Below are 60,948 nucleotides of genomic sequence, written 5' to 3' on the forward strand. Positions count from 1 at the left end.
TCTGCCATGACGTACACTGGACCTGGTTTTGTCGCCATGACGTCAAGTACCATTTCCAACTTCTTCAAGTATGACGCCGCCGAGAGGCGACCTTCTCCCGTGTGTCCAGATGCTCAATCCTCCATCATAGAACGGACATTGGGATTTCGACAGGAAGACAGGTGGTATTGTGAACTAACAAGTTATTTGTGTGAAATCTTGTAAACACACCGTCGCACGTCCATTTCACATCCATCTGCCGCCTAAATATAGATCTCAATATGTGCCTTCTCGAAAAATAGACTTTGCGGAAGTATAAACTGAAATCTAAAACAGCATCAGTCACGTGTTCAGTCTTGAAACCAATGGACTGGCTGAAACTGTGAAAAGTGTATCACAAGCCATTATGACGGTTTAAAGGCACAATGTCACACCACTATTCTCTAAAAATGCATAATTCATTTCTCTCAATAACTTACTATCAGCAGTCACGGAATCTACCATATAATTTATTAAGTTAAAAAGTTCGAATGAATGAATGAATGCAACGTTGCATTAAATCGACTCTCGCTTATGCCCTCAAAATAGGCCAAAATATTGTTAAAATATGTCATATTGTGCCTTTAATTACTTAATATGGCATAGCGCCTAATTCGGTCCTACAAAAAATTTCTCCTCACTCATAAAAATTATTGCCCACCTTTCTTAAAAAATGTTAGTAGGGTTACCAAAGCACTGTGCAGGGATAGTTTATTATTATTATTATCATTATTATAAAGTGTGAATATATTGCTGGTGGGAGATTATGTGATCTCGTGTATTTTTGTAATTTTCAGGATGGACATGTTATTAACTCCATATCGTTCATACGGCATCAGATTTAATTAGGTATGTCTAATTTTTGCGCTGAGCGATCGGTCAAAGCTCCCTGATCTGTTTAACCACGCTGCCCTGTTGTGACCAGGCATAGAGGCACAGAAATAACAACGAGAATGTTAAACAAGCATGTCATTTCACATCAAGTTAAGATTATGAGAGGAATAGTTATTGCCAACCAAATTGTTTCATCAAGGTCTTAAGCTTGATATGAAAAATATTGTATCCTATTTATTACCAAGGATAATTTTGAAAAAAAGTATCAGTCTGCAGTACGCAAAACACAGACTTGATATGTATTTTATCCCTGATGAACAGTTATTGCCACAGTATTGTCGATTTTCCTTGATTTTCCCCAATGGTGATATATATTTTACTTACACAGATGAAACAATATGTTACGGCTGACATGACTGGGCGACATGGCATAATGTGTCCACGCCACTATACACGTCATCAATTGCCACAGTTGTCCTGGGGAGACACACTCAGGATTAACAGAGACACACTCGGAATTGACAGACACACACTCGGAATTGACAGAGATACACACAGGATTCACAGAGATACACTTGGAATTGACAGAGACACACACAGGATTGACAGAGACAAACTCAGGATTGATAGAGACACGCTCAGGATTGCTAGAGACAAGCTCAGGATTGACAGAGACACACACAGGATCGATAGAGACACGTTCAGGATTGCTAGAGACAAGCTCAGGATTGATAAGCCACACTATACTATACCATGAAAAGGAGAAAACTATGGAAGAGTATTAGTGTAACAACAATATTATAATAGAACAGTTTGTAAACATATTTCTTGAGAAATCCACAATAGCCTTGTGTCCATTTGTTTCACCGATCGATTTGTTTGACAACCCCAACACATGTCTTTTTGAGACATTATCTGAACTTGGGATAAAATATTAAATGTGATGACGTTTTGATAACTGACTCTACTTGATGTATTTCTATGTTAACGATGATATGGTGAATTTTGAAATATTAGACGTTAGTTATGAAAATATAGAAAATAACTCAAATGATAATTAACAATAACCATGCAGCCCAAAATACATAAATGTTGTATATATTTGTATATATTTGTATATATTTGTATATATTTGTATATATTTGTATATATTTGTATGGACGAGATCCAACGTTTAGTTACGCACAACGTCACACCAACAATAAGCAGGAACGTATACGAAGATCTTTGTGTACAGGGCTTCTCACTCATACCTGACATCCTAACCATGTCGGGTTGCTAGCATGTGGACGAGGTGTCCTGTTTTGGATCAGAAGGACCATGGTTTGAATCCCAACTCAAAGGCCACAATGTTCATGGTTGCTTAACCTACACGCTCATATTAAAACATTTGAGTAAAATAAACCTCGACATCCTTCTTATTGCCACAACACAGGCATCAGCGAGGTTAATGCTAATATCATATCCTCGGAGGAAAGTAGAAGAGATAAATGCCTTCTTAGAATGTGACAGTAAACACTTCCAGTGATAGCAATCATGTTAGTTTAACAGACAATTGCAAGAAAAGGTCTTTTTAGAAAGTGACAGTAAACACTTCCAGAGATAGTAATCATGTTAGTTTAACAAACAATTTGAAGACAAGGAAATTATCTTGAACGCCTTATAGGCGGTATTGATCCTCATCTCATAACGAATGTCATCGCTGTTGGCGAAGCAGCAGCGACACATCACACGATAATGTTTTAGGTGTCAAATTAGAAGTGAGATTCAAACTGGTAAGCTGGTAATGAAAACGTTTTCTTTTCCTTGACATTCACAAAAGTTTCTAAAAAACGCTGGGCTTGTTTTATAGACAGAAGATGTTCGGTGCGTTTGGATAAGACTTTTCTGTCTTATTTTACATCTTTTAGTTGAGGTATTCCTTTTTATCGGAATGGAAAGTACTGGTATCCGTTTACGCCTGAAACATTTTATTGCATATGAAACTATGAAACTATGAAACGTGTATGTAGTTATCTGATACATATTACTGGGCATTTTAATCAACCGTGCACGCCTTTATCACATCGTCCCTTATCATACCTTGTCACCAGACACTTTAATCAGTGGCTCAAACATAGTGCACAGAAAGGTAAAGCTTCACTTATTAGCGAAATTCATCAAATTCAGCGTACATTTTATGACTCATTTAATTTCGCAAGATGGCTGTTGGCGTAAAGATCCCTTGAATCACGCTAATGTAGACGCGCTGTTGTTGAAACGAGAGAGTTCTCAGAATCTTGGAATCTAATCGAGTATGAAGAATTTCAAGTGATCTGTCAGGATTCACATTTTACAAATAACATGTTGACTTTTTGTATAGGTTATGTTTTGCATGTACTACTATCCTCCTCTGAGACAATACGGACATGTGACTAATGGCTCATGGAGAAGACGTGACTCAAGTCATTATTCTTGTATTAACAATGTCTCATATCTAAGTTAAACACACCTCTGTAAAACCACTGATTCTGCTACCTAAAGAAAACAGCACAGTTACTACTGTGCAACAAGACTTAATGGCACCACACCTAAAGTACACTTGCTATATTGTACAAGAACCTGAATGCTACAGTTACTGGTTTGGAAAACGATTAGGTGCAACATAGCATACATCAGTTGATCATTTCCAGATCCATGTTTGTTCCGTTCTTGTTTAAATCTAGTAAAGTATTACAAATTCCAATTCACATGAAGCAATCAGTGTACTCGATGTGCGTCCATGGTGTGTACCGGGTGACTGCCAAACTGTATCAGTTTCTACTTGCTCCAGTCTCTGATGTTGCTGACTGTAGCACGCCACGTTGTCCGCCACGTTGTTGGTGCACGCGAAGCCGTCACTAGAACAACCTGACATGGTGCGTCCTCGATCTGGAGCCTGCAGCCAGACACACGACAGTTCCACCTACATTAAAGACACAGCGTCATTTGTACTGAAATTGTACTTGATATTCACTCAAGGACGTGGCAGGATAATGACCCTTTGGATACACAAATGCTGCACCATTTCCAACCAACATTTTGCTATGACAGTTACCTAGTAAGATGTAATCTGTTCCCCGTGCATGCATGTGTGAGAACCATGGATCAAAAGAGCTCATGAAGGCCTTTTGCCGTGTTTGAAGATGTTGAAGTATTTGACCCAAGATGATATGCATTGCTTCACAGATCTGATCATATGTAGATTGTTGTAGGTCCTGAACATCTGCGAGAACCTGTGAAGTTCAGCAAGCAAATTAGCTGGAAAACGCAAATACTGCTTATCATATCACTAGTTAACATCAGTTATTTCAGTATCAACTTGAGACTTGGAAGGCACTAAGGAAGGACAAGCTATATAAAGGTTACCTTCAACCCATTTAAACTCGCTGATCCTGTGGGTAATTCTTTTATTTATGCTACACTTTCCATTTGTTTAGGACGTTTATACATAAGATCTTACACACTGTGTAATCAAAGGGCTTCTCTAAACCACACCTTCATCCAGTCAACTGTGGAACCACTTCCTTATGCATGGCACTCTGTGAATCAGGGGAATAGTGGTGTTCTAACACCTGTTCACCTCTATATCCTATGGAGCGTTCTTCGTGATATGTAACATTACTTTGAATGACAAACGCCTTTCTTGTAATCGTTAATCAGGAAAATAAGTCAAGTGAAGGACACGTCGGCGGACGTCAACCATGCTTCCTGCGACACGTCATGCGTGGACGGAGCGAAGACACCACCAGTCTCTTTCTCTCCCTCTCTCCCTCTCTCCCTCTCTCCCTCCCTCCCTCCCTCTCACTCACTCTGTGAGTGTGTGTGTGTGTGTGTGTGAGAGAGAGAGTGAGTGAGTGTGTGTGTGTGTGTGTGTGTGTGTGTGTGTGTGTGTGTGTGTGTGTGTGTGTGTGTGTGTGTGTGTGTGTGTGTGTGTGTGTTCCTGATATATCAGGATGACGCCATAGTTCCCTCTGGGTACCTGGTTATAGCATATCATCGTCCACTTCGGGTCCCAGGTGTGCGGCGTCAGTAATGTGTTTACAGATACAGTTCAGTGTGGCAGCCCATTTACAATAGAATGCTGAAGGGTCTGTGATCGCAATGTTGCATGGGGGAATCCAAGTTTATCACTGACTAGAATAGAATCTCCCCTCTCCATCAGTCAGTGACACAGGCTGAGTATCATCTATACCACAGAGGTACTGCAGTAATTTGAAATCTGTCCTTGTGTAGGACGACTCGTCATTACCTGTCCCACGCTTACTGAACTATTGAAATGCTCAAAACAAAACACATATTCATCAAAACATGTATTTTGGAAGCAGTGTAAAAAGTTCATTTACTGAACTCCACCGTTGTTATGGTGGATGTAAAGTGTGGAATACATTTATACTTTATGGGCAGGCTTTATACTTTATGGGTGACAGACTTGTGAGACGATGCTGGGATCGGCTGTTCTGTAACTGCATGTAGCGTTCATCTCTCAACCTGGACGAAATCCTACCTGTAATCCAGCATGCTCTTCTATATGTCAACAACTTTCTCAATGAGCACAACACGATTATCATTCAGATGTGGCTGCTCTACACCAAGCAACTGTTCATCCCCCAAACTTTACCAAAGTTCCTTTTTTCCAATAGTTCTGACATACACGACTTTCATACAAATAATACCCCCTAAGAGTTGCTCAGGTGTTTGTGTTTATGATCCAACAAGAGTTCACATATAGTGTAACGAGACACATTGATGTGTTCAGCATTCTTCAATTTTCTAGATGAAATATATTCACTTGATCATTGCAATAGACGAATTACGTCTCTTGGGACACGTTTATCAAGGTCAACCAGTTTGCTCGTGTTGAAATGTGTCGAGATCGTCCCTGAAACATAGTCAGTCGAATATGATCGCCAACAGCTGGGTGCCACAAGAAAGACTAGTGGACTGTACACTGGATATTACAGGTATGTACTGGATTGTGAGGTGTCGCTACATCATTATACTAATGTTTTTCAATGAGGCATAGATTTATTAAACTTGTTTATAAATGCTGACTTGCTGTTCAATACATCTAAATACACATTTATCAAGAACTTCCCTTTCAGTATTTCTGTTTACTTATTTGTAACTGACTTTTCACCAATACATCTGTATACCTGTGGGTCACTTGTTGGACGTCATTGTCATATCTATGAACTGTTTGGTAGTGATTTTTTCTCAATGACATTTGTCATACACAAAGGCCTAGTTAAGCACCCCTTGACATATCTCACGATTGAAAGAGTCCCGATCTTAACCTTTTGGATCATATTTATCTAGGACATGACTGGACGTCGAGTGTACCAAAGCGATCCTCCTGTACAGAATCCGGCCAAGTTGGAGGCGGCTGTAGACGAGGAATGGCGTAGACTGCCCCCAGAGAGGATCAGGAGGCTGATATGGGGTATGAGGAGGAGAGGGCAGGCTGTCATACCGTCACATGGAGGTTACACTCGGTATTGAACTTGAATCGTGTAAGAAACCTTAAATGACATTTTGAATGTTCACATTCACCAATACATTCAACATTAAACATTCTACGGCCCTACTTGTACAGTCATTGTTTTGAATGTAAATCAGCATGTTTTTAAATGAGCAATTATCATCATAAAATCAATCAGTCATTTGTCATTTTTATAAGTCAAAGGATCATACGGATCAGAAATATCTCATATATTTCCGTACATGTTGAAACGCATTTTTTTGCAAACATACGTGGGATGTGTATATCATCCCACTAGTGAATTAGTGCTGCACACTGTAGACACCTTCCGTATAATAAGTATTCGGCATTTAAGTGGAAAATGTGAGTTTTAGATGTTCACAAATTCGTTGCAAGTATTTCTCAGTTAGCTGAGCTACAACTACGACGGTCTGGTGTAATTACAAGTGGACCTGCATATGTGCAATGCTGTTTAAATTTTCTGGGAAAATAAATTTCACTTTGTCATTTTTGTCCACAGGTCACGGAGAACAACATTGTCCTGGATGGTAAACAGCACCATGTTGCAGCAGCCCTGTGTGAGTCGTACGTCCTCACAGACAGTTTATCACATAAAGGTCAATGAGTTGTTCATACAGCCATAAGTGAGAGACAAAAACACCTGTCTAAACAGGATATTTTGCAATCTTTTCTTTCCCAGCACGAGGGAGCTGATATTCAATTACATTTGGAAATGTCCAATCTCAGTGTACGCTGGTTAATCTTGTTGACTGTTGTGCTGTTGTTGGCAGTCCACCTGTGGTTTGTGGTCTGACTGACCATATCTGCGCACGGACATACATGACGCTGTAATGTCCAGATGTGTCAGGCAGGGTATCAACACGCCTGTTTAGCCCTATATCTCTCGGCTGCGGCGTGGACAATCGATACTCTCCGTTCATTGATATCGATGTTTTCTCATATCAGAATAAATACATACTCAACGGTTAGACGCAAAACACCTGGACTGAGGTCACGTGATCTGTAAGCAATTACAGTACATGCGTCACAAGAAGCGTTCTGTTACTGTATGCACACCCGTGTTTGTCAGCAATAACTGAAACAAGAAGGGCTTGGCTTTTTGACAAACAAGGTTTCCAGTTTTCTTCCGTGAGACAACATTCCTAACGATTAGTGAAGCTCATTTCGTGTGTTCGTGATATTGCTGGAATATTGCTAAAAATGACCTAAAGTTCAACTCACCCAATCTCAGCGACTGATTTTTGAAAACGATCGGTTCCATTTGGAGGTAATCTACATATATAGTGTTCTTTGAATGAAGATTCTATCAATCCAAACATATAATCTCTAAACACACTAGGGTGCACGCAATTTAGCAGTGCCATCCTTCATCATGCAAGAGAGTGTGGAGTAAAACTAAACTCACTCACTCATCATACAAGACCCGACTTCCCATCATCAATACCTGCATACATGCGTGTCTCATGTAGCCTCAATTCCACCTGTTGGTATCCATCAGGAAATGGCCTTGCAGCCAGTCTTATTCACAAACAGTTAAGGTGTTATTTCGATACTACAGAGAAGACTGTTTGAATATAGACAGTCACATCTGTATGACCTGTACGAATGAAAGTGGGCCCCTCCCACATCTCTCTGTAACGTATTGCCATCTCCGTATTATAAATGTCCACTGTGGACACAAAATCGATGTCTGCGGCGTTATTAGGGAGCTTGAGTGGCAGGATCAGCCTTGAGGTTGGCACAAGATTAAAAGTAGATGAAGAATTTGATTTCTTGATCTTAAACCATTCAGTTGACAAAGCCAAAATGAATTGACTTGTTGACCTTCTTGTTGAAGAACATTTCCTGCACTGATATATGTATTTAGATGTTGCTTGTTTGTTATTTCTCCTGCTGCTGTTGGACTCAGTATTGAAGTTTGATGAGCATGGGCAACCAAAACATGTTATGTGAAAGAACGTTTCACGTCATCAGTGGGATGACAGTGGATGAAGTCCCCAACCCAAGATGAACATCTTCCGTAATGTAGGAGGAAGACGCATGTGGTGTGGTGTGGTGTGGTGTGGTGTGGTGTGGTGTGGTGTGGTGTGGTGTGGTGTGGTGTGGTGTGGTGTGGTGTGGTGTGGTGTGGTGTGGTGTGGTGTACGCTAGATGGTGACTGATTTTGCCTGTCGGGTGAATGCCTCCATGTCGAAGGTGGGTAACCTTGTATGGACGAGGGAAGGAGGGAATCCATCACAAACAATATTCACTTTCGAGTCGTATCGAATCCAAATAAAGGGTCGGAGAGGTAACGCGTTCGCTCCTCATGCCGAGGGCCCGAGTTCAATTCCCTAAATGGGTACATTGTGTGAACTCCATTTCTCCCGCCGTGATATTGCTGGAATATTGCTTCTGATTCAGGAGTAATAATACCAGCCCACTTAGTACCAGCCCACTTAGATACCAGCCCACTTAGTACCAGCCCACTTAGTACCAGCCCACTTAGATACCAGCCCACTTAGTACCAGCCCACTTAGATACCAAGACGCAGTTTAACATTGATGCCCCATTCAGGGAAAGTATACTGACACCGTGACGACCAGCGCCTCGTTGGAGGAAAGCACTGTAAACACCAGTGTCACCTGCTAATATTAGTGGGTATATACCGACCCGCGCTGGGATCGAACCACGGGACTAGCACCCTCCAGGCAGACGCTCTACCCACTAGACCACGCTATTGGTGTGGGTGATAAGAACATGTACAGATGCATACACACAACAGAAGAAAAAAGAATAATCCAAATGAATCGTTTGTACTCATCAAACAGAAAGTAACGATGCACCGTCAGCGGAAGTACGTGAACCATGTGGATTACAACGACATGGGTGTATAAGTCATGTCTTCCTGCCCTGTAAACACAACACGCTAGAAATAGATATGATTCTGCACTGATAGAACAGTCCAAGTCAACTCCGGTGCAGGTGCTATATATCAAAAGGAAGTTGCCTATAAACTGTTTGGAAACATTATTTCGTTTCTTCAAATGCCCTTTGATTTTCGAAAAGTTTTTTTTTATCTTCGTAGTATTTGTATCCCAGTACTGGACGTATGTCAGACTCTCTACCAACAAAGTGCTTATTTCAGTACTGGACGTGTATCGGACTCTCTACCAACAAAGTGCTTATTTCAGTAGTGGACGACAGACTCTCTACCACGAAGTGCGTATTTCTGTATGGGACGACAGATTCTCTACCAGCAAAGTGCTTATTTCAGTAGTGGACTTGTATCAGACTCTCTACCACAAAGTGCGTATTTCTGTTTGGGACGAGAGACTCTCTACCACGGAGTGCGCATTTCAGTACTTGACGACGGACTCTACCAACAAAGTGCGTGTTTCAGTACTGGATGTGTATAAGACTCTCTACCAACAAAGTGCGTGTTTCAGTATTGGATGTGTATCAGACTCTCTACCAACAAAGTGCGTGTTTCAGTATTGGATGTGTATCAGACTCTTTACTACGAAGTTCTTATTTCAGTAGTGGAATTGTATCAGACTCTCTACCACAAAGTGCGTATTTCAGTATTTTACGACCGATTCTCTACCACGAAGTTCTTATTTCAGTACTGGACGTATATCAGACTCTCTACCACAAAGTGCTTATTTCTGTATTGGACGAGAGACTCTCTACCACGGAGAGCGCATTTCAGCACTGGACGACGGACTCTCTACCAACAAAGTACGTGTTTCAGTATTGGATGTGTATAAGACTTTCTACCAACAAAGTGCGTATTTCAGTATTGGACGTGTATAAGACTTTCTACCAACAAAGTGCGTATTTCAGTATTGGACGTGTATAAGACTTTCTACCAACAAAGTGCGTATTTCAGTAGTGGATGTGTATCAGACTCTCTACCACAAAGTGCGTATTTCAGTATTGGACGTGTATAAGACTTTCTACCAACAAAGTGCGTATTTCAGTAGTGGACGTGTATCAGACTCTCTACCACAAAGTGCTTATTTCTGTTTGGGACGAGAGACTCTCTACCACATTTCAGTACTTGACGACGGATTCTCTGCCACAAAGTGCGTATTTCAGTATTGGATGTGTATCAGACTCTCTACATGTCAGCGTGGGGCGTATGTCAGACGCTCTTTTCTGAAAATTGACTAAAGTTTGAGCTTTTACTCAGATTTGAGAAAACGCAGGAAAATGCATTTCCCAGAATGAACTTAAATCAGTATTAAACTCAAACAGAACGTGAGGCAGTTTGAGTTTTGTGAAAACAATGCCTAAGTTGTTTGGGCTTTATCATTTCAAAAATGCAATTGAGTTAAAAATGCTGCTGTTTAGACTTGCCAAACTCAGTTTGAAATTTGAGTAAATGCTTAAGTTTGTTTCCAGAAATCAGGGCCAGGTGATTGGGGTTACCGACTTGGTTGATCCATGTCATCGAATCCCAGTTAGGGTTGATTCTCGTACTAGCCATAAATGGAAAATAACGTATGGTGTATTGTAGTTCCCATGTATGTTTCGTGTATGTTATTTTTTTGTACTCGCCAGCTGGTTGAATGCTCCCGTAAGAGCTGACATTACTCGGGGTGTCTGCATCCTGTCTCGATTTTACGAGTGATTCACTGTATTTGAATCGTACGATACTTGCTAAAACAAGTTGGTTGTACCTCACGAGGGAAACAGCGAACACACATGTTTGATGGTGACAATTCCGGAACCTTAGGAATACTGACAGTGGAACAGCCAGTGTCATCATTAAATTGGTTCACAGATACAAAGCCTCTTTAGAAGTGAATCTGACCACCTCGACCATCTATCATATTGCTGCTGTTGGTAAGGCCACTCTGGTAGATCTGACCTTTGAAATGGCAACGGACGATATCGGCAAGTTACCCACAGATAGTATCCACAGATTCCTGCTCAAACCGTCACCCAACTGTCACCATAGTACATGCAGCCTAGCTCATGTCCCGCCTCCCTCCACGCCTCGACACCCAAGCTGGAATATCTGTCTGCCGTGTCCCGTCCTTGGTGAGGGCCATCTTCGACGTTGGGTCAAGGTCATTCTGGCTAAGGTGAGGTAGGCACGAGTACCTGCCACATTTTATACCAAGCTGTGACGAACATGCTGCGCAAAGTGCCCTGTATTTCTGTAGCAAGTATCACGGGTCTTAACTATCAGTGGAATCAGCTTAATTAGCCATGTGAGTCCAGTGCTAGTTGTTCTGTGTGTAGGGATTCTGCTTGTCGCGGTATTTTATAACATGAAATAGTTTTAACTTTATTAAACAATGTCTAGCTTAAACAATATTATAACATTCCAAAAAGTTTAAATTGTTTTCCTCTCGAATATATTTAGGCCACAAAACCGAAAATGGGGTGAATAAATGTGTAACTTTTTACGACTTCTTTTATCTGACTTATTAGCGTTTTTGTCCGGCATACGTTTCAGTCATGGTTGGAATCAAATTGATTTTTTACCACGGTTGTTACTGAACAAAATTTGCCCGAGCCACACATTGCCGAGCCATACATTACTTAAGAAAAAAAACTGTTGGCAGAATCAATGATGGACTTGTAGACATAGACAAACTTAACGGCCTCATGCAACCAAAAAATCAAACAATTTAAACACAATTATCACTTGTTCATGATAAATAAAATGCATTGGTGATTGTGAAAAAACAAATAAAGATAATCATAAGCGTATAATCGCAAATCAAAAGTGCAGTATTTTGTACTTGGGTTTAAATCCGTCGAAACGGAACAGCCGCGATACCGAACCCAGTCAGAGCCGGTGGGTGTATAACAACGCCTTGTCGTTGGCCACTGGTTCATTTGCCGATATGCTTAGCCGGCTCTTTGTTTCTCGACAGGTGTTAATTTCAAATTGCATGTGGTTAGTGATTGTAGTTGTGCAGTGCATATTGTCACTAGCAGACATGGAGGCAGACATGTAGGTGTCAATAAACCAGACATTGGGTTTTTTATGTAACGAGTAGATTATCTACTGGTTTGTGTACACAACCAAGATTAGACTACTGTTCACGGCCTCATACTCCGGGCAGGCTGTGAATCGCGATTTCGCGTGCCTTTTTCATAGCGGTTTATTTCAACTTTATAGGTTGAATTGGCATTTTTGATGATTTGTTTAGGTAAGTGCACACGGAAAGGTATCAGAATCTGCAAAGTTGTGTTTTACCTTTCATTTAACCTGTAACAAAATTCCTTCAACTTTCAATTACAGGGAACGCAAACTCTCAATACTTTCTTGTGCCCGTCAGTGTATTTTATGTACGCTTCACTATCACCTCCAGTATGTAACTGCTGAACTCTGCTTTATCTGTATACAGTATCTACATGAACGTTTGTATACTTTGTATAATTTGTAAATTTTGTATAATTTGTACAATTTGTATAATTTCATTCCGGCATCTGGCCATGTCTATACAGAAGGACACGCAAGGACATTCTGGCATTTATCCGACATGTAACACTCAATCACTTACTCACTCAATCACTCAGTCACTCCGGCTTCCCTCCCACATCTGAAATATTGTCCAAAACAATGCGAAATCGCCCAGTCACTCCAGTGGATAGAGCTGGACACAATCCACTACAGAACAAGCCTAAGCTTATACTACAGGCAAACTTCAAACCAATCCACTTCCACTACAGATCAGCGCATATACTACAGACAACATTCAACAGAATTGACTACAGATCAGCTCATATATTACAGACTACAGATAAGCAACACAATCCACTGCAGAACAGTGGATGTGCTACCGATCACAAACAACAAAATTTGATTCGAACCCATCGTTTACTGAGTCGTTCAATTCTTGAACATTCTTTAGGTTCTGAAATTATTTCCCAGCGAGAAATGAAATGTGGCACCAGACATGATCATGGTGTCAAGGATTGCAAGCAAGAGGAACCCAACAATCATTAGTATAACACAGAACAAGTTTATTCAAAGTTCCAGCGATGCCTGAGGTTTTAGATACAATATTTTGTCCGAAAGAGAAACAATTGGTTCAGTGTGCAGTACTTCAGTGTTGTTTTCTGTCATCGTTTCATGTGGAGACACATATCCAGCAAGCCTGTTTCTGAAAGTTAAACGAAGGATCATATTGCCTGCTGATGATCACCAGTCTGTAGATCAACAATCTGTGGGAACTATTTTCAGACAAAGGCTTTTGTCTTCAAAATACTCTGTAGTCTTTCAAAAGAGGAAAGAGTCTCATTCAAATTACAAATACAGCTCAGGTTTCACATAAGTCAGCTGGTTAGAGGATATCACACATCGATTCCACTAAAAGAGCGCTCTCTGACAAAAAATGTCAAGCAGAATTGGAGTATATCAAAGTAGCAATATCGACTGAAATGTCATTGAAATACGAAGAGTACTTGTGAGTTCTCCAGCTGGGTATGTGTGTACAGGTTCAGCTTGGGCGGTAAACGAAGGGGTGTGCAATTACAGAGGACAGCTACATTGCGTTAAAATGAAGGGATGTGTAAGTACTGGTGACAGCTACGTTGTGTTAAAATGAAGGGATCAGTTGGAGGAAACATGTATTATATCATTCGGAGGTAACATGTTCTGTATCAATAGGAGGTAACATGTGCTGTATCAATAGGAGGTAACATGTTCCGTATCAATATGAGGTAACATGTGCTATGTGCTGTATCAATAGGAGGTAATATGTGCTGTATCAGTTGGAGGTGACATGTTCTGTATCAGTAGGACGTTACATGTCTTGTATCAATATGAGGTAGCTTGTGCTATGTGCTGTATCAATAGGACATAACATGTGCTGTATCAGTAGGAGGTGACATGTTCTGTATCAGTAGGAGGTAACATATGCTATGTGCTGTATCAGTAGGAGGTAACATGTTCTGTATCAGTACGAGGTAACATATGCTATGTGCTATATCAGTAGGAGGTAACATATGTTATGTGCTGTATCAATAGGAGGTAACATGTTCTGTATCAGTAGGAGGTAACATGTTCTGTATCAGTAGGAGGTAACATGTTCTGTATAAGTAGGAGGTAACATATGCTATGTGCTGCATCAATAGGAGGTAACATGTTCTGTATCAGTAGGAGGTAACATGTTCTGTATCAGTAGGAGGTAACATGTTCTGTATCAGTAGGAGGTAACACATGCTTTGTGCTGTATCAGTAGGAGGTAACATGTTCTGTATCAGTAGGAGGTAACACATGCTATGTTCTGTATCAGTAGGAGGTAACATGTTCTGTATCAGTAGGAGGTAACACATGCTATGTGCTATATCAGTAGGAGGTAACACATGCTATGTTCTGTATCAATAGGAGGTAACATGTTCTGTATCAGTAGGAGGTAACATATGCTATGTGCTGTATCTGTAGGAGGTGACATGTTCTGTATCAGTAGGAGGTAACATATGCTATGTGCTGTATCAGTAGGAGGTAACATGTTCTGTATCAGTAGGAGGTAACATATGCTATGTGCTGTATCAATAGGAGGTAACATGTTCTGTATCAGTAGGAGGTAACATGTTCTGTATCAATAGGAGGTAACATGTTCTGTATCAGTAGGAGGTAACACATGCTTTGTGCTGTATCAGTAGGAGGTAACATGTTCTGTATCAGTAGGAGGTAACACATGCTATGTGCTATATCAGTAGGAGGTAACATGTTCTGTATCAATAGGAGGTAACATGTTCTGTATCAGTAGGAGGTAACACATGCTATGTGCTGTATCAATAGGGGGTAACATGTTCTGTATCAGTAGGAGGTAACATATGCTATGTGCTATATCAGTAGGAGGTAATATGTTCTGTATCAATAGGAGGTAACGTGTGCTGTATCAAATGAAAGTAGTTTATCAGCAGTTTATCATGCTCCTCAGTGACAGGTTGTACACCACTTCCACAGGTATTAGCATGCACTCATTTCAATAACGTCAAGTGGAGATCGTTCACCTTTCAGCGTCAGGAACGTGAGGAACTCCTCCATCAGCTGGTCGCCAATGTTGGGGTCGCTACCATGTGGGAGATCATGACGTTCCTGCTCCGGCAAGGCATTGATGGCGTTATCCAGGTCGGATCTCCTCCCTGCAGGTGACACGAACGGGCCAAGGTGTCTAGTGGTGACACTTACAGGTCACATACACAGATACGTGGTCTAGTGGTTACACTTACAGGTAACATAGACAGATAGATGTTCTCGTGGTTACACTCACAGGTCACATTCCTATGTGGTCTAGAGGTTACACTTACAGGTAACATACACAGATAGGTGATCTAGAGGTTACACTTACAGGTCACATACATAGATAGGTGATCTAGTGGTTACACTTACAAGTCACATACACAGATATGCGGTCTAGTGGTTCAACCTACAGGTCACGTACACAGACAGGTGGTTTAGGTGTTACACCTACAGGTCACATACACAGATAGGTGATCTAGAGGTTACACTTACAGGTCACATACACAGATAGGTGATCTAGTGGTTACACTTACAGGTCACATACATAGATAGGTGGTCTAGTGGTTACACTGAGAAGTCACATACCCAGACACGTGGTCTAGAGGTTACACTTACAGGTAACATACACAGATAGGTGGTCTAGAGGTTACACTTACAGGTAACATACACAGATAGGTGATCTAGTGGTTAAACTTACAGGTCACATACATAGATAGGTGGTCTAGTGGTTACACTGAGAAGTCACATACCCAGACACGTGGTCTAGAGGTTACACTTACAGGTAACATACACAGATAGGTGGTCTAGAGGTTACACTTACAGGTAACATACACAGATAGGTGATCTAGTGGTTACACTTACAGGTCACATACATAGATAGGTGGTCTAGTGGTTACACTTACAGGTCACATACATAGATGGGTGGTCTAGAGGTTACACTGAGAAGTCACATACCCAGACACGTGGTCTAGAGGTTACACTTACAGGTAACATACACAGATAGGTGGTCTAGAGGTTACACTTACAGGTAACATACACAGATAGGTGATCTAGTGGTTACACTTACAGGTCACATACACAGATAGGTGTTCTAGAGGTTACACTTACAGGTCACATACACAGATACGTGGTCTAGAGGTTACACTTACAGGTAACATACACAGATAGGTGTTCTAGAGGTTACACTTACAGGTAACATACACAGATAGGTGGTCTAGAGGTTACACTTACAGGTAATATACACAGATAGGTGGTCTAGAGGTTACACTTACAGGTAACATACACAGATAGGTGGTCTAGAGGTTACACTTACAGGTAACATACACAGATAGGTGTTCTAGAGGTTACACTTACAGGTAACATACACAGATAGGTGGTCTAGTGGTTACACTTACAGGTAATATACACAGACAGGTGTTCTAGAGGTTACACTTACAGGTAACATAAACAGATAGGTGTTCTAGAGGTTACCCTTACAGGTAACATACACAGATAGGTGGTCTAGTGGTTACACTTACAGGTCACATACACAGATAGGTGGTCTAGAGGTTACACTTACAGGTAACATACACAGATAGGTGGTCTAGAGGTTACACTGAGAAGTCACATACCCAGACACGTGGTCTAGAGGTTACACTTACAGGTAACATACACAGATAGGTGATCTAGTGGTTACACTTACAGGTCACATACATAGATAGGTGGTCTAGTGGTTACACTGAGAAGTCACATACCCAGACACGTGGTCTAGAGGTTACACTTACAGGTAACATACACAGATAGGTGGTCTAGAGGTTACACTTACAGGTAACATACACAGATAGGTGATCTAGTGGTTACACTTACAGGTCACATACATAGATAGGTGGTCTAGTGGTTGCACTGAGAAGTCACATACCCAGACACGTGGTCTAGAGGTTACACTTACAGGTAACATACACAGATAGGTGGTCTAGAGGTTACACTTACAGGTAACATACACAGATAGGTGATCTAGTGGTTACACTTACAGGTCACATACATAGATAGGTGGTCTAGTGGTTACACTGAGAAGTCACATACCCAGACACGTGGTCTAGAGGTTACACTTACAGGTAACATACACAGATAGGTGGTCTAGAGGTTACACTTACAGGTAACATACACAGATAGGTGATCTAGTGGTTACACTTACAGGTCACATACATAGATAGGTGGTCTAGTGGTTACACTGAGAAGTCACATACCCAGACACGTGGTCTAGTGGTTACACTTACTGGTTGCATACACAGTTCTGTGATCTAGTGGTCACACTTACAAGTAACATACACAGATAGTTGATCTATAGGTTACACGTACAAGTCACATACTCAGAAAGGTGGTCTAGTGGTTACACTTACAAGTCACATACACAGATATCACGATATGGCTGCAATATTGCCGACGTGACGTTAAATATTAACTCACTCATACACAGATAGGCGCTCTAGTGGTTACACTTACCAGACAGATACACAGATATGTGGTCTAGTGGTTACACTTCCACGCTCACATGCACAGATAAGTGGTCTAGCGGTTACGCTTTCAAGTCACATACTCAGATAGGTGGTCTGGTGGTTACACTTGCAGGTCACATACTCAGAGTGAGGGTGAGGTTTCGAATCCCGTAAGGAACCAAATCAAAAAACGTATTAGAATGTGTACTTTCCTCCGAAAGTGTAATCCAAAATATAAGCGTATGTTTCTGATGACTGTTTACCTAATTACCCAAACACGAACAACTCACCCCGGGGATACTGTGCCTTCACCCTGGCTGCATAGCTCTGCAATGTAACATGATCACAAAGTGAACAATAATGTAATGACTTAGTGAGCCGTAACGCCAGCATTTCAAAAAGGTCACGTGTTTATGACGGAAACAGGCTCACCACTTTACTGCTCTGTATATACATGTGTCCTACTTACTGATCTTTATATAAACATGTTCTACTCACTGATCTTTATATACACGTGCCCAACTTACTGATCAGCACATACACGTGTACTACTTACTGGTCTCTATCTACACGTGTACTACTTACTGGTCTCTATCTACACGTGTACTACTTACTGGTCTCTATCTACACGTGTCCTTGTTGCTGGTATGCATGTACACATGTCCTGTTTACTGATCTGCATATAAACGTGTCCTACTCAGTAATTTGTATATATACGTGTTATCTGTATATACAAGTCTGTATCTAAACGTGTCCTTTTTTTGACTTACTGGTCTTTATAGACACCTATTCTTCTTACTGGCCTGCACGTGTCTTTCTTTACTTTTTGTATCTTCACGTGTTCTGTGTTTTGGTCTGCTTGTCTATCTGTTGTCTACTTACTGGCCTGTGAACTGCAAGAGTGTCAGCTAGGACACCTACTCCCAACATGACTACCACCCAGTAGACTCCCTGCTTCATCTTTCCAGTAGCACCAGTCTGTAGCCTAAAATAAAAGGACAGCATCAACTACACCCTGTGACAGGTTGTTCATCCATAATACTCTTTATTACTAAGACAGGCAAATTACACACAACGTTATCCATACGATAAGCATCCTTCACGACAAACATCTTTGACAAAGACAAGACAAAAACCTGTACTTGATGGAATAATTTTTATTGAACTAATTGATCTTAGTTTTCGAAGCTGTTACCATCGGTTAGATGGTAAACATTTATACTCAGAGTGTAATATGTAGGAGAGTTTACATGAAATTTTGTGCTGTGAACATTTCTCGTTGATAAACGATCGACAGTCAAATTCTACATTGGTAACAATACTACCAATTTCTGCGTTTTTAACTTCTGAGTTCCCAATACCATTAAAACGTGTCACTTTACGTAGAAAATACAGGCGCTGTTTATAGTTCAGTTTAGTTTGATGTTGGTTACCATCCCTAGCTATATGTAATGATATCCGTGTTGGCATAGGACACAGGAGAAACTTCAGGATTTTTGGATAAGTCAGGATACGTCTGTTATTATTTGTTTGGTGTTACTTGCAGTTAACGCCAGGTAATTGTCTGTACACTTGTTGCACATGTCCACGATTTCCTGTCTATAAGATTCCTCAGGCTGTTATGGTAAATGTTTCTTCTCTTATTTAGAGCAATAAAATCCCGAAACTCACGATTCCATCTGTTTAACGTTTATATTCAAAGTGTTCTTCAAACATAATTACTTACGTTTAAAGCGCACACGTACAACCTTGTGATCCCAGTCTAATTTTGTCTTTTATATATATGCTGTTGGTGGTCTGTAAATAACCCAGTTTAGACCAGACAATCCAGTGATCAACAGTATGAGCACCAATCTATAGAATAGCACGTTTCAGTCAAGTCAGCGAGTCTGATCACCACTTACTCGTGTTGTGAGCCATTACGTTTATAGTACTTCGCTCTTGTGTCACCTTTGATGTTGATTTGAGAGTGAAATTCCTCATCATAAAATGACGTACCTCGACTGTCATTACTAATCAACCAATCAAGCCAAACTGCAGTCGGAGAGTCGTTTACATTATTGCTTGTGTTGTGCAGGTAGTTTATTCACTAACGAACACTGTCGACTAGATCCGAATGACGAGTGAGGCTGCTCGTCTTTGTGAGCCATTGCATGGGTCAGCGTGTGAAACAGATGGATACACTCGTCATTCTTCTGCTCAAGCGCCGAAAGGCCATTATGAAGCTAAACACAGACTAAAGTACGTGTAGAAACCGGAATGGAAATGAAAAACTGTGGCAACAGTTACCGTTTCAACCGCATACCAAATTATTTTTGACACAAGCAAGTGATAGAATTCATCGCAAGTAGTACGTTCGAACACAACTGACGACAAACCGGATGAATTATTCAAAGACTCACATACTTGACAGATCTCATTCGACATTTGACAAGTAAACACTTCGAGTCGTCATTGCGCCGTGCTCTCACAATGATGTAGCTCCAGGCGCTATGCTTGCTTTGGCCAGTCCAGGAAGCTTGTTGGCCAGACCAGTGAGAGGTAGTCACATATAACGAGTGATAGGCACGTATAACGAGAAATACGAACATGCTTGAAAAGCAATCTAGCGGCTCAGCTTAGTAATAGTTAGGGTGGGAGGAGATATTTGCTAATTATAACTTCGTATTTTTATCTTTATCAAACCTCGATGTGTGGAACGTGCGAGCAATATTGACATTGATGTGAAAATTCCAGTGAAAACCCCTGAAATGAGCAGAATAAATCCATTTCTTGCATTTTACAGTCTCCGAGTATCGTGTTAGCAAAAGAGGCCACAAAAAGAAAAAGAGGAAGAAAGAAATCGTAATAAAGTAAGGAATTGTAACATTATGCCTGTTGGTCTGACATTCTTGCGCTCTTCCTCAATCGAGAAAATTAATAAAATCAGCAATTATATGTTTCACCATTTTCCATCCCAACATTGTGTAAGGCGTGTACGACGTCATCCGAAGTGTCCACCAGTGCTGCAACAGGAACGATAGCGTTACTCGGACATGGACAATCTTCCCCAGGAGTTGTGTCCATGTGTAGTGGCCTCCGTCAGGTGAAGCTACCAAATCTGCATCAGTGCAGATGATGGACACACTGACCTTGAAACCTACTTGTGAACTCCATCTTATGTTTTGGCTCATATCACCTTTTTATGGACTGTTGACTTTTACCACACCTTAAAACATTTGTTTTTGCATGTAATGACATTTCATTCGCTAAAGTAAACGTTTAAGCAAACTTCACTTTCTTACAGTAAATGTGTAAAGAGTATATGTGTTACGGACACGACACATCTAGCGCTGGATACTGCTGTATACGCATGTTTGATAGCATTGCTGGTGAAATAGCAAGTCAAAGGTCACTTGCTTAGCTGACATCCATTTCCTTAAACAGCCACGTGATGACTGATGGCTGTGTACTGATACTTCCATAGTTGAAGATGCATCTATCTCACAATGCTACAAGTCGGATAAATCATTGTTCGTTACCCGTCCCTGATCGTGAACTAGCTCACAGCAAAACAGAATTTGATCAACTACTTCAATACTGGCACAATCTGTATACAATCTGAACAAACAGTTTCTAATCGTCATGAGTTGAACGAGTACCGACTTGAGGAGTTCTGCATTGTCTTCTGACAGGTGTAACCTACACCTAACACTTGTACTGACAAGACGAACGTCAGTATTGATACATCTGTAGAAGTAGCATCGTCTTCCATGCTGGAATTCTCGATCTGCTAAGAGCCACAAGTGAAGCAAGTGAAGACTATGATTGATAAAGCAATAATACTGAACAGGAGGCCTGGGGTTATGTAGAATTGACAGGAAATGTAAATTCTGTCTTACTGATTTTTAAATAACTTAGCAATGGATATGCCAGTCACAAACTACACGTGTACTTCATTTAAAATTAGCAGCTACATATTAGAGAGAACTCGTTTCATAGCTTTGAAATAACTTGAAGTGAAGTGAATACAAAGTGTGTGATGATATACGTGCCTCACCGATATTAGTGCAGATATGTTGTTGGAATATTTGAATAGTTAACACTCACTAAATACATCAGCTTTAGACAATGATAATATAATACCACAAATGCTGAAATTGTCATGATGTAGGGGTCTGTATAACCATGAGACATTGGACTGGAATTACAGATGAAGTGACCGGAGCCCTATGTTCTGTAGTGTTGATGTAACAACGCCCTCTGTGGTTTGGTCCTCAGAAGAAGGTGTCACTGAAAACCTTGGACGGTACGGTGATTTGTTGTCAGATTCCGCGAAGCCAACAGACAGATATCTCTGTGTACAGGATAATTATGGCTCATTACACTTAGGCCACCGGTTCTGTTGAATTGTGGAACGTACATTAGTGCAAGAAGGTCATTTTGACATCGGTTAGGAAAGGAATGGTGATCAATGTAAGAGTCATCTTCATACAAATATAGTAATATAATAATACATGCCAGTCTCCGGGGTGCTGTTCGCACTAGTCGCCTACGATACCTGATTGTTTAGTACGATACCCGTCTGATAGCACGCGCATACCCTGCAGTCTCTGTGGCAGTGGCATGACAATTACGTAGATAAAAGACCCGAATGTAGCAATCTTTGTCAACTATTTCCCGGGCGACCTTGGGTTGAACTGTGAGTAGTGTACCGATCCACTTAAGGAAATATGCTGCCTGATGACGTGCAACTGCGGCTTGGGACTCTCCAGGTTTAAGGCGTCCTGCAGCGATGTTGTAATTGGCAGCATTCAGTCTCGGCCGTTTCCTACTTCCAGTAAGTCGATACATGTGTGTCCAAATGTTGACTGTGGTTTGACTGTTCACATTCATAAGGGCTGCACATGGTTCCATTTGACATATTCGTGTAATGTGTACATGAGGCTACACGTGTTTAAAACGGCCGTGTTTATGCATTACACCAGTTGATTGGTATGCTTCTAGCGTCGTCCGATCGAAAATATTGCAAATTTCATTATTAAAGAAAAGATTCTCATCATGTCCTGTGGGTTTCTCTTGTGAAGAGTGAATCAACATATGCGAAGGACAAACTGTTGTCAGTTCATCCTAACCGAGTGTGAAAAGATATTTATTCAAATGGTCGTAAAGACTGGTATTTGCGGCCTTGTCAACTATGGAAAATCATTTGATTCCGAAGATCGAAAACGCAAACAGACGTGAAGCGATTGTGTATTCTCCATAAGTATGGTTTCCCCTGACATGTTGATATGATTCAGTCGTGTAATCGTGTACTTTCTTCATCCATATTGTGGAACTGTGGCCCTACTGAAGTGTTTTGCTTGCCCTTTGGATTAAACAGGAGTATGTCTTTAGTACAATTTTGTTTTGTCTAAAATGTAGAAGCTGGTTGTCCCACATTTTCAATATATGGTGAAGGATGAAAAACATTATTCTCTGACTTCCATGAACTGTTTCTGTTGATGATTGGTTACTGTAGGTGTCAGGGTTACGACTATCTATTGATGGCTGGGTACTGTAGGCGTCAGGGTTACGACTATCTATTGATGACTGGGTACTGTAGGTGTCAGGTTTACGACTATCTATTGATGACTGGTTACTGTAGGCGTCAGGGTTACGACTATCTATTGATGACTGGTTACTGTAGGTGTCAGGGTTACGACTACCTATTGATGACTGGTGACTGTAGGTGTCAGGTTTACGACTATCTATTGATGACTGGGTACTGTAGGAGTCAGGGTACGACTATCTATTGATGACTGGTTACTGTAGGTGTCAGGGTTACGACTATCTATTGATGACTGGTGACTGTAGGTGTCAGGTTTACGACTATGTATTGATGACTGGTTACTGTAGGTGTCAGGTTTACGACTATCCATTGATGGCTGGTTACTGTAGGTGTCAGGGTTACGACTATCTATTGATGGCTGGTTACTGTAGGTGTCAGGTTTACGACTATCTATTGATAGCTGGTTACCTATCTCAGGTCATTACTGTGCAGTAGTGATGGTAAATAACATTTTGTTTCAAAACCTAAACTGATTTTTCTCCGTACTGAGTACCTTATGAATACAGTTACTGAAATACAGTTGTTTAAGGTGATCACAGTATTTTCGCAACTTGGTTTATCGATGAATCAATGTTAACATTGGCAGCTCTGTCACTTTTGTTTCTCATGGTCACCATTATAATTGTTACAACTTCTTTTGACATGAACACAAATCCCTCATAGAACAAGTTTCATTTATTTTATGAAACATTCTGAAAGTACTGCCATTTCAACCTCGCTGAATTCCCTTGCAGGGAAGTATTGCCTATTGCCAGTGTTGGTAAACAGTACTAGTTGATATGGCTGGTGAAAGTCACAATACTGGAAGCAGAGATATATCTAACAGTTTCAACAATTCCAGCTGGTGTTTTTGCTTAATACTGAGATCTAGAACCTAAACGCAGTTATCTACGGATTTCACATGCAACGTGAATTTAAAATTATCTTACATTGTAAAGTACTAGGTCCATGGCCTTTCCCACCATGACTATTTGAACAGAATATTTGTCTTGTTTCTTCCGATATCTCGTTTCATTCTGCACATGCAGTTCCTTAGACTTAAAGTGCGCAGCTGGCGATGTTGTGTTTGCAGGATTTGATATTGTTTTTGCGGTACTTGATAACACGATGCTAGGTTCCTGGTGTACGTGGCATGTACATGTGACAATGAAGACAATCAGGATTTGAGGAGAAATTCGTCCAAAAAATGCATTGACTTTTTTGCTTCATATAAATGGCTAATGCGTGAACATTTTACAGATGCTTGATTAACATTTAGAAGTTGGTAGGTAATACGACAACAAATGGTATGGATTTACAACTTTGTAATATTTACAACAAGACATTTCTGGGCTTCTCCTTACCCCTTCATCAGGTGAATGACATCCTGTGATAACAAGCAAAATATATAGCATGTCCAGGGAGCCAGTGAGATAGTATTACTGATTGAAATATACAGATATCATGGGTATTAAGTTATTATCATATCATATCATATCATATCATATCATATCATATCATATCATATCATACAAGACATTTGTATAGCGCCGATATCCAGGTCGCCAGTTCAACTGCTCAAGGGCGCTATGTTTTTCCCTCGATCATTGGAAGTCCATCACAACGGCACATCGTATTTTCAATTTCAACTCCCTGGGGACCATACAACTCTTGCAGCCTACTAGGCGCACCGAGTTATTGTGGCATTCTTATCATTACGGGGTACCCATTCACAGCTGGGTGGACTGGGACACATAGTCACAGTACTTTGTCCAAGTTTACCGCACGTTGCTGTACCCGCAACTAGGTGTTTGCAGGTATTCGTGTGGCCACCATCTGGTCATCTACCAACGGATTCTTTCAAGTGCACGGGGTTGTGTACTGCACACTTGGGGTTGTGACAACACTGAAAGAGTTTGCATGCAAAGTTGACTCCAAGGGTTTTTTTTAACACCACCACCACCATCCTGGTACCTCCGAGCTCGTACGGTCAGTAAGCCTGGCGCCTTAGACAGCTGGCCCACCGCGCCCGCATGTGATGTATTTTGACGTACAGAGTTTGAAGAGACTATATAGTATGTTTATGCAATGGATGTGGTCTTTGTGCATCGAGGAGGGTTAGATATACCTGATATTATTGACTGTAAGCCACTTATAAAACAATGATGGGAAAACATCTAAAAGAAGTTGTAAATCCACACCATTCGTTGTCAGATTATTTAGCCTTACATTGTACTGAATGATGCACTGCCTCACACAACAACAGGAACTGTAAAACTGCCAATCTTGTAAATTGTAACTATTAACCTTCTTCTCAGTTAGCAATATCCCAGCTATATGGCGGCGGTCTGTAAATAATTGAGTCTGGACCAGACAATCCAGTGATCGACAGAATCAGCATCGGTCTAGGCAAGTGGAATGCGATGACACCCTGACCACCTGATCGCGTCAGTCGCCTCTTACGACAAGCATGGGTGACTGAAGATCAAATCTAACCACGATCTTCAGGTTCTCAGGAGTAGAGCCTACACAATCCAGTAGTCAGTTTATGTAACCTGAACATTCGGAATATGATACTGACATCTTAACAACGTTGTTTTTTTCGCATTTTAGGCATATTCTTGTACTGACAACGTGATTATTGCATTGCTCTATTGCTATCAGGCACGGTGTTCAGTGTCCGACAGGTTAGTTAATAACAAATTACAGATTGAATTCCTATCTGGAAATAGAACAGATTGTGTGTGGTTCTTCATAATAAGACTTGTTTGGAGCTAGAACACTTTATATTTCCATTTTTGCCTTTTCTGTCAGTCGTTTAATATTGACAGATTTGCACTGCCGCCAACGTGTTACGAAATGACAACACAGTCTTTCTACAGCATGAATGACAGTAGCATCACTTACCTTGCAACGGACGAATCAAGCTCCCTCGTGTTCAACTGTGGTGAAGGTCTGCCAAGATACACGCGCCCATCCTGACTTTCAAAGATATTTCTGACCAATAGGAAACCACACACCCACGACCATTTCCATATCTGCTTTAAGTTCTGCAAACACAAATGGTTAATACCGTAAAGACAGTTGTCGAGCTGAGCTATTGTGTCCTCCTGCGTCCCAGCCTCACCCCCGCGCCACGTGCTGTGTGCTGATGACCATTATCGAGTTAGAAGAGTTTCTCGCGCCGCTTACCCAGTTCCACAGTTTGCTGAGTGAAGTGACTGGATCACTCACACCAACTGGCTACAATGAAGCGGACATGAGACCACCTTTCATTGTCCTAGAATAGAAACCCCGAATCTTTTCTGGATTGTAACGTATCTAAATTTAACGTTCCCTCAGTTTGATGTCACCTTCTTGGGATGCCGATCAATCAGCCTTTATCAGTCATTGTCAGCTGATTGACTTGTATGACGATCGATTGCTCAGTAAGACAGATTAAATGGTGAAATTAGGAAACACAGTGACTGTTGCAGAGGTAATACATTCCTTCCCCTGTTCCTGGAAGGCTGCAATGACTATAAAACATGTAAAGCAGGTTTTACATCTCCACCACTTCTGACAAAGAGGTATGCGCCTCTTGGTTTAGGGATCGTGTCCAGTTTGTATTCCAAGCCGTTAAGATCAGGGCGAGAACTGGCCTTCAGCTACCTCTGTCTTAAGTGGTCAGGTGGTCGCTGACCATCGTATTCATGTTATTGCGTAGATGTATGCTCATTATAATGATTGCTATCTGGTCGGGATTACATTATTTACAGACCGCTGGAATTTGCTGATAAACAAACAAATATGTCACCTGATGTATATCTGATATACAAGTGTCACCCAATGCATGTCTGATATACAAGTGTCACCCATGCATGTTTGATATACAAGTGTCACCCAATGCATGTCTGATATACAAGTGTCACTCAAAGCATGTTTGATATACAAGTGTCACCCAATGCATGTCTGATATGCAAGTGTCACACAATGCATGTCTGATATACAAGTGTCACCTAATGCATGTCTGATATACAAGTGTCACCCAATGCATGTCTGATATGCAAGTGTCACCCAATGCATGTCTGATATACAAGTGTCACCCAATGCATTTTTGATATACAAGTGTCACCCAATGCATGTTTTGATATAGAGGTAGCATCCAATGCATGTCTGATATACAAGTGGCACCTAATGCATGTCTGATATACAAGTGTCACCCAATGTATGTTTGATATACAAGTGTCACCTAATGCATGTCTGATATACAAGTGTCACCCAATGCATGTCTGATATACAAGTGTCACCCAATGCATGTCTGATAAACAAGTGTCACCCAATGCATGTCTGATATACAAGTGTCACCCAATGCATGTTTTGATATAGAGGTGGCACCCAACGCATGTCTGATATACAAGTGTCACCCAATGCATGTCTGATATACAAGTGTCACCCAATGCATTTTTGATATACAAGTGTCACCTAATGCATGTTTGATATACAAGTGTCACCCAATGCATGTCTGATATACAAGTGTCACCTAATGCATGTCTGATATACAAGTGTCACCCAATGCATGTCTGATATACAAGTGTCACCCAATGCATGTCTGATATACAAGTGTCACCCAATGCATGTCTGATATGCAAGTGTCACCCAATGCATTTTTGATATACAAGTGTCACCTAATGCATGTTTTGATATGGAGGTGGCACCCAATGCATGTCTGATATACAAGTATCACCTAATGCATGTCTGATATACAAGTGTCACCCAATGCATGTTTGATATACAAGTGTCACCTAATGCATGTCTGATATACAAGTGTCACCCAATGCATGTCTGATATACAAGTGTCACCCAATGCATGTCTGATATACAAGTGTCACCCAATGCATGTCTGATATGCAAGTGTCACCCAATGCATTTTTGATATACAAGTGTCACCTAATGCATGTTTTGATATAGAAGTGGCACCCAATGCATGTCTGATATACAAGTGTCACCCAATGCATGTCTGATATACAAGTGTCACCCAATGCATGTCTGATATACAAGTGTCACCTAATGCATGTTTGATATGCAAGTGTCACCGAATGCATGTCTGATAGATAAGTGTCACCCAATGCATGTCTGATGTACAAGTGTCACCCAATGCATGTCTGATATACAAGTGTCACCTAATGCATGTCTGATACACAAGTGTCACCCAATGCATGTCTGATATACATGTGTCATCCAATGCATGTCTGATGTACAAGTGTCACCCAATGCATGTCTGATATACAAGTGTCACCTAATGCATGTCTGATACACAAGTGTCACCGAATGCATGTCTGATAGATAAGTGTCACCCAATGCATGTCTGATGTACAAGTGTCACCCAATGCATGTCTGATATACAAGTGTCACCTAATGCATGTCTGATACACAAGTGTCACCCAATGCATGTCTGATATACATGTGTCATCCAATGCATGTCTGATATACAAGTGTCACCCAATGCATGTCTGATATACAAGTGTCACCCAATGCATGTCTGATATACAAGTGTCACCCAATGCATGTTTGATATACAAGTGTTACCTAATGCAACTCTGATATATCTAGGTTGACGCCTATAGATCTACGTTGTTTGAAAAATACCCCTGTCATTCCCATTCCTCGGTACAAGTTAAGCAAAGTTTTGTACACAGGATATCTTCTTTGTCTCGCAGAATGTTTCATTCTGTAGATTGCTTTAGGATGCGATTATATTCTCTTGACCCGCATCGTAAGCTGACAGAAAAAGACATTTGTGAAATGGAAACCGTGATTAAAGGTGTACCGGCTATGTGGTCCATGTTTACACACTGGATACAGATGTATCTTCATATTATAGTCAACAGGTTTTCGTTTGATTAGAGAGAGGATTTCTGGTCAATTTCAATATATTTTGTATTAGATGGCAAAAAGGTTTCACTAGGAGTTTAAGATAGAAATCGATGGAAATTTCATTGGTGAGTAACCTATATACTCTGCACAACTGGTTAATTCATTGGTATTTATATGATGTACAACTGGAACATCGTTGACGAGTAGACTATGCAGAGCTGGAAAGTCATTGGTGAATAAGATGCGAAAAACCATAACGTCAGTAGCGAGAAAGCTATGTGCGACCAGAGCGTCATTTATGAGTGAACCAAGCACCCCTAAAACGTCAATTTGAGTAAACTATGTACCACTAGGACGCCATTAGCATGTAGACTCTGTACCACTAGGACGTCATTAGAATGTACACTATGTACCACTAGGATGTCTTTAGCATGTACAGTGTGTACCACTAGGACGTCATTAGAATGTACACTATGTACCACTAGGACGTCATTAGAATGTACACTGTGTACCGCTAGAACGTCCTTAGCATGTACACTATGTACCACTAGAACGTCATTAGCATGTTGACTATGTACCACTAGGACGTCATTAGAATGCACACTATGTACCACTGGAACGTCATAAGCATGTACACTATGTACCACTAGGACGTCATTAGCATGTACACTATGAACCATTAGGACATGTACACTATGTACCACTAGGACGTCATTAGAATGTACACTATGTATCACTAGAACGTCATTAGCATGTACACTATGTACCACTAGGGCGTCATTAGCATGTACACTATGTTCCACTAGCACGTCATAATGAGTCAACTATGTACTGGTAGAACGCCATTAGCATGTAAACTGTGTACAGCTAGGACATCTTTGAAACAAAACAATGTGAGTTGTCAATGTACCAGAAAACACGTCGTGGGATAATCAGGTATGAGGCCATCATCATCGATTTGAAGATATTGGTTTAATTTGAGGGAAATTTGTAGTCACAATTCTCACAAGCGGTAGGTGAAGTATTTCAAAGACAGAGGCCTGAAAGCGTTTCACGAATCACGTTTCACAAGAGTGTGCTTGATGTAGGTCACTATGTACAAGTGCAGCCACACATTGTGCAAGCAATGGGTGAATTATTTAAACTACTAGTATCACAATACATTGATATATATGTGAAATATTTGCTCTTACATTTGACAGAACTGTTAAATGATGTATATATGTTGTAGTGATATGGGTAGTCCATCATTAAACCAGACCCGCCTCCGGTTTCTAAAGTTCAAGTTCCAAAATTTACGACGCAAACGATTACGCAGATGGGAGTCTCTGAATTCAGGGCCGACATCTGGCCTTCTTAGTCGAATCCCTGCTTCATGCAATAGATTCCTGACAGTTGGGAAGGACATTTGTTATGGTTAAAAAACTGCCGTAACAAAGGATATAAGAAATCCCCCCAGAGCTAGCAAAATATAAAACTGACAAGTCTGAAATATTCAATTATTTTGCACTGAGCAGAGATCAAGAAACAATGATTCACAATAGAGGTTTCATGTACAATGCAACTGCGTCAGATCGAAAGTATTAGGTCACAAATTTAACGTCAACTCACCAGAGTCTTGATTTGAGAGTGAGAAACAGTTATACTGAATGTAACACAGCGAGCGGTCAGACAGCGGTTATGTAGGTCAAGCGCTGACGGAGAGGCAGTTTGATGTTAGCTGAATGATGTACTCCAGTTAGTCTATGTGTGTGACTGTGTCCAACACAATAACCAGCTTTTATATGCTGATTCCTGAACATTCCAGCACAATAGGACCATCGCCATTAACTTAGAACTTTCTCGTAGTCTCGTGTTTACCACAGCAAAACATTTTCAAAGGAGGTAACTCTAGAGAACTACCTTAAAGGCCTGCCGATAAAATACTAACAGCACTGAACATTTATGATACGAAATGTGACCCATATTAACTATCACTCAAAACTCTAAACATTGTTACCCAATAATAATTAAGACTTAATCAATAGTACAATTTACAGATAATACATTCTCGTAGCAAAGTCATCTGAAACCAGAGATGCCTCGTGCAGTCTCCACGGCTGTGGCAAGACGATGGCTCAACACCCAGCCGTGGTTTGGTGGTTCTGGGCTTGGATGGTAAGTCTTGGACGGGCGTTTCTCGGGCGATTATTGGGCGGAATTGGTATGCAGGAAACGATCCCAAAGGCGAGGTATGGTGCTCAAATGAACGTTGAAATGCACACTGCGACTCCCCATCTTCAAGGCGGCCTGTGGCACACGGTGTGACTTGGTGATTTCCTCTTGTACAAGCAAACACGAATGACAAAATTAAAACCAGCCTTTGCCTTTTCATAGTGATCTATAGCACGTGCTTTCTAGCCAGTATGCACGTGCATTTTGCATTCTGTATTTTCTGGCGAATATTTCTTCAAACGCTTCTAAAACAAGGAAAAGGGGTAAAACTGTCACGTCTTAAGGTGTTTACATTCATACAAAGACGACGCTTTCGAAAGAAATATTTGCATTGTTTTTGACGTAGCTACATTAGCCCAATATTCTCAATATTACCCATGTGTTTCTGTTTTTGGAGACTGTATAGTGAGTGTATAGCATGTGTCATTATACCGCCTGTCATTGTATCATCACCATGTATTGTCCCTATGTGTCATCGCCGTGTGTCATCGTGACATATGAGTAAGTGATGCTGGTATGAGACGTTTACCACTTAAGGGCAGCTCACAAACACGAGTATGCTGATGATAAACCTACACACACGGTCTGGCGAACTGGTGTTGGTCTTTCATCATACGTTTCTGTTGAGCCAAAGGGAAGCAACTCTCCATGGCAAATTGCAGTTTGCCGTTGGCGACTCCGCCACCGCTGCCTCCTTGGCTGGAAAGAAGCAGGATACCGGATGAATTTATGTAAGCAGCTTACAGAAGATAACATAGAAATGAGTCTTGTTCGTTGAAGCTGTAAGTCGAAATGGAATGAAGAAATAGAGTTATGTCTGATGGCAACTTAACGATGATAAGAAGCAGAAAAAAATTGAAGAATTATCTTGTGTGCGAAGTTGTGTGGTTTTCGATTAGTTGTCGTGGATGTTTTTGCTATTGTCATGCGGTATTTTGTTTCAACCTATCTTCCTTAACATCGGTCATTGTCACTTACTCATGGCCGATATCGAAAAGTATGTTTCAGAACTGACATATGTTGTCAAAATGTACAGAAAATTGCATTAAGAGGAGATACCTGATACGATTACGTTTGACTTCTCGTCAAAATATCAAAGTTTCAGATTTGCCAAGGGAATAAAAGTCCTTTTACATAAATAGGTGCTTGGTATTTTTTACTTTCTTAAATCCTTGACATTTAACCTTCCGCAAGATTCCGTCCTCAATGATGACCAGTCGTTGCTATGTGACTTCAGGTGCTGAGAACGCTCAGAGGAGGAGTGAGACAAAGTTGAGTAATGCCCAAGATGTTGACGTGAAATGACTAACGCTGACTAATTAAATTCAGATTCAGAATTTGACATTAGGGTAAGGGTCAGTGACCGTGTCAACGTAAGACTAAGACTAAGGCCGAAGATAAGGGTAAAGCTAATGTTTAGTTCAAGAATAAAGGTTAGCACCAGTACAATGTGGTGCAAGTCCAAGTCTTACGAAGGCTAGAGGAAGGGCAATGGTTTAGTGCATGTGTTAAAGCAATGTGCAAGGGCCGGGGTTGAACAATGGTAGAGCAACGAATAGGCAAACGTAGGGCAAGGGAAGGGCAATGGGAAAGCAAGGGTAGGGTAGTGTGATGGTGCAAGCCACTAATGACAGCATCACTATCTGTATATCCCTAATACCGCTGATCCCCAATACTACATATGCGTCGGTGTAGGAGGAACATGATGCCGATACGACGTGAATACACTGCTACACGAGCTGCACCAGAACGTAATTCAATATCAGTGATTATGGTAGTGTAAAGCATTGTTATAGTGTCTACTTCAGGACAACCATGTCCAAATATTTCTACAGACCAAAAACTATGTAGCCAGGCTATATGATATTTAGTTATTATTATTCAATCTGCAGTCTTGATCTTTATCACTACCGCAGAGTACATTGTTTTGAGGGCTACCTTGCTCCTCTTTGTCACTTCCATTAATTACTGTATAGGACATTTATGGCCTTTATTGGTCATCCCCCTTGGCTGTGTATGTCATCACATCAACTGTAGATGGAAGTGCTATTAGTTTCTCTAACTGCCCATTGTCGAATCTTTGCCTGTCTGTTGTTGTTAAAAACTATATATGTATGCTCACATCTATACTGGACGTGAGATGTGAGTGTGGAGACAGGCATTCCGGTTTGTCATGTCTTGTGAAACAAACTAAAGACGTTTGAACAACTAAACTATGCCTTCGTCTTCATCAACGTATTCATTTGTCTTTGTCAACGTAATGTTCATCTTAATCATGAGCTAATTCACCCCGAGCCGATGACCACAGGCACCCCGTTGACAACACTAAAACAATCATAGTATAATTGGCTTGAGTTTTGAGTAGACAATTGTGCATGCGACTATAACTGTAAACTTTGGACAGATGGAAATTAACATATTGTAAAATCCCAGGTATGGAAGATTTTCTGCCACGTCAATATGTGACGGGGATAACAACGGAGCTCTAAGCACTAGGGTTTAATCAAATCACCAAGTGAGAAAGACAAATAGCAGTGTTTGACTCAGCGGACCTTCAGAAAGCCATAGAGAGAGCAAACATGCTGTGTCGGGCACCTGTCTGTTGATGTGTTGAGCTGCATGTGTCGTCAGCTGGGCTCTACAGTTTATATTGCTGATTAACGATTACAAATAACCAATGGCATACAGATTCGGGGCTCATTTCTGAACTTGCCAAGTCCCCCACACTGCATATTTGTCAGCCATGCTCGTCACTTTGCAATATCAGTACAAGATAGCCATATGTATTCCCTACTGCGTGGCCCTTTTGTCGCGGTGTTATCAGTCGGGAATCTCACTCCAGGCAAGCTGTGTGTTGCAATGAGACAGGTGTTCGGGACAGTTGTTGCCACTCTGTTTGTCCCAGTGCAGTCAGGACTATTTTCTGTTTGAGTCTTCAGACAAACCTGGACATTTCCTGCGAGGCTTCTTCGTTTCATAACGATCGTCAGTTACACACAGTATTCTTTTTTGTGCACGAAATCTGTCAATCATGTCCTGTCTAATTCCTTTTACGTGAAATCTGTCAGTTAATTGACACGTTAATCATTTCCCATCGCACTCGTTCAGTATTAGATATGTCAATCATTTTCTTGACCCTTGGTGTCTCACCCTTTGCGTATGATATCTCTGTCAATCATTTCTTGACCATTGGTGTCTCACCCTTTGAGTAAGATATCTCTGTCAATCATTTCTTGACCCTTGGTGTCTCACCCTTTGAGTAAGATATCTCTGTCAATCATTTCTTGACCATTGGTGTCTCACCCTTTGAGTAAGATATCTCTGTCAATCATTTCTTGACCCTTGGTGTCTCACCCTTTGAGTATGATATCTCTGTCAATCATTTCTTGACCCTTGGTGTCTCACCCTTTGCGTATGATATCTCTGTCAATCATTTCTTGACCCTTGGTGTCTCACCCTTTGAGTATGATATCTCTGTCAATCATTTCCAACCTGGTCCCATGTGAATTAGATCGGCCAATCATTTCCCTGACCCTTTTTGCTTTAGATATGCCGATCGTTTCTCGTCTCAAGCTGTGTGTATGAGATCTTTGAATCATTTCTATCTGGTCCTCTTCTACTAATTTCCATAGTTCACACACACACACACACACACACACACACATATCTCATACATACACACGCGTGCACACACACATACATACATATCTCATACACACACGCACGCACACACACGCACGCGCACACACACACAAATATATATATATATATATATATATATCTATATCAAAGATCTCATATATATATGAGCGCACAGTAGAAGATATATACCAAGTAGTTTCCGAAATAATAACACAATGCAACGCCGATCTTCTCCTATATGTTTCAATTGTGTATCTTCAGGGAGAAAATGAAGATAAACATATACAAACATATTAATTCTTGAAACAGAAGTGAGGGATTGAGTATGGTGTCAAACCAGCAATATCACTGGGGTTGGAGGGACACCAGAAACGGGTCCTGCAGACACTAGCCATGTGGGGGATAGAACCTGGCGTGACGAGCTGAAGCCTCAAGCACTTGGCTGTTCAGTAACAGGAACATGATACAAGTAAAATGAGTTGACACATACCAGCTTCTGAAGGGTGCTTGAATTGTCAATGATAGAGATGTGGGGTGAAAGGAAACAAATTATTTTCAACATTTTCCTCAGCATTGTATCTTCTACAATTTTGTTTTCTGCAAGAAAATGGTTTAGTATACTTTTGGCTTGTGAAGCACCACACCAAAACAGATATTTTTATATTTTGATTTCTAAGTTGATGTATGTATTAATCAAGATCGCAAGCTTATTCCAAAATGTCATGATTTTGTTACAGTTCCAGAATACATGGCATATCGTTTCCTGTAGATCAGTAGAAAAATTGCATATGTCAGAATCTACTAGTTTAATTTTTCAAAGCTCCCTTTTTGGACTTTGTTATCCCATGTAAGAATTTAATCTGAAAAGCGAGATGTTTAACATCTTTGAAACAATATCTATGCATACGTGATATCTTATGCCATTCAAAGTGAGAGTGAAGAAGTTTTGCCATTTGGAACATATGTTAAGCTTACTGTCATCTGATATAAGTCGATAATAGAAGATTTGTTTGATCTTTTCTTAGGCTGTAATGAGGCTTCTGCTGCAAGAAGTAATGTTCATATTGTTGATAGGTACCATATTGTTATTTTCAATAGTTTGTTTCAGACAAAGGTGAGATGTGTAAAACTAATATGTATACCAGCATTGTCCCTCTAATATCCTACAAATGTTTACTGTTTCAAAAGGTATTAATCCAGATTTATCACATATATCGTTAACCGTTAAGATTCGTTTTTCAGCCCAGTGTTTCATGAAGTGATCAGTATCTTTTTACCTGTCAATGATTGTGCGTTAGATCTTTCAATCATTTCCCTGCTGACCGTTTGTACGTTAGATCTTTCAATCATTTCCCTGCTGACCCTTTGTACGTTAGATCTTTCAATCATTTCCCTGTTGACCCTTTGTGCGTTAGATCTTTCAATCATTTCCCTGCTGACCCTTTGTACGTTAGATCTTTCAATCATTCCATTTCTGACCCTTTATGCATGAGATCTTTATTAACTTCCTGTCTGTGGAACATAGAAATTTTAAGAACGATTTATGTTACGAATGTTTTGAAGACACAGCCTCATTTCGAATCCAAAAGGCAGAATGACCTTTACTTTACATCGACAGTATGATACCAATCGTAATATGCGGTAAATTTGATCCCCAAAACGATCGAGGTCATCCCGGGAAACTAAACGAGGGCGTTTGTGATTTACAGCTGCTATTCAGCCGGATTAATTCACAAGCTGTAATTCACGCAGTGAATGCAATCGGATACAATCGACAGAATCACGCCCGACTAGCTAAGTCCTGGGAATAATACACTCCTGCGGCTGAGTGAAAGTATCCTAGAACTAACACACTGCAGATTGAAATTCTCCTAGAACAAATACACTCTAGAATGAAATTGTCCTAGAACAGACACGCTCCAGAATGGAATTATCCTAGAACAGACACGCTCTAGAATTTGAAGTTATCCTAGGACAGACACACTCTAGATTGAAATCATGCTAGAACAGGCACACACTGGATTGAAAGTATCCTCTAAAATACACACTGCAGAATGAAATTATCATAAAACTGTCACACTCTAGAATTGAATTGTCATAAAACTGACGCGCTCCAGAATGAACATATCCTATAACAGACACACTCTGAATTGAAATTATCCTGGGAGAGACACCCTCCAGAATGAAATTATCCTAGCATTTCCGTAGCATCTTCAGAAGGAGGATCAACGTACTTTTTTCAGGACATAGATTGTCAATCATGATATCCTCACATGAAATGCATTGGTTTGAAGTTCAGCACATACCAGAACGAATGAATCTCCGTGAATGGATGTTTAAATTTCCTCCAGGACTTACGCACGAAGTCTTCTCAGAGCAAATACATGTTGCTAGTATTTACATAGAAATAACCGGTACCATATTAAGCCACAGATGTACATATTCATCTTCAGCTATGTACATAAGTAAGATTTTCATGGTATTTAAAATGCCAGTCAAACAGATCATCCTCCATTCAGTTATGCAAGGAAATATCCCAAACCAGATAACTGTAAAATGATATTTTAGGGTTATATAACACACAGTTTAGATTATTGTGTCCAAAGTCATGTGCTTGAGATAGCTTTGACATCTTGAATATAGCTAGGTATGAACACGCGTCAGCTTTGATATCTTGAATAAAACTAGGTATGAACACGCGTCAGAGTAGGCGAGGGTAGGTGAAATGAAACATTTCGCTAATTAGACGACCTGCATGCGTGTGCACAAGTGACTGTTTCTACAATCCTAGGCTGCTTTTATAGTGCTAGCTCACTGAGACATCATGCCGCAGTTAAGCATGAATACCCCACAGAGAGCCATTATACTGACTCCGAGCCGACCAAGTACCATATTTTAAACTTTCAGTGCGACGCAGTCAGAGATCGGATCCACGTCCTTGTGATCTCCGGACGGACTCTCAAACAGCTACACCACTGATGGGGTTTGTTTCTCCGGACGGACTCTCTAACCGCTACACCACGGATGGGGTTTGATTCTCCGGACGGACTCTCTAACCGCTACACCAGGGATGGGGTTTGATTCTTCGGACGAACTCTCAAACCGCTACACCAGGGATGGGGTTTGATTCTCCGGACGGACACTCTAACCGCTACACCAGGGATGGGGTTTGATTCTCCGGATGGACACTCTAACCGCTACACCACGGATAGGGTTTGATTCTTCGGACGGACACTCTAACCGCTACACCACGGATGGGGTTTGATTCTTCGGACGGACACTCAAACCGCTACACCATGGATGGGGTTTGATTCTCCGGACGGACACTCTAACCGCTACACCACGGATGGGGTTTGATTCTCCGGATGGACACTCTAACCGCTACACCAGGGATGGGGTTTGATTCTTCGGACGGACTCTCAAACCGCTACACCAGGGATGGGGTTTGATTCTTCGGACGGACACTCTAACCGCTACACCAGGGATGGGGTTTGATTCTCCGGATGGACTCTCTAACCGCTACACCACGGATGGGGTTTGATTCTTCGGACGGACTCTGAAACCGCTACACCAGGGATGGGGTTTGATTCTTCGGACGAACTCTCAAACCGCTACACCAGGGATGGGGTTTGATTCTTCGGACGGACTCTGAAACCGCTACACCAGGGATGGGGTTTGATTCTTTGGATGAACTCTCAAACCGCTACACCAGGGATGGGGTTTGATTCTTCAGACGGACTCTCAAACCGCTACACCAGGGATGGGGTTTGATTCTTCGGACGGACACTCTAACCGCTACACCAGGGATGGGGTTTGATTCTTCGGATGGACACTCTAACCGCTACACCATGAATGGGGTTTGATTCTCCGGACGGACACTCTAACCGCTACACCAGGGATGGGGTTTGATTCTCCGGATGGACACTCTAACCGCTACACCAGGGATGGGGTTTGATTCTCCGGACGGACACTCTAACCGCTACACCAGGGATGGGGTTTGACTCTCCGGACGGACACTCTAACCGCTACACCATGGATGGGGTTTGATTCTCCGGACGGACACTCTAACCGCTACACCAGGGATGGGGTTTGATTCTTCGGACGGACACTCAAACCGCTACACCAGGGATGGGGTTTGATTCTTCGGACGGACACTCTAACCGCTACACCATGGATGGGGTTTGATTCTGCGGACGGACACTCTAACCGCTACACCATGGATGGGGTTTGATTCTCCGGACGGACACTCTAACCGCTACACCACGGATGGGGTTTGATTCTCCGGATGGACACTCTAACCGCTACACCAGGGATGGGATTTGATTCTCCGGACGGACACTCTAACCGCTACACCATGGATGGGGTTTGATTCTCCGGATGGACACTCAAACCGCTACACCAGGGATGGGGTTTGATTCTTTGGACGGACTCTCTAACCGCTACACCAGGGATGGGGTTTGATTCTTTGGACGGACACTCTAACCGCTACACCATGGATGGGGTTTGATTCTCCGGACGGACACTCTAACCGCTACACCAGGGATGGGGTTTGATTCTCCGGATGGACACTCTAACCGCTACACCACGGTTGGGGTTTGATGCTTCGGACGGACTCTCAAACCGCTACACCACGGATGGGGTTTGATTCTTCGGACGAACTCTCAAACCGCTACACCAGGGATGGGGTTTGATTCTTCGGACAGACTATCAAACCACTACACCATGGATGAGGTTTGATTCTGCGGACGGACACTCTAACCGCTACACCATGGATGGGGTTTGATTCTCCGGATGGACACTCTAACTGCTACACCACGGATGGGGTTTGATTCTTCGGACGGACACTCTAACCGCTACACCAGGGATGGGGTTTGATTCTCCGGACGGACATTCTAACCGCTACACCACGGATGGGGTTTGATTCTCCGGATGGACACACTAACCGCTACACCAGGGATGGGGTTTGATTCTTCGGACGGACTCTCAAACCGCTACACCAGGGATGGAGTTTGATTCTTCGGACGGACTCTCAAACCGCTACACCACGGATGGAGTTTGATTCTCCGGACGGACACTCTAACCGCTACACCATGGATGGGGTTTGATTCTTCAGACGGACACTCTAACCGCTACACCATGGATGGGGTTTGATTCTCCGGACGGACACTCTAATCGCTACACCACGGATGGGGTTTGATTTTCCGGATGGACACTCTAACCGCTACACCACGGATGAGGTTTGATTCTCCGGACGGACACTCTAACCGCTACACCAGGGATGGGGTTTGATTCTTCAGACGGACTCTCAAACCGCTACACCACGGATGGGGTTTGATTCTTCGGACGGACACTCTAACCGCTACACCAGGGATGGGGTTTGATTCTGCAGACGGACACTCTAACCGCTACACCATGGATGGGGTTTGATTCTCCGGACGGACACTCTAACCGCTACACCACGGATGGGGTTTGATTCTCCGGATGGACACTCTAACCGCTACGCCAGGGATGGGGTTTGATTCTCCGGACGGACACTCTAACCGCTACACCACGGATGGGGTTTGATTCTCCGGATGGACGCTCTAACCGCTACACCAGGGATGGGGTTTGATTCTTCGGACGGACTCTCAAACCGCTACACCAGGGATGGGGTTTGATTCTTTGGACGGACACTCTAACCGCTACACCATGGATGGGGTTTGATTCCCCGGACGGACACTCTAACCGCTACACCAGGGATGGGGTTTGATTCTCCGGATGGACACTCTAACCGCTACACCACGGTTGGGGTTTGATGCTTCGGACGGACTCTAAACCCGCTACACCACGGATGGGGTTTGATTCTTCGGACGAACTCTCAAACCGCTACACCAGGGATGGGGTTTGATTCTTCGGACAGACTCTCAAACCGCTACACCATGGATGAGGTTTGATTCTGCGGACGGACGCTCTAACCGCTACACCATGGATGGGGTTTGATTCTCCGGACGGACACTCTAACTGCTACACCACGGATGGGGTTTGATTCTTCGGACGGACACTCTAACCGCTACACCAGGGATGGGGTTTGATTCTCCGGACGGACACTCTAACCGCTACACCACGGATGGGGTTTGATTTCCGGATGGACACTCTAACCGCTACACCAGGGATGGGGTTTGATTCTTCGGACGGACTCTCAAACCGCTACACCAGGGATGGAGTTTGATTCTTCGGACGGACTCTCAAACCGCTACACCACGGATGGAGTTTGATTCTCCGGACGGACACTCTAACCGTTACACCATGGATGGGGTTTGATTCTTCGGACGGACACTCTAACCGCTACACCATGGATGGGGTTTGATTCTCCGGACGGACACTCTAATCGCTACACCACGGATGGGGTTTGATTCTCCGGACGGACACTCTAATCGCTACACCACGGATGGGGTTTGATTTTCCGGATGGACACTCTAACCGCTACACCAGGGATGGGGTTTGATTCTTCGGACGAACTCTCAAACCGCTACACCAGGAATGGGGTTTGATTCTTCGGACGGACTCTCAAACCGCTACACCAGGGATGGTGTTTGATTCTTTGGATGAACTCTCAAACCGCTACACCAGGGATGGGGTTTGATTCTTCGGACGGACTCTCAAACCGCTACAACAGGGATGGGGTTTGATTCTTCGGACGGACACTCTAACCGCTACACCAGGGATGGGGTTTGATTCTTCGGACGGACACTCTAACTGCTACACCATGGATGGGGTTTGATTCTCCGGACGGACACTCTAACCGCTACACCAGGGATGGGGTTTGATTCTCCGGATGGACACTCTAACCGCTACACCAGGGATGGGGTTTGATTCTCCGGACGGACACTCTAACCGCTACACCAGGGATGGGGTTTGATTCTCCGGACGGACACTGTAACAGCTACACCATGGATGGGGTTTGATTCTCCGGACGGACACTCTAACCGCTACACCAGGGATGGGGTTTGATTCTTCGGACGGACTCTCAAACCGCTACACCAGGGATGGGGTTTGATTCTCCGGACGGACACTCTAACCGCTACACCAGGGATGGGGTTTGATTCTGCAGACGGACACTCTAACCGCTACACCATGGATGGGGTTTGATTCTCCGGACGGACACTCTAACCGCTACACCACGGATGGGGTTTGATTCTCCGGATGGACACTCTAACCGCTACACCAGGGATGGGGTTTGATTCTCCGGACGGACACTCTAACCGCTACACCATGGATGGGGTTTGATTCTCCGGATGGACACTCTAACCGCTACACCAGGGATGGGGTTTGATTCTTCGGACGGACTCTCAAACCGCTACACCAGGGATGGGGTTTGATTCTTTGGACGGACACTCTAACCGCTACACCATGGATGGGGTTTGATTCTCCGGACGGACACTCTAACCGCTACACCAGGGATGGGGTTTGATTCTCAGGACGGACACTCTAACCGCTACACCAGGGATGGGGTTTGATTCTCCGGACGGACACTGTAACAGCTACACCATGGATGGGGTTTGATTCTCCGGACGGACACTCTAACCGCTACACCAGGGATGGGGTTTGATTCTTCGGACGGACTCTCAAACCGCTACACCAGGGATGGGGTTTGATTCTCCGGACGGACACTCTAACCGCTACACCAGGGATGGGGTTTGATTCTGCGGACGGACACTCTAACCGCTACACCATGGATGGGGTTTGATTCTCCGGACGGACACTCTAACCGCTACACCACAGATGGGGTTTGATTCTCCGGATGGACACTCTAACCGCTACACCACGGATGGGGTTTGATTCTCAGGACGGACACTCTAACCGCTACACCAGGGATGGGGTTTGATTCTTTGGACGGACACTCTAACCGCTACACCATGGATGGGGTTTGATTCTCCGGACGGACACTCTAACCGCTACACCAGGGATGGGGTTTGATTCTCAGGACGGACACTCTAACCGCTACACCAGGGATGGGGTTTGATTCTCCGGACGGACACTGTAACAGCTACACCATGGATGGGGTTTGATTCTCCGGACGGACACTCTAACCGCTACACCAGGGATGGGGTTTGATTCTTCGGACGGACTCTCAAACCGCTACACCAGGGATGGGGTTTGATTCTCCGGACGGACACTCTAACCGCTACACCAGGGATGGGGTTTGATTCTGCGGACGGACACTCTAACCGCTACACCATGGATGGGGTTTGATTCTCCGGACGGACACTCCAACCGCTACAGCACGGATGGGGTTTGATTCTCCGGATGGACACTCTAACCGCTACACCAGGGATGGGGTTTGATTCTCCGGACGGACACTCTAACCGCTACACCATGGATGGGGTTTGATTCTCCGGATGGACACTCTAACCGCTACACCAGGGATGGGGTTTGATTCTTCGGACGGACTCTCAAACCGCTGCACCAGGGATGGGGTTTGATTCTTTGGACGGACACTCTAACCGCTACACCATGGATGGGGTTTGATTCTCCGGACGGACACTCTAACCGCTACACCAGGGATGGGGTTTGATTCTCCGGATGGACACTCTAACCGCTACAGCACGGTTGGGGTTTGATGCTTCGGACGGACTCTCAAACCGCTACACCACGGATGGGGTTTGATTCTTTGGACGAACTCTCAAACCGCTACACCAGGGATGGGGTTTGATTCTTCGGACAGACTCTCAAACCGCTACACCATGGATGAGGTTTGATTCTGCGGACGGACGCTCTAACCGCTACACCATGGATGGGGTTTGATTCTCCGGATGGACACTCTAACTGCTACACCACGGATGGGGTTTGATTCTTCGGACGGACACTCTAGCCGCTACACCAGGGATGGGGTTTGATTCTCCGGATGGACACTCTAACCGCTACACCACGGATGGGGTTTGATTCTCCGGATGGACACTCTAACCGCTACACCAGGGATGGGGTTTGATTCTTCGGATGGACTCTCAAACTGCTACACCACGGATGGAGTTTGATTCTTCGGACGGACTCTCAAACCGCTACACCACGGATGGAGTTTGATTCTCCGGACGGACACTGTAACCGCTACACCATGGATGGGGTTTGATTCTCCGGACGGACACTCTAACTGCTACACCACGGATGGGGTTTGATTCTCCGGACGGACACTTTAACCGCTACACCACGGTTGGGGTTTGATTCTTCGGACAGACTCTCAAACCGCTACACCATGGATGGGGTTTGATTCTCCGGATGGACACTCTAACTGCTACACCACGGATGGGGTTTGATTCTCCGGACGGACACTCTAACCGCTACACCACGGTTGGGGTTTGATGCTTCGGACGGACTCTCAAACCGCTACACCAGGGATGGGGTTTGATTCTTCGGACGAACTCTCAAACCGCTACACCAGGGATGGGGTTTGATTCTTCGGATGGACACTCTAACCGCTACACCACGGATGGGGTTTGATTCTCCGGACGGACACTCTAACCGCTACACCAGGGATGGGGTTTGATTCTTCGGACGGACTCTCAAACCGCTACACCACGGATGAGGTTTGATTCTTCGGACGGACACTCTAACCGCTACACCACGGATGGGGTTTGATTCTCCGGATGGACACTCTAACCGCTACACCAGGGATGGGGTTTGATTCTCCGGACGGACTCTGTAACCGCTACACCAGGGATGGGGTTTGATTCTCCGGATGGACAGTCTAACTGCTACACCAGGGATGGGGTTTGATTCTCCGGACGGACACTCTAACCGCTACAGCATGGATGGGGTTTGATTCTTCGGACGGACACTCAAACCGCTACACCAGGGATGGGGTTTGATTCTTCGGACGGACTCTCAAACCGCTACACCAGGGATGAGGTTTGATTCTTCGGACGGACACTCTAACCGCTACACCACGGATGGGGTTTGATTCTCCGGATGGACACTCTAACCGCTACACCAGGGATGGGGTTTGATTCTCCGGACGGACTCTCAAACCGCTACACCAGGGATGGGGTTTGATTCTCCGGATGGACAGTCTAACTGCTACACCAGGGATGGGGTTTGATTCTCCGGACGGACACTCTAACCGCTACAGCATGGATGGGGTTTGATTCTTCGGACGGACACTCAAACCGCTACACCATGGATGGGGTTTGATTCTTCGGACGGACTCTCAAACCGCTACACCAGGGATGGGGTTTGATTCTGCGGACGGACACTCTAACCGCTACACCATGGATGGGGTTTGATTCTCCGGACGGACACTCTAACCGCTACACCACGGATGGGGTTTGATTCTCCGGATGGACACTCTAACCGCTACACCAGGGATGGGGTTTGATTCTTCGGACGGACACTCTAACCGCTACACCACGGATGGGGTTTGATTCTCCGGATGGACACTTTAACCGCTACACCAGGGATGGGGTTTGATTCTTCGGACGGACTCTCAAACCGCTACACCAGGGATGGGGTTTGATTCTTTGGACGGACACTCTAACCGCTACACCATGGATGGGGTTTGATTCTCCGGACGGACACTCTAACCGCTACACCAGGGATGGGGTTTGATTCTCCGGACGGACACTCTAACCGCTACACCACGGTTGGGGTTTGATGCTTCGGAAGGACTCTGAAACCGCTACACCACGGATGGGGTTTGATTCTTCGGACGAACTCTCAAACCGCTAAACCAGGGATGGGGTTTGATTCTTCGGACAGACTCTCAAACCGCTACACCATGGATGAGGTTTGATTCTGCGGACGGACGCTCAAACCGCTACACCATGGATGGGGTTTGATTCTCCGGATGGACACTCTAACTGCTACACCACGGATGGGGTTTGATTCTTCGGACGGACACTCTAACCGCTACACCAGGGATGGGGTTTGATTCTCCGGACGGACACTCTAACCGCTACACCACGGATGGGGTTTGATTCTCCGGATGGACACTCTAACCGCTACACCAGGGATGGGGTTTGATTCTTCGGACGGACTCTCAAACCGCTACACCAGGGATGGAGTTTGATTCTTCGGACGGACTCTCAAACCGCTACACCACGGATGGAGTTTGATTCTCCGGACGGACACTCTAACCGCTACACCATGGATGGGGTTTGATTCTTCAGACAGACACTCTAACCGCTACACCATGGATGGGGTTTGATTCTCCGGACGGACACTCTAATCGCTACACCATGGATGGGGTTTGATTTTCCGGATGGACACTCTAACCGCTACACCACGGATGGGGTTTGATTCTCCGGACGGACACTCTAACCGCTACACCACGGATGGGGTTTGATTCTTCGGACGGACACTCTAACCGCTACACCACGGATGGGGTTTGATTCTTCGGACGGACACTCTAACCGCTACACCACGGATGGGGTTTGATTCTCCGGATGGACACTCTAACCGCTACACCACGGATGGGGTTTGATTCTCCGGACGGACACTCTAACCGCTACACCAGGGATGGGGTTTGATTCTTCGGACGGACTCTCAAACCGCTACACCACGGATGAGGTTTGATTCTTCGGACGGACACTCTAACCGCTACACCAGGGATGGGGTTTGATTCTCCGGATGGACACTCTAACCGCTACACCAGGGATGGGGTTTGATTCTCCGGACGGACTCTGTAACCGCTACACCAGGGATGGGGTTTGATTCTCCGGATGGACACTCTAACCGCTACACCAGGGATGGGGTTTGATTGTCCGGACGGACACTCTACCCTGAATCACCTCATGACTGTATGAGTATTATCTAACTGACTGATATCTATTGCGCGCCAGCAGCTCACTGCTGTAGAAGCTTGGCTAGCAGAGAGAGTTGTTCAATATTAAGCACGTACAACGGAATGGAGACCGTGGCCGTCTAATCCAACAGACTTTCAAATTGGCAACATCGTTTCGTGCTAAGAATGACCTATACATATGCTTGATAATATAACGGTGAAAAACCTACACGACAACAGTTTAAACCTTTCTAAATGTGTGTAAAATGTCTCTATCAAATAGATACAAGATGCTACTGTAGTAGTGTGTTTTATTCATAGTGTAAAACTATGTTCAATCATAATTCACAGACACAACAAACGTCATGTTTCATAAACATAACTGTATGTTGAATGTTCATTTGCCCCATGTTATCTGAATCTTGGCGTTGAATTGCGCCTCTATACATCTTCACCTTTTTTCTTTTTTCACCTTGTTTCCTGGAGCCTTGTAAACAAGGAATTCCATTAACTTCCTCTCTGTTCTTAGCCAGGTAACCTATTCTTTGGGATTTCCCCATTTCTATTTATAGGTCACGTTAAAGACTTCCTTTCACGTGCTACCTACGTCCTTATTGGCTACTGTGTCCTCTTACCTTACTTCCTTTGGCCACCTGCTTTCCACCGCACTCCACTTCCTGTTGTTGAGCTGGAAACGCCTTCTCTCTTTCTCAGGTCTGGCCATTTTTCCATCTGCCTCTTTACTTCCTCGTTCTCTGTAGAAGGTGTAAATCTTCTTGAAATAATAAAAGTATAACAATAAAAGTAATATTTAATTGATAATGATATAAACTAAGTTAAATATATTTAAATATATACTAAGTTAAACCAGTCGCTTAAATTTTGTTCAGAACTGCAAGATCTGTAATCTGGTATTTGAATTAATAAAATGTCTTAGATAACACATTTAGCATTATTTACTGTGATTTTCAAAACTATTCAATATTTGTTAAAAGTATTTACTTGATTAACTAGTTTACGACACCACCTGCTGTTGCTGAGCTGGAAACACATTTTCCCTTTCTCAGACATGGCTCAACAACAGCTTCATCCTTCACGTCAATAAAACTATCATATCATCACCGTTGTCTTATCTTCAGCAGCAGCCCAAAACCGGACCGTAAAAACACGGCTACACTAGACAAATGTTCCTGTAGGTTTCTGAGTCGGACTTATGGACAGTTCAGGAAACATATCAGCACATAGTGCTTAGAATTACCATGCAGGAAAACATGGGCACGGCACACATCAACCCCTTACGTAACTGACTGTCGGCGTACTGTGCTCTGGTTCAAGAGATCACTCATTGTGTTGTGGCACAATTTCTTTTATTCAGAGTACTGAAGAGGCCACAGTCACATAGTACACAGTGTAGTACAATGCAGATGTGTTCACACACACTACAATAAAAGTGTGTACACTTACATAGTACAATGCAAGTGTGTACACTCACATAGTACAATGCAAGTGTGTACACTCACATAGTACAACACAAGTGTGTACACTCACATAGTACAATGCAAGTGTGTACATTCACATAGTACAATGCAAGTGTGTACACTCACATAGTACAACACAAGTGTGTACACTCACATATCTAAAACAGATTTTCTATTGTTAAACCCATGATAGATAGATATTGAGAGAGTTTTTACAATGTGTACATACGTTGCTTTCAACAATAACTTTAATTTATATTCACATTGATTGGTGGGGTAAAATGGAGGGATATATGGCAGTTGTGAAAATACAGACAAACTCAATGCAAAACGATACCCATCTTCTATGCAACTACATCATATAACATACACAGTCTGTTTTTCATGGAACATGATCCTAACTGCGTGTGTCCATGTTTAACTCATAGGGTGTACATCGTCACACGTGTAAGCGCGGTCCTAATTTTTTTCATATGAATATGAAAGAGATAATGCTCTGCTATAAGTTCATGGGGCAGTTCGGAGTTCATATCTTTAACCTTTGTGTTACAGATTTAAAAATACTTTTGGGAAGCTGATATTCATACAATCAAGTTTAAAAGCACATCAAAATCCTCATATTTCTTACATTTGTTACCCAATGTTCTTACCATTTCTATCATACGTACACATCATATTGTAACGTTTTTTGGGATATCGTGACTGTGGCATATTTACCGACCTTGTCCAACATCTTGAACTTTGCTTATTCGCTTCAATATGAATGAATAACGTCCACATTGTCCATGAATCATGCAGTTAGATTACTGACCTTAACACATTGTCCATGAATCATGCAGTTAGATTACTGACCTTAACACATTGTCCATGAATCATGCAGTTAGATTACTGACCTTAACACATTGTCCATGAATCATGCAGTTAGATTACTGACCTTAACACATTGTCCATGAATCATGCAGTTAGATTACTGACCTTAACACATTGTCCATGAATCATGCAGTTAGATTACTGACCTTAACACATTGTCCATGAATCATGCAGTTAGATTACTGACCTTAACACATTGTCCATGAATCATGCAGTTAGATTACTGACCTTAACACATTGTCCATGAATCATGCAGTTAGATTACTGACCTTAACACATTGTCCATGAATCATGCAGTTAGATTACTGACCTTAACACATTGTCCATGAATCATGCAGTTAGATTACTGACCTTAACACATTGTCCATGAATCATGCAGTTAGATTACTGACCTTAACACATTGTCCATGAATCATGCAGTTAGATTACTGACCTTAACACATTGTCCATGAATCATGCAGTTAGATTACTGACCTTAACACATTGTCCATGAATCATGCAGTTAGATTACTGACCTTAACACATTGTCCATGAATCATGCAGTTAGATTACTGACCTTAACACATTGTCCATGAATCATGCAGTTAGATTACTGACCTTAACACATTGTCCATGAATCATGCAGTTAGATTACTGACCTTAACACATTGTCCATGAATCATGCAGTTAGATTACTGACCTTAACACATTGTCCATGAATCATGCAGTTAGATTACTGACCTTAACACATTGTCCATGAATCATGCAGTTAGATTACTGACCTTAACACATTGTCCATGAATCATGCAGTTAGATTACTGACCTTAACACATTGTCCATGAATCATGCAGTTAGATTACTGACCTTAACACATTGTCCATGAATCATGCAGTTAGATTACTGACCTTAACACATTGTCCATGAATCATGCAGTTAGATTACTGACCTTAACACATTGTCCATGAATCATGCAGTTAGATTACTGACCTTAACACATTGTCCATGAATCATGCAGTTAGATTACTGACCTTAACTTAAATCTTTTACAAGCATAAAGATGAATCGTCTCTAAAACATTAAAATGTGTAAAATCCCCAAACCTCTGAAAGACACACTGGCACACAGTGGAAGGAATATACATACAATGATGGATAGGTAAAACGAACAGAACCTTTCGGCATGAAGTCATCTCACACATCACAAATAGTGGCGATGGCATATTTCTAGAAAGTATCAACACATTCTGAAAACGTAGGTTAATAAGTCAGTTTCATTACATGAATCATATAGTCTACAAACGAACTGAATGCCAAGATATACCCTGAAGACGTTATTCTGGGAAACTTTACTTTTGGAAACATGTGCAAAGTAAGTATATGTTCGCAGGGTTAGTTCTTTTCTAGACAGTGAAATGTTGTCATATAGATATAAGTATATGATGACTTCTAAAGATGCTTTGATTACCAACATTTCGACGAGTTATTTGGTTACAAAGAAAAGGACAAGAGCATTCCAGAATGTATTGTACGTACGCCTCAGCCACTTTGGGAAACCTTTATGTCCAACAATCTGAAGTATAGTGTTCTTGGGAAATTGATTTTCTATGCAAGCACCACCAAACACCAACCCTCTATCAGGCATAGCCGCCTGTCTAGTGCATCTTAACTGGGCTTATTTTATTGAAAGGCACTGATTCCAGGTGACGTGAGCTTAAGGCGACTCCACATTACTGACATAGTTCTAGTAGTATACAGATTGCAGTTCTGTGATGCATAGGCGCACCAAGGCCTAAGAGCCTCCAAAGTGCCACCTCGGCTCCCACAGCCACGAAGTTTATGCAAATCTGGTTCTCTCTACAAATTCCATTGACGGAAGTGCACTCCAGTTAGAGATATTGCGTGTGCATGGATATAGAGAAAATGCCAGGAGTAAAGCTATAGCGCGAAGCCTATGCCGAGATCCGATCTGGTCGTTTGTCCCTTCGCGAAGCGAAGAGGAAATGCCACATATCGCAAACCAGATATACGAGAACCCGAGGAAGCATAGACCCCGAATCACAAACAAAGACAACTTCCGACATGGTTGAAGTCTTCGAGACCCTGCTGGAGAAGTGTTCCCGCTTCTTGTTCTCCGACCGAGAGAAACAAATCCTCGAGCGATCGGGCCACACCTTCTGCGAGCGCTACCAGATCCCTCGCCAGTTTCTGGAACTGTATTTGCTGTACTAAGTTCGTAGACGGCAAAATAGTGTATTATATCTACGTCTACCCGCCCAACCAATTTCGACTCGCAGCTGGAACTCGGAATCGTTTTCACAAACGACTGCTGTCCGGAAATCAATGAGAGACACAACCACTGATGGACGGACTGCCTCTCCGCCATATCGGAACTCCCCGTCGTCTTCGAACTGGACTCGACTTGCAAGTGCTACGCCATTGACCACTGCATCGACAGCAAGAAATGTGTTCTGTGGAAAAACAAATCGATGGACTACACACCCTGGGGGTTCCGGAAGACATCGAGATCCCCAACTGCATCCATAACGTAAAGAACCTGTACGACGACGCCTCCCCTTTCTGGTTTCGACACAAACCCGACAGAATGGTGGACAAATGTCCATGCGAGAAGACAGATTCTTCTGACAGGGGGATATTAAGATGCTGCTACTTGCTGATAACGTCAACATGTTCTCGCATACGGTTATAGGTTTGCAACAACAGGTAGACGTATTATACCAGTCTTGGGGTCTCTCTGTATGGATAAATCAAGCATTATCGTTTTTCGTAATGGTGGAATTATGCGCAAGGACGAGGAGTGTTTCTATACGGGTGAACAACTGAGGCGTACAACATATTGCAAATAATTTAGTCTACTTTTCTAATATAGACTAAAGTGGTCAGCTGCATGTAGCAAATCGGCACCACAGGCACCGAAAGCATTAAGGCCAGTGTACACGTAATCATGCAATGACATTCTCCACAGCAATAAATATCTTCGACTGCAAAGGTTAACCAATCTTTCTTTATGGCTCCGAGATATGGGGAACAAACTACAATGAAGCAACTGAAAAGGCCCATACTTTATACCTTAAATCTGCTGGGGCATTTCCATGAAACAAAGCAATATTGGGTGAAACAGGTTGCTGCAGTATATTTGTGTATACCAGAATGAGAGTAATCAAATACTGGTTGAAACTATTGTAAATGGACTCCTTCAGATACCCAAAGCAGAGCTATCTTCTAAAATCTGTAAACCATAATTGAAGACATAACTGGGTGTCGAATCTCTGCTCTTTTCAACGGGTTTCGCATGGACTTGGTTATCACAACAAGTCGGTGATGATAAGCTACTTATCACCACTTTCAAACAAGGTTACAGGATATCTTTATCCAGGATTGGCATTTGTCTGGATCTAAAACAGGTTTTAACACAGAAACATATCTTACTTGTCTTCTGTAAATTCAGAATAACATTGAACAATCTGAAGGTAAATGAATACAGGTAGGAGAAACAACAGGACGACTACAACATCTGCTGTGAATATCGAAGATGAAGTCCACATAATGGTTACCTGTCGAAGTATTTACCATGGTTAGCCTCTGTTGTGCCAAACCGATGTAACCACATCAAACTTCTTTGTTCGTAAAATCCACAGACAATCAAATTACTATCATTATATTTAATTCATGAATTTGAAGCACGCCGTTCTTGAGTATTTCTTCATCTCTAATCCACGTGACACAATAGTATGTTCTGGTGTAATTGTACCCTAGGTCACATGGAATGCAGTATTGAATAAACCAGTTTGAGTCTGACTGAAAGTTGATGTGTAACCTGTTTCGTCGCCAAGATCACAGCCCTTGTGGGTACTGCAGATGATTCCAGTGTTGGGGAGCCTACTCTAGACCAGCCTGTCTAGGCCATGGTCACTCGAACTCTCTTTGTCACTTTCATTTGTCTAAACATAATGAAGATACGATGCTCAAATTCAAGACGAGAGCTCAGAGCGCTTGCTGTTCCAGTTCTTTCTCACTCATTTGGATGAAGGATCAGAAATGAGGAGCATTTCGTCCTCTTCATGTAAGTCAATCAGTTTTGTAGGTCGGGCTTTAATTAATGAGGAGGCTTTTCATGCCACTGGCGAGGAACACTCGGAAGGCTTGTCAAGACACATGACGACAGCAAGAAATGACTTTCGCTCTCTATTTCCCGTATTAGCAATACCGGGGTTCCTTCCACAGTTGTACTCTGAACTTGTCCAGAGCATAAAGGAAACTTATACTTAATTATTTAATTATATCATAAAATAAAGCTAATCAATTTATTCTGGTAATGAATTTTCTGTCCTTTTTTTGCAGCAGTGTGACTGACAAGATTCCCTCTTATCCATCTTCACTATGCACAAGGTTTTGCTAGCGATCCAAGTTGGCGATTCGTGGCAAATAATACGCATGGAAGACGTCACATTTGCTGAATTGGCTTCTTTCGGACGGGACAAAGTTACATAACGGGATCATGAGCCTAACCATCGACCTTCCTCTTCTGGTTTGTATGAATATATCCGTAGTGTTATAATAATGAACATATTGAGTATAGTCGTGAATCCTGACACTGTCAATAAACATTCCTTTGCTTCTCCAGCTCTCTATTTTACAAGGGCCCTGGCGACAGTCTGACGGCTGTAACATCATTGAACATGAACATGACCTTTGAGATTCAGGGATGTGATATGGTTTTCACTAGATCAGCATATTATCGTATATCGCCATACATGATGGCCTCACGAGGTGACTTTGAGGTCACGAGGGGTATCACGTTGTCTGCTATCGATGAACGATAACGCAATTTTGTCTCCAACCATACTTGCACCAGTCTGAATTCGTTAACCAAGGAAGGAAGATGGCGCTAAGAGAGGCAGTGCTGTTTGTGGCTTTCCTTGCTGCAGGTATGTATGCATAAAACAACTCCATTAGGTGGCTGAATGTGATGTTCCTTGGTGCAAGTATGCATGTATAAAGCAACTCCTTCAGTTAGTCGAATGTGGCGTTACTTGGTTTAAGTATATATGTGTAAGCCTCTTCGTCAGGTGGTTGAATGTGGCGTTCCTTGCTGCAGGTATGTATGTGTAAAGCAAAACTGTTAAGTTGTTGAATGAGGTCAGTCAAAGGATTGTCAGATACAGACTCATATCTGTACAGACTGCAGCGACACAGCTTCGTGGAATACTGTTGAGTAGTATGGGTGTTGAATCCAAGTCACGACAACATTCCTTGTTCCCAACATTCCCTATACTGCTACAGTGATGACTCCAGTTTCCGTTACCATGATAATTCTCGAATATCACTAAATGTATTCTTTAAAAATAGAAACGTGCCACGTTGACTGATCGCATATAACTGATTCAAACAGGTCATCATTGCTCAATTACACTTACGTCATCACTTAACAGGTTTCCGGAAGATGATCATGCACAGAGTCTTTGGTAAAACCAGAGGCCTATTAAACTCACCTGGTCAGAGTGAAGCGTCAGTATCCGGTGTGACCACTATGACCATTGCTCACGGCTTGGGAAGGAAGGAGATGCCGACTTGCTTTTTAATGTTTTGACACTGTTGCTGAAGGCCTGTGTTCAGTAGTTGCAGTGTCTGAGTTGACGGATTATACTGTAACAATCGTCCATCAAGAGTATCCATTTGATGTTCAGTGGGACACAAAGTCCTCTCAAACACGTGCAGGGTGACATGGAGCATTCACATCCTCCAAAGATCAACCGTACCTTATAGATATTGTATTCAGTCTGTCATGAAATTGGAAGTTAGGTACCCTTTCCAGATCTCTTGTCGGTGTCGTCTCCACAGTTCTGCTCCGAATTTAGGACCATCGACTGTTGAAAATATGTACATTTACTGAACAGAACTGTATCATACATATATATATGTTTTGTATAGATTCTAAATTAGTAATTCTAAACCACCGACTGTTGCAAACAGACATGTTTGTTGTTTAACACTGAAGTCCATATCAGGCAAGACAAAGGCAGACCGTCCATTAACAGAATTTGCGTAAAATATTGTAGTTTGTGAGGAGTTAATATCGACAGGATGGACAGGTTGGAATGCGTTTAAATGCAAGTCATGTTGTTCAGTGTTACATGTGTAAACTGTTGTATATTTTATGAAAGGTATGGCAATAATGGCTCCAAGATGTTTCCTTTGTCTTTGGTGCCTGGATATATGGCCTGAACACTTAATGTGTTACAGTATTACAGTGCATGGTCTAACATATTTGTTACCGTCTGGTGATCTAGTATACGTGTTAGGAGCCACTGATGTAGCATGATCTAATTTGTGTGTTACAGTCCAAAGTCAGCTGTACGATCCTCTGTATAAAGAACTGAAATCACGACACACGGAAAACACCATCCCCGTCAGCTCTGCAGGTGACACACTCAACGTAACAATCAACTTAACCCTACTGAAGATATCGTCTCTGGTAAGTGTCTATTATGACGATGGTGGTTTGTTTGGATTCAGCTGTATGCCAAAACAACATGTTTTGTTGTGGGTTATTTTTAATTCAATAAATGTGTCATTGTCTCCAGAACCTGAGAACAGGGGACGCTGAACTTGACACTTGGACCCACTATGAGTGGTTCGACAACAGGTTGACTTGGGAGCCCTCGGAATACGGAGACGTGTCCTTGATCAACCTCCCTCCCTCCGACATATGGCGTCCTGACATTGTTCCCTACCGAGGGTGAGTATATTCATCAAAACGAAGTTGTACTACCACACGCTTTAACCACCCGCCTCCTATATCCATTTAATTGATAACATAAAAGATGATGAGTGGGTTCATTGTCTTTCATTGGATACCCAATACATCAATCATGGGTGCCTTCCTTGTCTTTCGTTGGACACCCAGTACATCTATGAGGGGTAGGTTCCTTGTCACGCATTGGATCACCAATACATAAATGATGAGTGAGTTCCTTGTCCTTCACTTGTGTTTGTTTTAAACAAATTTTATTCGAAAAACAAATGGATTAGGCACAAATTATCCCACTTAGGAACGCCATCTCCCAAAGCATCCACGATAAGTGAGTTACATGACTTTCATTGGACCCCCAACACATCAATAATGGGTTTGTCCATTGTCTTTCCTTGGATCCCCAATACACCCATGACAGTTTGGTTGCTTGTGTTTTATTGGGATGTATCGTCAACACACATCATACCTTACTGGTTGGAACTGAGGAACGACTGTTGTCAAAATTATACTCAGCATGAGCAATCTGGTTGCATTGTAACCACACATACCACACTGTACTGGTTGGAATCAAGGGACCATAGTTATATCATGCTAGACTCAGCCTGAGTAATCAGGATGCGGTGTCAAGACACATCATATCCGACTCGTTGGAGAGGTGAGTTAAATCCAAATTAGATCTCCAATACATCCAGTTCATCCACGATGCGTGGCTTCCTTGTCTTTTATTTAATACATCCATGATGAGTGGTTTCTATGTGTTTCACTATATCCCGAATTCCTCCATAATCAGCGAGTTACTTCTTTTTCATTGGATCCCCACTACATCCACGATGAGCGTGTAGCTTGTCTCTGTTTCAGACATGCTGATGTCGAAGATGTCCCTGCGGTTTTGTCCAACACAGGACGCATATACTATATTCCACCAACAAGCATGAAGGTTCGATGTGACGTATCCAAGTACACCACCGACGGCACAGTGACATGTTCACTGAAGATTGGGTCCTGGACGTATAATGGGAACATCATGGATGTCCAGAACAAAACCTCCGAGATCGACGTGTCCGAGTACTACCACGATGACCAATGGGATATCATCGAACATTCCATGCAGAGAGTTGTTGCCCACTACGCATGTTGTCCCGAACCCTATCCTTCTATCATTGCCACCATGACTTTGAAGGCTAAAAGACATGGTCTACTGGGCTGGAGCTTGTTTCACTGAATAGAATGCAGTTGTTTTACAAACAGGACATGGATGTGATCAAAACTTGATTCTAAGGATGAAAACGCTATATTCATAGTTTATAGAGGTGATTCATGTGGCTTTGGCAGTAACTGTGTATTACCAATATATAAATTTGAACATATACAAATGTAGTGAACTCAAATAGAGTCGAATGTCTATCTTTCTTGAAATATCAAAATTAAATGATCTTAATCAAGTATATATACATTTGATTGGGTAAAAATGTATATATAAATAAGACTGTAATTATATAACATTAAAATACTTCTCTGAACTACAAATGGTCGTTTTGTTTTTTGTTCGGATTAAGTTGTTGGCTGTGTTTAATGTGTGTGTGTGTGTGTGTGTGTGTGTGTGTGTGTATGTTTGAGTGTGTTTATATATCTGTTGTATGCGTTTCTACATGTTTCAACGGATGTCTCTACGTGCGTGTGTGCATTTGACACTGATTGTGTGTGTCTGTGTCTTTGTTTGAGGCACTTTATCAGTATGCTTGAGGTACTCGGTCGTAAGACACAGTTGCTTGTGATATAATATCTATATACTAGTCAAACAGCCAAGCCCCTCGGAGGAGACCAGAAATGTAAGTCTAGAAACCCAAAACCCAAACTCCACTGTGACTACTTTTTGACAAAATTCAACACGCAGCTATCATAACTATAAGATGACAATTACAAAATGAAAAAGAAAATGTTTTTCGAAAAGTCAAGATTAAAACTACTTAGCCCCAAAATAATCATGACTGGTTGTACATGGAAAAGCTGATTGGCAGAAGAATGGGATAATGACCAACTGCAAAAGAAAGTTGTCAGTGCTTTGAACATTGCCTTTGTGTGATAGAAGTTAGTGCTATATAAATACTCTTAGGTTTTACAGATTAAGATGAAAATGCACCAGAGAGGGTTCGGGGGATCCTGGGACAGTCAAACTGGTGGGGCTATACACACTTCATCCGTCCCACTTCATCTGCATTTGTATTAATGTGAAATAGTTAAAATTGACTGGTCACCTTCGCTTCTTCTTTAAGTGAATCAGACAAAGAGCAGTGTGGGACGATATGAGATCACTGACATACCCTGAATTTACTTAGCGAAACAGACCCGTGATGGTTTTCAGCCTTCATTCTTCAGCAACCCATGCTTGCTACAAAAGGTGACTAAGATCGTCGTCACTAACGGGAGGTCACTAACGGGATCGGGTGGTCAGGCTCGCTGACTTGGTTGACATATGTCATCGATGCTCTTGTTGTTAATCACTGGATTGTGTGGTCTAGAGTCGATTATTTACAGACCGCGGCCATATAGCTGGAATATTGATGAGTGCAAGTAAAACTAAACTCACTCACTTACTTAACGAAAATCAGAACTATAGCATGAGTTCCAAATGATCGGTGGCTGCAGGTGAAATTTAACAGATTAGCAATTGTGTCTTCTTCTCTATAGCATAGTTGTGTTTAATTCATAATTGCATGATTTTGAAAATTAATTAACAACGAAAAAACTTCAAATTGTTCAAATTTTAGAACGATGTAATTAAATGCAACGTGAATACGTGATGCCTTTCAGACACGGATGAGATTCATTCCCTTTAAGGGTCAGAACATGTATGTTACTGAAGATTGAAGAAGCGTCATCCCATCTACAATGTGCATTGCATTTGGACACGTTCTTAAAGACATTATCTGTTTTCTCATTACGTTATTCTTTAACATGGACAATGCCATACCTAGGGAGCCTATAAGTATTGGAAATATACTGAACATCATTGAAAACGCACCACCCCTAAAATTGTGGATTTCTAAAAGCAGAAGTGAGCAATCTATGTAAATTTTACATATTTGTGTAGACCAATGTTTGATAAAGAAAAGAAGCAAAAAACAATCAAGCAAAACAGTGAAGATTTAATGCAGCTGACAATGAAATAAAGATGGGGTCAAAATGGAAAGTCAGTAGCGTGTATGACCCCCGTTAGCAGCAACACAAGCTGTGCAACGTCTCCTCATTGAACGGATAAGTCTCTGAATAAAGTCCTGAGGCACTGCATTCCACTCTTGCTGCAAGGCATTGTCGAGTTCCCCAAGGTTGTTGATCTGCGGACGACGTGCGAGGCGTTGGCCGATGTAATCCCACAAGTGTTCGATGGGTGACAAATCTGGTGACAATGCAGGCCAATGAAGTAGAGGAATGTTGTTGTTAGCCAGATACTGTATCGAAACACGTGCAGTGTGGGCTCGTGCATTGTCATGTTGAAATGTGTGCAGATCTTGATGCTGGTGAAAGAAGGGAACGACGTTGTTCTGAAGAATGTTGTCACGGTAGTAAACGGCATTCACTCTGCCACGACAAACAATCAGAGCGGTTCTGTGGTGATAACTTATCCCTCCCCACACCATAATGCTGCCTTCACCCCACCGATCGGTTTGCACAACACAATCCTGATGATAACGTTCACCCCGTCGACGCCATACCCGTAGACGCCCGTCAGCATTTCGCAAGTGAAAACGCGACTCGTCGGAGAACACCACACCATGCCAACGTCGTAACAACCACACACGATGCTGTTCAGCCCATTGTCGGCGTTCACGGCGATGCCTGTCAGTCAGGATGGGTCCAACGTAAGGGCGTCGACAACGTAACCCTGCCGCACGGAGACGGCGTCGGACGGTGGAAGCGCTGATCAAACCACGTCGACCCTGGACAGCGTTGGCGGTTCTGGCAGCGGGCAAGGTTCGATCCCGAATATGGCGCCGTACAATGTCTCGATCTTGACGAGGGGTGGTAACACGTGCCTGACCTGGGCGTTGCCTGTCCCTGCTGGTTCCTGTTTGTTGGTATCTGTTAGCAAGCCTCAGAATGGTCGAATGATGACACCCAAATCGTCGTGCAATGTTTCTGCTTGAAGCGCCGACCTGCAACATACCCAAGGCCTGTTCTCGTTCCTCTGGTGACAATCTTGGCATGGCGAAAAAACTTTACTTACGAAAGTACTGCGAAAATGAGAACGGTTTTGTGCCGAAGGTCATTTATACCCCTGAACAGCATGCTTTCTGCATGCAATTTGTGCCCTTCGTGTGTGATGTGCATGAATTTTGTTGTTTTCATGTGATGTGTTCGATGATGTGTTCGAACGATCCGTAGTTTTACTGTAGAGCGTTATTTACGATCTAGTGTGTTATTATCAAAATTCCCACCATTAATTTTCCATTTCCAAAAGATTCTATTGCCTTATTTCAAAATTTACAGGTGGTGCGTTTTCAATGATGTTCAGTATATTTGTAAACATGTCTTGATTACCAACATTCCGACGAGTTATTTGGTTACAATGAAAATGACAAGAGCATTCCAGTGTGTATTTTAGTACGCCTCAGTCACTTTTGGAAACATTTTAAAACAGACTGATGTATAATAATGAAACATGGATGACAACTTCTTGTATACGGCATAGAGCGACGTGTCCATATAGATTCATACACCGTTATCAAGCTAAGCGTGACTACAGCGAAATGATCCACAGTGTATTTGTAATATATTTTGACAAATAGCAGATATAGTATGACCAGAAATTATTCAGAATTTCAAAATTGTAAATGTTTTATTTCTTTAACTTATTACACAGGAATTAAATGTGTATATCAACAGGACATAACTCCAGATTCAGAGACAGGTGAACAGTTGGTATTTTGTTTAGTCACCATGAGCAGCAATGCAGGCTTCAATGCGGCGGGGCATACTACTGATCAAAGAAGTT

At 42.6% G+C, this 60,948-nt stretch overlaps 2 protein-coding genes across 2 annotated transcripts; one reads left to right on the forward strand and one right to left on the reverse strand.

The window, feature by feature from the left end:
- Positions 1-13,321: 13,321 nt before the first annotated feature.
- On the reverse strand, positions 13,322-51,870 carry LOC137261994 (uncharacterized). The gene is made up of 7 exons (XM_067799797.1): positions 51,778-51,870; positions 51,505-51,651; positions 26,301-26,443; positions 18,707-18,809; positions 18,115-18,151; positions 15,341-15,472; positions 13,322-13,482 (listed from the first exon to the last, which is right to left on the reverse strand). The coding sequence occupies exons 1-7, from the start codon at positions 51,868-51,870 to the stop codon at positions 13,442-13,444; spliced, it is 696 nt and encodes a 231-aa protein (XP_067655898.1). The 3' UTR covers positions 13,322-13,441.
- Positions 51,871-53,974: 2,104 nt separating this feature from the next.
- LOC137261597 (acetylcholine receptor subunit alpha-L1-like) lies at positions 53,975-57,482 on the forward strand. The gene is made up of 4 exons (XM_067799375.1): positions 53,975-54,129; positions 55,543-55,676; positions 55,786-55,940; positions 56,814-57,482. The coding sequence occupies exons 1-4, from the start codon at positions 54,084-54,086 to the stop codon at positions 57,175-57,177; spliced, it is 699 nt and encodes a 232-aa protein (XP_067655476.1). The 5' UTR covers positions 53,975-54,083; the 3' UTR covers positions 57,178-57,482.
- Positions 57,483-60,948: the final 3,466 nt, after the last annotated feature.

Source organism: Haliotis asinina, chromosome 14, assembly GCF_037392515.1.
Source record: "Haliotis asinina isolate JCU_RB_2024 chromosome 14, JCU_Hal_asi_v2, whole genome shotgun sequence".
NCBI lineage: Eukaryota > Metazoa > Mollusca > Gastropoda > Lepetellida > Haliotidae > Haliotis > Haliotis asinina.

What these genes read in the sequence shown, in the direction of transcription:
- LOC137261597 (XM_067799375.1), top strand. Translation starts at nt 54,084, where the DNA reads ATGGCGCTAAGAGAGGCAGTGCTGTTTGTGGCTTTCCTTGCTGCAG. An exon ending in TGTGGCTTTCCTTGCTGCAG is followed by an intron (nt 54,130 to 55,542) that starts GTATGTATGCAT and finishes TGTGTGTTACAG; the next exon opens with TCCAAAGTCAGCTGTACGAT. An exon ending in TACTGAAGATATCGTCTCTG is followed by an intron (nt 55,677 to 55,785) that starts GTAAGTGTCTAT and finishes CATTGTCTCCAG; the next exon opens with AACCTGAGAACAGGGGACGC.
- LOC137261994 (XM_067799797.1), bottom strand. Translation starts at nt 51,870, where the DNA reads ATGTTGACGTTATCAGCAAGTAGCAGCATCTTAATATCCCCCTGTCAG. An exon ending in TTTGTCCACCATTCTGTCGG is followed by an intron (nt 51,652 to 51,777) that starts GTTTGTGTCGAA and finishes GTTTTTCCACAG; the next exon opens with AACACATTTCTTGCTGTCGA. An exon ending in CTCTTGCAGTTCACAGGCCA is followed by an intron (nt 18,152 to 18,706) that starts GTAAGTAGACAA and finishes GTTACATTGCAG; the next exon opens with AGCTATGCAGCCAGGGTGAA.